General features: G+C 46.0%; 1 protein-coding gene and 1 long non-coding RNA gene across 4 annotated transcripts; one reads left to right on the top strand and one right to left on the bottom strand.

Moving 5' to 3' along the window:
- Positions 1-22,550: 22,550 nt before the first annotated feature.
- Positions 22,551-36,890, bottom strand: MAF (MAF bZIP transcription factor). Of its 3 annotated transcripts, none has more exons than XM_045818502.1 (2): positions 34,944-36,890; positions 22,551-22,611 (listed from the first exon to the last, which is right to left on the bottom strand). In XM_045818502.1, exons 1-2 carry the CDS (start codon positions 36,062-36,064, stop codon positions 22,578-22,580), a joined length of 1,155 nt encoding a protein of 384 aa, XP_045674458.1. In that variant the 5' UTR covers positions 36,065-36,890; the 3' UTR covers positions 22,551-22,577. The 3 variants fall into 3 exon arrangements, with proteins under 3 accessions (XP_045674458.1, XP_045674457.1, XP_045674459.1); XM_045818501.1 differs by lacking the exon at positions 22,551-22,611 and adding an exon at positions 30,092-30,825; XM_045818503.1 differs by lacking the exon at positions 22,551-22,611 and adding an exon at positions 32,686-34,543.
- A 4,299-nt stretch (positions 36,891-41,189) lies between these two features.
- On the top strand, positions 41,190-53,053 carry LOC123805769. The gene is made up of 6 exons (XR_006783372.1): positions 41,190-41,413; positions 41,521-41,631; positions 46,166-46,274; positions 49,406-49,593; positions 50,211-50,274; positions 52,849-53,053. It is a non-coding gene; the product is annotated as an uncharacterized LOC123805769 (long non-coding RNA).
- Positions 53,054-71,618: the final 18,565 nt, after the last annotated feature.

Here is a 71,618-nt window from a genome sequence, read left to right as displayed (position 1 = left end):
AATAGTCCTCTACACTACCTACACCATGGATGCCAGTTAATGCTCCAGAATGTTTCTCAGCCTTGTTCACAAGCATAGCCCTAAGAAGGCGGGTTTTCCAACATTTGCAGACCTGGAGAGTTTCAAGCTTTCTCTAACCCTCGTTCTTTTAAGCCTCCCTGCTTTGGAGAAGGCCCCACACTCACCAGAAAGCTGCTGTTTGTGGCCCTAACCCAGGACCTACTTCTTAGAAGAGCAAATGGGAGAGGAAGAGAAAATACCATCCCTCCCAGGGAGTGGCTCTGTAGAGACCTCCAAACAAGCCCTCGGGATGCAGCCCCTCCCTGGCCCAGGAAATAGAGTAGGCCCCTCCCTCTTCTTTAGACAACACCTTCCTCTCCTGCCCCCCTTCTCCTCAAAATCCCTTCAAGCTCCCTTTTGAAATTCACATGTATCTACCTGGCAGAAGTTCTTCATTTGTCCCTTGTCCTGTCCATGCATCCATGCAGCAAATATTTGTTAAGTACAGATTATGTGCAGGTGCTGTGCAAGGTGTTTATACTACACAGACACCTGGAGCTCACCGTCTGGTGGACCTAACACACAGGGTTCAGGCCCTGGACTTACTAGATACCAGTCAAAGCTAAATCTCAAACTAGTAGTTATTGACTTTCCAGCAGGTAACACCCAAACTCTGGAGCTCAGTAGTAGCCAATCTCTAGAGCTCTATCCAATGGTAGAGCAGCTGGCTGCACGTGGCTTCTGATCACTTGGAATGTGGCTGTTGTGTTTTAGGAATTGAATTTTATCTTATATTTGATTCTCATTGATTGACTTTTAAATTTAAAAAGTAAAGCAGTGCAAAAAAAAAAACACCTTTTTTTTTGTATTAAGCACACCTCTGACCTTGTTTGGCCAGACTCTCATTCACATTAATTGTTGAACATTTAGCATCCAAATTAAGATACATATCAAATTTGAAACTGGGTTAGGGCACGCACACACACACACAACTTGTAAAATATGTCATGAACACATTTTTATACTGATCACGTGTTGTCATAATCACATTTTGATGCATTGGGTTTAAAATAATAATACAATTCCTTTCACCTGTTTATTTCTACCTTTTTAAATGTAGCTGCTAGAAAATGAAAAATTTTTAAGTGGCTCACATTACATTTCAATTAGACAGCAATGCTCTGGATGTCTTAGTAAATACATAGCTGGCAAAAACAAATGCACACACATAAATGGGCTTGGCTGCTTGAATGGTCTGGGGACATTATACCTGACGCCATCTCTGACTGTGATTTGAGGGGGTGCCCCGTCTGGCAATGTTGGAAAGAAGGAAGGAGAAAGCCTTTTTCCTCCCTATGAAGTTTTTCACTTTCAAGAAGCATCATCCAGACTCCTCAGAGCAGAGTCATCTGGGGGATGTCAGGAAAAGCAGCCCCAAACTATTAGCTGGAGGTTGGCGCTTCTGAATCTAGTTCGCAATTCCAGGTATTTCCAAGGCAGAAAGGGAGAACCTTCCAGGTGGATGCATGTCAAACGCAGCAAACCTGCTCTCACCAGACTCCTCTCCCCATCTCAGCTGCCACCCCCTCAGGCCTCCTGGGACCTCCCACTAAGAGGCTTTCACTGCATAATTAAATGAAAGTCCTGCGGGGCAGCCTCTCTCCTCTCCACCTCTGCAATATTTTGCTTTTTTGGAGACAAGGGAGGAGTATTTCCTGGTCCTCGGAAGCATGCCTGCCTTGCTGGAATACTTCTTTCTTGTATGTTTCTAGAAAGTTCATCTTCTGGTTGCAGGGGAAGTGGAAGGAGGAATCTGGGGGAGGAAGAGTGAGGAATCAGTCCTGAGCTGAGTAAGGTCAGTGGTGACAGAGCAGAACCTCGAGACAGGTGAGGGGAAGAAGCTCTGAACTGGTCACACTGGCTCATTTAAAAACAATATATCTGTGAGTCTAGCAATATCCCACTGGAGTGAGACTTCACCTTGTCGGTGCTCTGGAGGGGAGAGACTGGGAGAGGGGTCAGAGGGGCTGGGGCTGGTGGGGAGAGGTGGTGGAGGTCAGGGGTGTGGGTCCACCCTGCAAGTCCTCTCACCCTGCCTGCTGTCCAGCCCCGCAAGCTGATGGCCAGCTGGGGAAAGAGCTGCGGCTCTCCACTGGGGAAGAAACTTTGGAAGCCTCTTGCCAACCAAGCATGTTGTGGGGGTGGTGGGTGGGGTTAGTTGATCCTGGTCTGGCACCCTGCCCCCCACTGCGTACTGGCCACCTCATCCTCTGACCATGCCACAGTGTGTCCCGTTTCCCCAATTTTCCAGAGGAGGGAACTGAGTTCAGAGAGTGACGTCTGGTGCCCCACTAGTTAGTGGTGCCCTGAGCTGGGGCCCAGATTGCCTGCGTCCTTAGTCCTGGTGACGTCTGAAGGGCACTGGCTCGTCCCCACAGTCCCAGCCCTGGGAACCTCACAAAGCCCTGAAACCTGAGGTTTCATTTCCAAACTCTGGCTATTGGTTTTTTTTGAGGCTCTGATGAAGGTAGGGACTCTCTTCCAAGAACAAGGGACTTGAACAGAACCTTGAATACCTTTTTAAAAAATTTTATAGAGCCCTGAAGGTAATCCTTGGGCTGACTGGGGCCTGATAAACTGCATATAGAGACCACCTACCATTAAAATGTAACCATTAACTAGAAGGGGGCCTCATTCAATCTGACTTTTGATTACTTAGTATGAATTATATATGTAAAATATAAATGAATATATGTAATGTCCAATCAGTGACAGCTGAGAAATGGGACTATATAAGCCACCAGCCAAATGAGTGGTTTTTGCTTTGTGTTTTGCTTTCTCTTTCAAAAAAAAAAAGAAAGAAGGAAAAGGAAATTGTCATTGATACTATAAACTTAACTTTGTCCATTTCTTTTCTGGGGCTTCTTGTCCTGCTACGTGTCCCGGGAGCCACTCCACCTCCCTACAGCCCTGGGACGCAGAGAGGAGAGCCCCCTTTGGGCTGGCGAAGAAATCAAGTTCGCCCAGTGTCACACAGCTAGGAAGTGACAAGGCAGGCTGGACAAGGGTCTAGCTGACTCCGTCAGTGGTGCTCCTGGCCACTGTGCACTCCAGCGAGCCACAGCGCCTGCCTCCCATGAACTCTCCCCGGGACCAGCCACCCACTCTAACCTGCTCAGTCAAATGACATTAAGGAGATGGCCATTCAGCCAAATCAGTGCAACTCATTGAGAGCACCATTTAAACTGATGATAAGATCCCACAGGGCGGGGACATGGTTGTCATGATGTCACCTTCCTCCCCAACATTACCTCCATGAATAGTTTGGTCTGCTGTATGCCTAATAAAGAAATCTCATCTATAGGTGAACAGGCCTCCCCATGTCCGAGGAGGTATGTGTGCAAAATGCCGTCTCACTCATAGAAAAGGAATCTTCCAGCTGCCAACCAGTGTCTGTTTGAGCTTCCCCCTTATTTTGAAAAGGCTCTAGAGGTGATTTTTTTTCTCTGCTTCAGAGAGCTGGAAGTTAAGCTTAATGTACAAACCTTTATTTTCCAAAGAGGCAGGTTGGCTTTCCTGTATCGACAGACTCCAGTGCTTAGATTTATTACAGAATGGTAATCAGGCAAAAGAATAAATACACTGCATCTTTAATTCATTAATCACCACCGAAAGCAAAATGAACTACAGTGAAGAAGACAATATGTTTTCAAATGCTGGGGGTGGGGAAGAGGGAGTAGGTTTCTCAATAAAATCCAGTTGCTAAAATCCATTTTGCATGCAGATTAGAGGAAGGACATTCCACATGTGAGGCTGTCGTTCGGATGGGAGCAGGAGGCTCTCGGCCTAGGAGGACTCGCGGGACCCTTGTCTTTGGATGGCCCTTGGTGGTCCCTAGGGTCCCCTGCTGGGCTCTTTTTGTAACTCCCATCAGGAGCCACTGGCTGGTTGAAAACCAAGCAATGGAGTCCAACAGACCTGGGTTCAAATTACTGCTCCATCTGGAAAGTGGGGAGGGCTGAGGTGGTGGGGGAGCCACCCTATGTCGCTCATTGTCTTGAACCTGTCTACCTACAAAATGTGGGTACCAGAAGTGTTCTGTCTTCCAAACATCTCAGGTCACCAAATTCTCATGACAGCAGACCTACGCGAAGGCTGGAAATGTGTAAGCAGAAATTAAACAGCAGGTTTTCTGAGCAGCCGCATGCAGCGGGGCACTCTGGAGCACCATCTGGCCTGGGAGTCTTGGGATGCTAAGAGGTCGCCCTATTCCTGCTGCTGTTCCTGAGTCTTCACAACCTGGAAACCAGAAACTGGCCAACTTCCCACCTACACCACAGACCTGCAAAGTGAGAAGCGGTGAAGTCAGCATCTCGGATGCTCCACGGGAGAGAATCGGGTCTGTGGAAGGATGTGATGGAAAACCAGATAACAGCTAACGATTACGGGGCACTTCTAGGGGCTTTACATGGATTATCTCACTTAATCTTTACGCCCCCCTTCAGGAGTTCGGTCCTACTACTGTGCCCATTTCACAGACAAGAAACCAGGTCTGTGGAGGTCAAGTTCCTCAGCCAAGTTTACAACACTCACAGAGACTCTGCTGGGAGGTTAAGAACTACTACCGTTTACTGAGTTCTTCCTGCTCATAGCACTTTATCTATATACAGGACCTCATTTATGCTTAGCTACAGTCTAGAAAAACAAGTATGACTATTCCCACTTCATTTATGAAACCAAAAGAAACGTGGAGACTTTAATCCAGTCTCTTAATCTCATCACGATTCCCATTTTGACCTGGACCACCACACTGTAGGATCTGTCCCATGCACTGCAGGATGCTTAGCAGCATCCCTACCCTCCACCCATCAGGCGCCAGGAACACCCAGTCCCCAAGTCATGATGAGCAAAATTGCCTCCAGTTGTTGCCAGATGTTCCCTGAGGAGCAAATCACCCTGGTTAAGATCCACTGCTTTAAACAACGGGGAGGTGAAGCAGGTGAGAACGTCAGAGCTGCAAATGGGACCCAGTGTACCTGACTCCTCCACCAGGCTGTCTCCCAGATGCTGCTTTGGTTACCTTCGGGCAGTGGTTCTTCCATGTGGCCCATTCCAGTCCTACCCGGGAACTCATTAGAAATACAAATGAGCAGTGCCCACCCCCAGACAGCCTGAACTGGAAATTCTAGGGGTGGGGGCTAGAAATCAGAGGTTTAAGGAATCCTTCAGTGGAGCTGGAGCTCACTGAAGCCTGAGGGCAGTGCATCTGAGCCTTGGCTGAGCGCTGCGATCTCCTGCACACCTTCGAGAACAGTGTGGATGCCGGGGTACCACCTCAGGATTCTGATTTCATTGATCCGGGCTGAGGACCAGGCACTCGGATTTGTAAAGCCTTCCAGGTGATTCTCATGGGTAGCTGAGGTTGAGAACCACTGACCATGAGGGAGCTGACCCGAGTTCTCAGGGAGGCACCAGTCAAAGACCAAGTGCTCGAATGAAAAACCACTGAGGTTGGTCCCTGACCCGTCGGCCCAAATGTTGGACAGAAGCAGCAAGAATCGTGCAGCGTTTCCCTTTGCTCTCAGCCTCAAACCACAGCCCCAGACAGCCCAGCTGCTCTCATTGTGCCTTTTTTGGATCCCTCTTCCATCGATTTACCTAAATTTCTAAATACTCTGGAAGCTATTAAATTGGACTCTGCACAAGATCAGGAGGTTAAGGAGGCCACTAAAACTGGCAGGTTGATGCTTTGTATTAAGTTGGACATATCTGCAAAGTGAAAGAATTGTTGCTGCAGGTGGAAATGAAATTCAACTTTCAACATGACCTAAGCATCCTTCAACATGCTCCTTCATCTATTCCATCCCTCCAGCCATCACCTTCCACAGCTGTCCTGTCATTGGCCTACCCCCTCCTGAGCCCAGGGCAAGCCAAGCTCACCCCTTTTTGCAAATTCCCAAGTCATTCCCTTACTAACTCATGCTGACCTCCATAGCCTGGGAACAGCCTTTCCCTTCTTCCTACATGCCCATAACCTCTCTGTCCCCTAAGGTCCTCTCTGATGCCTTCAGCCCACACCAAGCTCCCCTTCTCTGCTTCTTTTGTACTTACAGTCAGAGCAGCAATGTGAGCAGTGCATTCGATACACTTGATGCTGCTGTGCTCGATTGCCGTATTTTCATCTGGGCGTCTAAAGCAGAAGCGTGCTGCTAAATAACTGTCTGCTCTCCCATGGATGGGGCGGGGAAGGGGCTCTGATTCTGTAGCATTTGCATTCTGTGCTGCACATATTCCTACCATGGCCTATGCTATGCTACCAAGGTGAAGTCCTGAATGTGGGCCTGGGAAGAGATACACACAGCTGGCTTTTGCCAGCCTGTAGGAGTGGGTGTGAGCACAGTACCGAGGGTCAACCCAGCAGACATCCACGGTGTGAATCCCAGGGCTAAATGCTGCCCAGGCGGCCCCTGGAACACAGTCTAGCGTGGTGTAAAGGAGAAACACAGGCGTGTGACAGGCAGCAGTCAACTTTTGCCAGCTAAACTACACGAGTCCCTTGAATCCTGAGGGAAAAAAATCCTCAAGGTTTTTGAGCAAAAAAAAACACACGGTTATGGCTGGTCACTTCTGCCGCCACCTGAGTTATGAAAACAGCCTGCGGGCATTGCACTGGGAGATGCTGCCCCAACTTGCTCATTTAACCCGTTTAGGAATCCAGTGGGGCTGGTTCTATCACCCCCTTCTACAGAGGGATGGAGGGGAGGGGACTCTCCCAAAGTCACAAAGGTCCGACATTGATGTGACATTGACATCGGCTCCACCCTGAGGAATCTCTGTTTCCAGTGAGAGAGAGCGGTCTTCCGCTACCTCGAAGACCATCTGACTTGGCGTTTCCTTAGAGAACACTTCCCCAAAGTGTTCTGAAGTTGGCTGGAGAGGTCGTGGGGCCCTAGGGGGCAAAGGGAGAAGAGAGAAGGGGCAAGAACCTGGCAGGCCAGCTCCACCTTCAGCAGCTTCCTATTTTTCTTTTATACAGCGATCCCACTTTCATTTTACAGGTGGGTCCTCGGCTGCAACAAAACAAAATAAACTGAGTTTGAAAACCTCTGATTTGTGGCAAATCCTTAGATGTATGGAGCCGGCAACTGAAGCCTGGGCAGCTTCTAGCGATCGTTCCACCGATCCATGTTTCTTTCCCACCTGTTGCAGCGTCAGCATACTACAGGAATAAAATACATAACCTCGAGGAAATTCCCAGAAAACGCACCCAAGCTCAATTACCTACCCCTAAATAGAAGAACTCCTGAGGCAAAATTTTAAGCATATCAGTAACCACAGCCCCTGGACTGGAGCAGTGGGTTTGTCACAGGTGGCCACAGGTAACCAGGTTCTTGGTGATCGGGACAAAGAATTGAACCGAACACCCAGACTTTATAGCAGAGAACATGGGAGCAGGCCAACTCCAAGCAGAGATTAACCTCATGGGCTGGAGGGAATCTATTCTTATAGGGCCGGTCCTTCCTGGCTAGTTTTGGTGGGCTTTTACTGCACATGTACAAGTAGTTGTCTTACTTTAAAGCTACTGCACATATGGTCTCCCATGATTTTCCTGATTGGCCACCAGGGAAGAGGGTCCCACAATGCTACCAAATTGACCCCCGTTTCTCCTGGGGTCCCCGTGTACTAGGTTCACCTTTCCCTTTGCCAGAGAATTATAGCTCTCCATGTTAGAGATTGGTGAAAAGGAAAGGAATTATTTATTCAAGTTATATAGACTAAGAGTAATGACTTAATGTCTTCATCAAGATCCCAAAGTCCCTTAAAACACCCACAAACACACAGAGTCCTTCCTTCCCCCCTTTGCCCAGTCTGGGGTACCGCATCTCAGGGAAAGAAATGGAAGTCCATGGCTCAGGCAGCTCCCGGTTCTTCCCAGTAATCCATGCTCAGCTGGTAGGCCTTCCCCAGTTCCTAGAACCATCAGCTGTGTCACCTGGATTTCCAGCTAAAGCCGTGTGGTAGTTCTCTGCTAAAGCTGTGTGGTGATTCTTCTCATGGCTCCGGGGTGGGGGTGGGGTCCCCCCACTCTGGCCAAAGCCAAAGGGTTGTCCTCACTGCCACAGCCGCACAGTCCTCTCTCCACTGCCACAGCCGCGTGGCTCCCTCCTCAATGGCTGCCGAGTCTGGGTTTAAATATCCTTCCAGCTTTACTGGGCTGCCATCATGAGTCTGGGCAGGGGTGGCCCCATGTCGTGGAGCCAATCATCTCCAAGCTCTCACGCAGGCGCTGCAACTAGGGGGAGTTGCCTCCCAGTTACGTCTTGGGAGGAAGTTCCTTCCATCCCCCTGGCTCAGAGCATGGCCACAGCTATTTAATATATCTATGCAACCAGTTAAAGGTTATAGATGTGTTAAATGACTGCGACAGAGGTTAGCTGCAAAGCTGTTGCTATGCAAAATAGCTCTCTGTGGCCCTGTTCCATGTGTCCCTTCCCCTAACTCTCACCTGTGGTGGAAGGTGAGGACATCCTATATATTTTTCTAATATTTTCTGAACACCTTGAATTCTGGACCCCATTATAAGTTCTTCTTTTGGGGGCCTCCTGGCTGCACCCTCCTACAGGTTGAAATCTCCCTGTACTGTCCCATCTTGGGTGTATTTCACGTGAGGCTACAAGATTTCCAACCTTGGCATCGACAACTTGCCTCAACATCCAGTCACATCCAGATCCCCCTTGGAAATGCTTTTCAACCACATTGGACAAAATCTTTCGCACAATTTCTTTGCAGGCGGCTCTGCCCCAAGTCAGGACCTGTCCCCCAAATGCAACAAGGTCAAAGACCTGGAGCTGCAGAATCTACCCATCTCCTTCCCACCGGGCATCCGACGCACTCTCGTTTTTCTTTGCCTATGTGATGCTGAAATGGCATCACTGTTTTTTAAATATAACTCACAAATTAAAAACCGAAAGAAGAAACACATTTTTCTGTCAGTGGCTTAAGGGGATTCCACCGCTAAGCTGCTGCTAAAGCTCCTTTAGTCTTTTTTACATTTGTAGCATTTTGGAGCAATTTGCTAGAGTCAAAGAAAGCAGTGAAATTTCCACAACCGACTTCAAAGGCCCCAAATCCTGTAGCAGTGGAGGGGAGCCTGGTAGCAACACCAGAGGGGACGTTTTTCAAAGAGGTGTGTGGAGGGACCTGAGAGCATCTCTGCCCTGCCTCTGCGATTGATGTGAATGGCAGACACGTGACCAAATCCCCTGTAGTTCTTTGAAAAAATGCCCCTCCTGGCTTTCCCCCAACACTTTGACTGTGACACCGCAGATGAGACAGCGAGGGGCTGACACAGAGAAACCGCTGCTATGGCTCAAAGAACAATACGGGCCTTGATGCAATTAACACCTATGAGTCTTTATCTGGTGGGGAGTGCGGAGCTCATTCAGACTGATCAAGAGGCAGATGGACAGCTGGGTGGTTTCACAGTTGCCAAAGTAAACTCCAGCCTAGGCAGAAGTGGCTTCAGGGGAGGCAAAAACGCAAAGTGTCAGGGCCCCCGCCACCTTAGTTCATTCCTCTCTCTGGTCTTTTGTCTTCTGTTTCCATGCCCCCGGTGGCCTGGCCTTTCAACTTCTTCTCCATCTGACCCCCGTTTGCCCATCTCAGTCCAATCCTTCCTTCCCCACCTCACACTCATAAACACACTGTGTATTCCAACTCTGCCCAGCCTGCTGTATTGAAATAAAATCCCCAACAAGAAATGAGTCTAAAAGGGTGTTTGGTCTGTGAATATTCTGTACTATAACATGTTATTAAACTTAGCCAACTAAGAGGATGCCCAATTTAGAGACTCACAACAGTGTATGAGACTGCCCATCACCCCACATTTCAGCCAGAAGGAAATATTATTTTTATTATTGTTATTATTTGCTTATGAGTGACGACAAACAGTATTTCATAAGATTTTTGGTTATTTGTCCATCCTTCTGTCCCTTTTCCTATCAGGTTGTTTAGCACCTTTCTTACAGATTTTTAAGAGCCCTTCCTAATAAGGGAATTAGGTCTTTGACTATCTTGAGGTTTGTAATTTTTCCCACTATGTCATTTGTCTTTGGATCTGGTTTACGGCATGTTTGCTATGTGTAGTTTGTTTCTGTAGCCAAATTCCTCAATCCATTTCTGGGCAGCATCTGGGTGGTGGTACATCAGGCTAAGGAAGATCTTCCCTACCCCACGTCAAAACAAACAAACAAACAAACAAACAAACAAAAAACAGAAAAAACCTAGGTTCCTTTGGTTACTTTTGTAGCTTTTGCTTTTGCTTATGGTGTTCACAAAATGATGAAAATGACTACCCTCTTGTTCACCTCGCAAACCCCCGTCTTCCGGAGAGCGTTTGTCCAACAGGACCAGCATTTACTTGTTTAACTGTCCGTCTGCAACCGTCATACGTCTTGGGAGCACACACCGTGTCCTGTTTGTTTCTGAATCCTCCAGACTGAATCCATATTCTAGTATTTACAGGGTATACAACGAGTGCTCGTCAAGTTCAAGCTTAACATAAAGCATAATAACTTTGACACTAGACTAGCTGGAGAAAAAGGGTCTATTTTCCAATCGCTCTCCAAAAGAGGACATTAAGAAATAGGTCTGGCGCAGACTATATTTAACAAGCTGTCCAGGAAAGGAAACTTCGCTCACGAATGTGTCAAGGAAATGTCAGGATACCGGTCCTTTGAAACGCTGGGAGAGGATTAAGAGAACAACCTCTAATTTTGACAGACTGCAAAGATGTCAGCCTCATCCTTTAAGAAACTTTCACTGGGTCCTCATTACCCATTCATTTGTTTGTTTGTTCGCACACCTGACTGCTGATTCAGGAGCACCCTGCCACTTTGCGAGAGGATCCGAGGCACAGATGCCGTGTGCTGCTCACCGACACAGGGCTGCATGCTGGACACAAAAATAAATGAGGCGTGAACTCCACGCTCACAGAGTTTAGAGCCCAGGAGGAGATGAGAAATTTAAAAGGTAATTGTCTTACAAGGTAGAGTGCAGAGCGCCTTCGGAGTGGGCCATTTCTGTGCGGTTCAATGTTATGCTTTAGTGGGCGATCAATGTGTCTGACAGTGAGCGATCAAACATCTTGGTTCACTCCAGCCAGCACCATTTTCCTCGGTCCTGTCTCCACCGTAACCCCGACCACACAGTAAATAAGTGTCCGCTGGTAACGATGACAAATCATGCAAGTATCTCATCAGTGTCTGCGAAAGTTTGTGCAAATAATTTGAAATACATCTGTTCTTGTAACTCAATAACTAAATACATTATTCTCTTTGTCATGCAGGATTAGAAGAAAAACGCCATCACATGTTTAAAATGAGCCATTTTGCTGGCTCAAAATCCTCATTATCTTCCCTGGCTCAGGGGCTGCACCTGAGGTGAACTGTCACTTAGCTGATTATGTGGACTCACAGAAGGCTTCTGATTCTGCCTCCAATGACCTGTTTCCCCAAAGAAAAAAATGAGACCTAGGAAGGTCATCAAGGGATGTGGCCTGCCCGGGTCACATGGCTGCTTAGTGGCCAAGGCAGGTCTATGATAGAGGCTTCTGGACACCAACTCCAATTCACTTTCTCTGCCTCCAGTATCTGACTGCCTTCACCTTCCTTCTAGAGAGTAGAGCTGATTTTAATAGAGGGCTGGGAAGACCAGGTAAAGCAGGAAAAACACAAAGCAATTGTTCATCCCTTTCAGTTTTAAACAGAACCTGAAAAACGCTGAGTTGTAAGACATAACAATAAAATATGGGAAATTCACCAGTGGATTTTTCACTTTCTGGGTTTCCAGAGATAACTGTGTGCCTGGATTCTCTTACTAGGAATTCTCAGTCCTAATTGTGCATTAGAATTGCTGAGAACTGTTCCAAAAAAATACTGATGTGTGCATCCAATCAGCCCCTAGATGTTGTGGTTTAAGTGGTCCGAGGTAGAGCATCATTTTAAAAGCTCTCCAGGTGTATCTAGGGTTGACGACCTAGACTCTCGGGTCAGAGACCTCTTCGTGCCATAATTCTACTCATGCCTATCTCCTAAAGGAGTGTACAAGAGTCTTGGGTACTAGGTTCCCTTCCCCATGTGATGAAATGCCCATCTCCCAAGCCCTGCCCAACCTGATTCTCAGAAAATTGGATTAATCAGGTAGCTGGCTGTGAGGACCCACCCCTAGCCACTGCTGATTAGATGAGAGATAGACACCTGACTAAGGTGAGACAATCAGCTATCTGTTCTGAAAACTGGAACGTAGAATCTCTAACCAACCTCTGCTGGGGATGTTTAGAAGAACAAGAGGTGAGAGTGGGAGTCCCATGTTCTCCAAAGCACAGAAGGCCTGCCTGTCTTCCACAGGGAGAATGAAGCAGATGTGCGCAGAGAAGGGAAGGAAGAGGGACAGAGGCGTGAACCATGATTCCCAACTCCCCCACCCCTCACCCCCGCTTGTACTTCATGCCTTAATTATCTAACAGAAACCTGAAGGCAGGGTTTTTATGTCCAAGGTTCTAGGAAATCAGCATATCCCTTACAGGACCTCTGATTTCCTTGGAAAGCTCCTCTAATCACAAATGGCCAGGTTGAATTTGACAATGACCTTGGATTTCTGTTGGAGCAGAGGATCTCAAACCGAGGTCCTGGAACCACATAGGGAGTGCATGAATGTAGTCATGGCACCCACGAGCCATTCTTATCATTGCAAAGACCCTCGAGATAACCCTCTGATAAGGCTTTTTAATGCTTTTGACTGAGTAAACATCAGAGGAATTATACCATTTCTCTTGCTGACCAGAAGCCCTATAGCTATTAGAGAGGGTTCTGATTAATAAAAAAACAACAACACAGAATTATAAGTGAATCTTTCTGAGCATGGGTTTCAAGCAGAAATTGGTAAAGGGATACTTTGGTACTAAAAGTATAACTCAGATGTCATGTTTCCACAACCATTTTTTGAAACTGCCCCACGTGATGCCCGTTCCATGAGGTGGTGGATTGGAAAGCAGGTTCCATGTTTGAGCACGTTTGGAAGATACTGTGCCTCCCTGTTGGTTTGCCCCCCGCTGAGGGTCAGCAGGCTTGCTAGCACTAAAACCTCTGAGGGGAGCAATAGAAAAATTAATATTTAATTTTGTCTAATCCATAATTTCCCTAAATTATTTGACTGCAGAACTCCCCAAGCACACCTTCAAAAAAAAACAACACACACACAACTTTTTTCAGGGGTGGTAGAGTTTCTTAAGGGAGAGCAGATAACAGTTATAAACTCCTATTCTAGGTTCTTCTCAATCTTCCAATTTTGACATTTATTTTAAAGCAGGGAGGAAGTCCAATGTCATAATCATAAAGTTAACAAACCAAGACTTGCCATGTGTCAAGGTGAGAGTTTTATTCTGTGTAATACCGATCCAGGCCGAGCATGGTGGGTGTTTACTCCGCGCCAAGAGCTTTACATACATTATCCTATTTAATCCTTTGCACGGGCCTTGGAGGAGCTAGCCCTATTTTACAGATGCAGAAACTGTGTATTCTTTTTCATGTAACCACAGATTTTGCTGACAACTTTTTATTAAATAGGGCTTTCAATGGAGTGATTTAACGCTGATTTATCTTCACTATCCAGCAATTTCCTGAGAGTCAGTTGTGCACCTGGCGCTTTACACATTACAGAGTATTAAGGAAATGCACCGTCTATTATTTTTTAAATGCTCTTGAAATGACAATCTTTATCTTCGTGTCTGGAAAGGCTGCTCTGTTACCTACCAAAATCAAGCCACGGAATCATTCATTTTTAGGGCTGAATGGGGTCCTTGGAGTCAAGACTGTGAGAACCATGAGCACTGGTCTTCGAGACGCTGCTCAGCTTATAACGTGTTTCTTTCTAGGCCTCACTCATCTCCACTGAGAAAAAGATGGCCAAGGAGAGAGGGCGACTGAGCTCATGCTGCATGTGCTAGGGTTGGACACTGGACTTTTTTAACTGGGAAGGAGGGAATAAACTGCCTGGGGTGGGGTGTCCTGGGGTATGCCTAGAAAAACTGGCATGAGTATGGTATAGGGTCAAATGAAATCTTAATGGCTCTGTGCCTCAGTTTCCTTATCCGTACAAATGGCATTAAGGTACCTACCTCTGTACTTGTTGTAAAGATCAGAGGATGGCATAGGTCCAAGCCCCCGAAGAGACCCTCGATTCCTGGTGGCCATCGTCATCATCGCCTATCTCTGGATGATCTCCCAAGGGCAGGGCTGTGTGGAACCTCATGGTCTTCAACGCCACAGAATTTTCCTCTAACTCCCAGCTACTTGCTGTGGCCCCAGAGTGACCAGAAGAAATGCTGAATATCAAGTCTTCATTAAATATTTAAAAATCTGACTTCCAATACTCTCTATAATGGCAGAGGTGTGGGGGAGGGGGGATCATCGGCTGGAAGTCTAGCTCATTTGTGACATGCCTGAGAAGTAGGATATGAAAATAAAATCTGGACACATGTTGAATAAGTAACCAATACTGTTTGTACCTGTGGTGAAAATGATTAAATGTTACGTTCAAAGCCTAAGAAACTGAATACTCTAAGCCCTGCTCTTTGGAGCTCTGTATACACTTGAGTACACACGCATGGGTCCCTTTTTTCTCCGCCTTTCTCTTCATCTTTTGTGATCTTTGCAGGAACTGAGCTCTGGACACCCGCTGACTCAGCCTCCCCAACACCCTGGCTACTGGTGGCATGCGCTGGCGGCATTCTGGTTCCAAATTTGCGTCTCTGGTACCTTTGTAAAAATATTTTCCAATTTCAAGACATAAAACTCCACTTAAAAAAAGGAAAGGAGAAAAAAACTAGCAAATATCAAGCAGAATATCTGCTTTGGAAAAAAATTGTATTTCGATGAATGTGATAATATGACATTCATTTACAATGAATACTTATGTTACCACAACGCATGTCATTCCTTCATCAAACATTTTATTGTATGCCTATTATGTGCTATATCCATGTGTTTGTGATATAGAGAATACACTAACTTATTATTTTAATGGAATATTTTGGGGTGTGTTTGTTTATGTTTGTCCCAGAGAACCACCTACTTTGCCTCAGTGGTCCACATCGAGCTCTCCCCATTAGTAAGGAATCCCAAGTCGAATGCTCAGGACACAGGTGGATGCCAATATTTATATTGATACCTATCAATTTCATCTCCACTTTCACCCAATGTATCATTTTTCAAACATAAAGGTTTTATTGTGTAGTGCCTGGTTTCTAGATAGAATTCTACAGCCCTCTTCATTTCTCAAGTTAATGACTAATATTTAAGGTTGCAAACACAGGCAAGGAACTCTATAATGAGAAAAATTCAGGACTCCCCAGTAAATAACTCATGTGGCCAGTTTGACACATGTGAGTCCAGGTTTGACACCTGCAGCCTGTCAAAGAGATCAACTCCCAGGTTCAAACCCAACACCCCTGAGAAAAACGTGGCTAATTTTTGTTTGCTATTCATCACAAATTATATCTTCTTTTAAAAATTAATTAAAAACAGGAGATGGAATAAATATTTCAGGCGACCAGCAGCAAAATGGGAAAATACCATGTGTTTGGAGTTTTAGTGCCCTCTGAGTACAGAAATTTATTTGCAGCAAGCAGAAAATAGACAGCAAGCATAAAAATACAGCAGAGTCCCCCTAGTAAAATTATTTATCAAGCTAACAAGGGAGGGACCCTTCTAGTAACAACAAGCCAGTGAGGAAAAGACACGGCTTTATATTTTACCTCTGGGTTAGCAAACCAGTAAAAATGCCAACTGACAAGCACTTCACATAAAGATTTCTTTCTAAATGAGCTTCCTTGTTAGGAGGGAAGAAAAAAAGCTTTTCCCAGCTAAGGAGCACTATAGCTTACAAACGGGGAATTCTAGCACATATATGCTGACTCTTTAGTGCAAAAATAATATAACTGAAAAGTAAGTTCATGTGAATTACGCATGGCGTTTAAAAGCCAAATTAGAAGTTCATTAAAGACAATGTTCTTACATTCTTCTCATGGTACTCTGATGCTTGGGTGCTTACAGAAAGTCACAGTTTTGTACAATGCTTTTTCAAGGCTAGTAATAAGAGTCTCTGGAAAAAAAAATACTTACCTACACATTCATATACACAGGTCTATATGTTCTGACCTTGCCTCTATTATACAAACCCCATTGCTATATTTTTTTCAAATATTTATTTTATGTGCATAACCCCAAGGCCGGTTTTTACAGTTTAGTTTAACGACACCAAACTTTGATTATAACTTACAAGTCATTTTATTGCAACTTGCAATAGCAAAATAGAAAAAGAAAAAGGGAGGAAAGAAGGAAAAAGGAAGGAAGGAAGGAAGGAAGGAAGGAAGGAAGGAAGGAAGGAAGGAAGGAAGGAAGGAAGGAAGGAACTGTCAAGTTGAAACCACGCAGTGGCCTGATCCCAATTAAACTTTAAAGAAGTAGTAAAAAGATGCATTCTCAGAAGAACTACATCCTTGAGAGCTCCAGATATAACTCCTGAGAAATTTACAGTAAAATCACACACCCGGGCCTCATCTTTCCTGAAGTGAAAATTTGACCAGTGACCGGAGGCAACCACGGACAGGTGCCTGGTCTGTCGTGGAAGGTGATGGTGCCAGAGAGGACAGGTGATCTGAAGGATGCTGTGAAACGTTGGGTAGAGGCAGACAGAAGCACTGTGCAGGAGCTGCACTCACCCGTTCCACACCACCACAACCCCTCCCACATGCCACCAACGCCCTAAACATTTCCCCAAAACAGGGATGAGAAGTTTTTTTATTACCAATGTCAGCCAGATAAAATAAAACAGAGGGGTAAAAATAAAAACAAACCCTTCCTCAGTTTTTTTTTGCTTTCTTCTCTGGGATGATGACTTTCACCTCATCACTGCAAAAGCTCTGAGCTCTGGCTGGACAAATAAACTTCCCGCTCTCAGGCAGGGAAAAAGTTGGATTTTGTACTTTACTCCCGGGGTCAAGGGCCAACTCTCAAACTCAGATCCCACCAGCTGAGCTGGGGGGCTGGGCCTGTTATCTGCCTGCAAATCTGTAGGGAGTGTTAATAGCGCCATCACCTCACTCTATTTCTGCTATTTGGTGACCACTGATCTTTTTGCCTTTAGACTAGGGTCTGGTCAGGATGCTGCTAAATAAGCACAGAGCAGAACAAACAGAGGTAACATTCTAAAAAATGAAGTTCCCGAAACTGCCAACAGAGCATATCAGAAGGGGATGTGTCCGGGAAAAGAGCACGACGCCAAGCAGCCTCCAATGCCCAGTGAATCTCCAGAGGCTGCGGGGAGGAGGCCAGCTGGGCGCCTCAGCCCTGGGCAGCACAGCGTCCCGGAGGCTAACAGAAAGTCTGTCTTCCTCACAAACTGTGTCCTTCCCTGGCAGGGGGAACCCAGGTGCCAACCTCCACACACACCTGTTAAAGCTCCAGCTAGCCCATGCACTTTGCACCTTCTTTCTACGAGGCAGTGGTGAGAGAGTGCTCTGGGGCTTTAAGAGGAGAAAAAGGGAAGAAAAAGGAAACAAAAAGCCTGAGAACCCCCAATGACAACGGAACTTGGAATATGTGATACCCGCTGGAGCAGAGAGTGAGAAGGCAGTTCTTAGCTTGGATAGAAAGGTCGACACAAGGGGGAATTTCTGATCTGCCCTGTGCACCCTCTCTGCGGAGAGGAGAGAGGAGGCAGGTTTCTGTTCCAGCAGCCCTGAGTGGCTTTCGAAATGCAGTGCGCGATTCCGAACACTGTCACACCGGCCGTGTGCACCTTAGGATGCTTTGAGAGGGTTCTAATCGCTCCATTAAAAAGAGAGAAAGAGAGCAGGAAAATAAGAAAGACAAGGCACGTAAACAGAACCTTTTATTCTCTCTCCTATTTGGAATTTTCAGCCCAGTAAGAGACCCATGTCTGCTTTTCCCCCATCTCCTGTACATCAGGAGTGAACCTCATTTTAAAATATAAACAAGCAGGAGGCACACCCCAGCAGGAGATTCAAGCTCTTTGATTAACTACCACTGTAACAAAAGATATCTATTTGGACTAACTTTGGGTGGGGCGGGGCGGAGCAGGTGGGGGTGGACTCTGGCATCAGAATCCCTTTAAATAATTACAAACCCTAACTCAAAAACTGCTGCTGGCAGACCCAGCAAAGAAGAAAAGAAACTTTGTCCATAGAACCTAATTTAAAAGAGGCTGACCTCAAGGTCAATTTCAAATCAATTCAATTCTTACCTCCACTGCCTACCTTGTAGCAAATGAACTTACTGTGCTTTTCAATAGACCAGAATGACTAAAAAGAAATCGTCACTAGCTGCACATAAGTATAGAATGTTATTAGATGATGTTATTGAGAGAAAGGTGAACAAAAATCGCAACCAGCGTTCTCCCTTCCTCTCTTTTGTCATTCTCACCTCACTTGTGATTAAACAGTAGGATGCACCCCTGGATGGTTAATTAGGTATTAATACCTTCCAGTAGCTTATATCCAAGGTCACTGCTCTGTGGCTGTGTTGTCTCAGGTGACAATACCTATAATTCCCACAGCTAGAGTGATCTTCCCACTCAACACCTAAAGCTGTGTCCCCCTTCCCCCAATGGACATTACTTCCTATATGAAATTATATGTGTTAATAGTTTTATTATATTTTCTGGAGATGCTGGAAAGAACGGGACACCGAAATTTCCCACTGGCTTAGCCTTATCGCGGTGCTTTCCAAGTATTGTAAACAAACACATAAACAAAAAAGCAAAACCAACCCTTCTGCTTAGCTCATTTATTGCTGATAATTTCATTTAAGTGCCAGGAAAAGGGGAGAAAACGTAGACACTACACAACAACTCTACAGTAATTTTTGGATGAGGGAAAAGAGAGACGCAGCAAGCGGCAGGTGAAGAGTTTCACCACTGGCATCTGTGAATGGGAGCAGTAAATCTGAGATTTTGGCAGGTGACCGAACATGTGCTTTTAAAACAAAAGCTCTTTACAGAGGCAGTGTTTAGTTTTAAGTAATGAGTGCTGTACGTTGGCAAAAACTCCTTCCTCCTGTTTGTCTCCCTACACGCTCCATGTTCCTTTCTTCAAGGCGTCCCCTTCCATAGTATCCTTGAGTTGACTAAAAATAGTATGAGTTCAAACAGCGTCATTAGGCTAGTTACTCGGTACCTGCTCTGCTACAATTAATTGATTAAATCAGCTCAATAGTGGGTCAGAGCCCACAGAAAGACAAACAGCCAGGTATGAGAAGAGGGTGCGGTGGTGATTAGGGGGAGCACAATCTAAACAAACAAACAACAACAGCAAACAATTACATAAGTCCCAGTAATAAAACACTCTAAACAGAATGATTTCCTCTCATTTTCTCTGTGCCAACAAATACCCTGATGTCATTTGCTGAAGATGTGCTCATGGAAGCTGTGATGGACCGGCTGGTCCTCTCTCCAAAGTGGCATGCACTACAGCATTCTCCTCTTTGCTGGCTCAGAGGAGGGGGCTTCCTCTAAAGGCTATTCAGAGACTCCAAGGGGCCTACGGTGAAAACAGAGTCAAGACTGGCCACTGTTTGTGCTTGAGTTTTTCAAGCAGAGGCACCAGAAATCAAAACTTACAGTCTGTGTTTTCACATGTCCTTTGCATTGAGAACACCCGATTCCCCATTTCTGCTAAAGTATTTTGATGGGCTCTGCAAGGGAAGTGAGGTTGTATCCTTAATTTTGTGTTTGAATCAAATAGCTGGGCTAAGGCGTCCGCCTCAACACCGGGCGTCAGGAAACCACGCTGGCCTTTGATATCTGGATGATGGTGGGCACCGCAGGAAGGCAAGTTCTTCAAAACAGAAACAAGATTTCTAAGTACTTTACTGTTTGGGGTGGGAGGGGCGGGATTTTTTTGGTTTTTATCCCAGTGCATAAAATAATAAAGCCTTCCTTACATGTGTTTGAATTCATATCAGGATAGATACAATCAGGATGAAACATGCCCACTCTGCTAGTTGTCAGATCAGAAAAAAAAAATCGATGGGTACTCAGAACCCAAGAAGTGCTGTTTATACAAGGTCCATCAGCCTTTCCCGTAGGCGACAGGAAAGCTACACACAGGTCCCTCCCCTCTGCCTGCATCCCACCTGCCCCTCCCGAGGCAGCTCTGTAAGGCTCGGTAGCAGCCGATGCTTCTTAGCCAATGCCAGGAACATCTGAAAGGGGCAGAGCACAGGCGTGAGCAGGTGGAGATCCTGGGGTCACCGCCTTCGAAATCAGTGCTTCAGCACACGTGACGGAAGGAGGAGTTTTAAAGGCCTACTTTCAAGTGTGGTGCAAACCACTGCGTTACCCCCTTTGGACAATTCGAGCTGAGAGACAGACTTTAAGATGAATTCCAAAACCGCCCTTGGTATTAGGGCCAAGCAGCATCATGACTTGCTCCCAAGGCAACGATGCTACCAGCACCCCTTACCCAAAGATGCTACCAGGGAATAATTTCCATTGAACATCAGCACGTGACCATCTCTGTTGATCTTCATGTTAGCAGGCCTTTCTTCAGGAGGCAAAACCTTGACAAATCACGCATTTTGATAGATTTGGATTTGTGAAGTTGTAACATGAGCTAGTGGAAAATATTAGTCAGAAACAAAGGATGCTACAAAATGGAAAACTTCATTTTTTGTGATACTACTTCAGATAAATATTTTGTAATATGCTTGAGAACCATAATATAACCTAGACTGTGTTTCTGAGATTAAATGAAAGCTAATTAAATGGCTTCTCCAATGGCTCGTGATTTAATTTTCATACCTTAGCTTAGACAATCACCAGAAATAAGCCACAAAGCTGTACAGAGTGGAAATTTCCCAGAGAGCAGAAAGCTAGTGGTTTCCCGTTTTTGGCTTCCACTACTGAAATCCCTTAACCAAAGTGACTTTCTGAAAATTAAACTAAGTAACTCTCCCAAGAGTATCAAGTATTGAACTTTTCATATATCAGCTTATAATATCTAATATCACAGAGTAACTTGGAGGAATTGTCTTCCTCCTTCCCCAAATTCCCCATCTGGCCAAATGCCTTTCTCTTGCTTGCTCTCACCTGTCAATCATGTTCACAGCTGAAATTTGATTTCTCTCCCACCAGTAACCTTATATGAAATATTACCAGGGAGGTCAGGACTAGTGTGAACCTTGCCTTAAAAGTTCATTAATTCTTTGTTCAAAATAGATGTAATAAAACTGGCTGGTGGACATAGATCATCATATTTAATAGATGGCTTTCAAATATCAACTATAAAGACAAAGCTAAAAGGAACAACGCAGAAGAACAGAATAAAGTATTGGTACAGCATGCACACATGTGGACACAAATCAACCCCAAAGGTACACACTGAGTTAAAATCTGTACATGAGAACTGTTAAAGAAAACATTAATTTTTTATAAGGCTAGGGAAAAAAATCATGTTAAATATTCACAATCCAGTAACTCAAAGACACTCATAATGGTAGCGTGGAGAAGTAAGTAACCGGATATGTTTTTTGCATAGTGGGGAAAAATGGGGTTTTATTTCGCAACACTCTAAATTCACTGGGTCCTGAAAGTGTCTCCTTTGCCAAGAGTTGCAATTTAACAGTGTGACGTTTGTCTCCTTCTCAGTTTCTCTAGAAAACAAAAACTTTGTATTTCATGCAAACGTCTCAGCAAGCAAAATCTTTAATAAAAAAAAACTTCTTTCCATTAGCCAATAAGAGGTAACCAGTATACATAACAGGATGACACTCAATAATTATTGGCATGAGAGTGTTGGTCTAGTTCTCCGAACAAAGAGGATTCCTAATTAAATTCACACTGGAACACTTGGCCTTGAAAACCCATCTAAAAAGCTTAATTTCATTTTTTTTTAGTAGATGAAAATCAGATTTCTGCCTCCTACCCGTCTCCTCCCCTCTCTGCCTATAAGCAAAGTAGAGAGTAGCTCCAAAGTCACATTTGGATGCAGAAGGGGAGACATACCATGCTTTGAAATTACACTAACTTTTCCAAATGTGAGTATGGAGTGAATTACAGGAGACTGAATTTGGAATGCTCATGAGGCCCAGGTACGGACACTGGCTGTTCAAAGTCAACCAAATTTTCTGACTTTCACGTGGAGGGACTGGCTAGCTCTTTTTGAGTGTCAGTAGAACGGAAGCTGGTTAAGACTACAGATCTGAGATTCACTCCAACTGGGTGAATTGCTCTGTACACCACACCTATGAAATGAAATAAATACGGAAATCCATGCATGCTGGTCACACATATTGCATCACTTCCCTTCACCTCGTATCACCCTTTATGTTACTTGTGAAACCCAAACACTGCAACTACTGAAACAGAGGTTTTCACACCCAAGGACCGAGCAGCATTCCTCGCGTGCTCGCTTTCCCCGTCATGGAAAACTCAGTAACACAAGCACATGCAAATCAGAAATCAAGATGTACCTCTTTGACTTCAGGCAACGGGCTTTTTCACATCACTGATGTAGAGGATTCCCTTGGGTACCTGATTTAGTAAATATATTAAAATAAACAAAGGGTCATTAATAACCACGCAGAGGGTTTCAGGGACAGTATGTTAAAGGCAGCCTAACTGTCTATGTATGAAAAGGGCAGAGTGAGACCCAAAGAAGAATGATCCAGTTCCACTTGCTTTGGCTCCCCAGCCTCAGCCCTGCCAGAGGAGGGGTTCCTATGGAAGGGAATGGCTCGGAATGCAAGGTCCCTTCCTCTGACTATGGCTCCCACCCCAGGGAGGCTGAGATAGTGACACCCACTGGCCTGGCAGTATGGATTGGCTTTGACGCTGTCCTTCCTTCAGAGAACGAAGTGATTCTGGGTTCACAGTGGGGGAGAATTTGAAAGGTCTGGGCTCTGATGGGTGTCTCTCAAGTGCTCACAGACTGCACACCCCTCGGAGCACCACACTGGTCCACCTCTCCCTGGCACTTCGCTAGGACATATCCTCTTCCATGTGCCCCCTCCTCCTTCATTGCTCTGGTCTATCCTGCTGCACCGCTGACCTTAATTGCAAATGTTCTCTTAACAAATAGAACCATTTAGATACCACCCTTTTATTTATTAACTTCCTCTGTTTAAATTAGTAGCAGGGAATGCTTAGAACAGTAATATGAAAATGAGGTTGCTTTAAAAAAAAAGCCTTTTGCTTCACAGTGAATAACAAAGCACAGTAATTCAAAGTAGTTAGCTTTCTACGGTTCAAAAAACCCTTATTGCTATTAGCTGTACTAATGTAAGTGGCAAAATAATTATCATTTACTGTGCGGAGTCCAATATTTTCCAGACAGCAGTTTAATAACAAAGCAGACCTGTCATTTCTCCCTATAGTTAGTCACACTGTACAAGTTCAGACTGTCAAAATATATTTAAAATCTAATTTTAAAAATTCAACATGGTTACAGAAAAGCTGTGTACAGTAATTGCGATAAACTAGGAAGTCGATCTAATTTTTTTCCAGCGTGATATTCAGTATTTTTCTTTAATCCTCCCTGCTTTTATTTGGATTGCTCTACCATTGGTGTGAATAGATACGGTACAGTCATGTACCTGCTAAAATCTGTATGTAGGCTGCATGGCTGAATATAGAATTGTTCTTTACTTAAATGTTCAATTACCACACCTCTGTGTCAAATGCCCTTTGTCTCAGGGCTTCGAGCCTGCATCAAAACAGATAAAGGATTTGTTCTCTTGTGTCTGCCAGAGCTGCCCCATTCACATTTCACATTAAAAATGCTCTTAAAATCTTACGGTACAAACTACTCTTCTTCATGTAACAGGATACATCAGTCTTTTGCCAAATATACTATTTCTGTGCCAAAAAGAAAGGGAAATAAGAAATATACTGAAATTATAAAACCTGGGAGGGTTATCAGTGACACCAGTTGTTCTCCATTTGAAGTTCAAATGGCTAATCTAAAACAAAAATAAAAACAAACTTCCCCGTATAAGTTTACTTTTTTTTAATCTTTAGAAACAACAGATTCTTTTAGAAATGCAAGCGAATGCTTAAAAGCTTAAGAGATTGTGGAGAGAATATTTTTGTAATTCCTTTGGGGCATTGCAAGCATATGTTAAGCTTCTGCAAGGAATATTTACATGAGATCATATACTTGTGAAGCATTTTTCAATTTTAGAAAAATGTTACAAAGCAATCACTGAACATAGACTTTGCAAAATGCCCCTTTGCCTTCCTGACCATCTCATTGATAGTCTCTGTTATTTTTGGAGAAAAAGAATCGGGCCTCATTAAATGTGATCTTTGGCATCTGGCCTGAAATCTCATAAAGGAGATGTCCTTTTTAGATTGTTGGTGTCATTTTGCTCAAGATAACCTCTCTTCTCTGGCTACCTGGAGAACCCGTCCTGTTATCAAGGCGTTTACTTTCAAAAACGAGGGGAGAGAGATCCTGTTTGCACACCTGAAGAGAATCCCAAAGACATTGTGGTTTCTCTGTTCTTGTTGCCTTCACCCAGGCTAGTCATGGGGGAAGGACGGTGGGGGCAAGGGGGTCTCCCGAGAAAGCGGGAGAGAGATTTTGGAGCCGGACCACTATGGTACCGTCCAAGCCAGATGTCTGCCAGCACTGCGTACCTAACAGTCAGATCTATTTACCTAATGATTATATAATATTTTAATAGCATAGGAATGTGCAGTGATTTTCCAAGGAAGATTTTAAAAGGTCTCGGTACTGTACAGTGCAGGGAAATAAAATGGACAGAGCACCTTAAAATGTGTGTCCCCCTGCTGCCTGGAGTCAAGCTGACTGGGGTGAAGGTTTATGGGAATATCTCGCTAAGACCAACGGTCCAGGCTAGGTTCTGCTAATGCCCACCAAACGGTACTGCCGTGCAGTTATTTTTATTTCATGGTGTGGGAACCAAGATTTATACTTTAATAGTTTCCCCTTTTATAATGTTACTTTAAAGTGTGCTAGAGAAGAAAGAAAGAAAGAAAGAAAGAAAGAAAGAAAGAAAGAAAGAAAGAAAGAAAAGAAAAGAAAGGAAGGAAGGAGAAAAACTGTGTCAGAGTCACTGCCTGAATACAGAAAGTGCCAAATATCATTTTTTTTAATTTATTGATCAGAGAGGTTTGGGAGGAAAATCAGTTTATTCCACTTATTTATGCATTCAATGGTTGGGTTGATTCCTATATGTGCCCTGATGGGGGATTGAACCTGCAACCTTGGTGTATCAGGGCAATGCTCTAACCACCTGAGTGAGCTACCTGGCCAGGCCCAAATATCATTTTAAACAGATTTAATCTTAGAATGATTACCACCGGTTCTGCCCCTGCCCCCAATTTCATCAATAAGGATGTTGGTATAATCTGACAATATAAAGTGTTTTAGATACTGAGATCATTAGCTTTTAGTTTTAGTATATTTATCTGAACATTAACGAATCCTTCCCTAACAGAAAGAAAAAGAAACAGAAAAAGGAGAGATTTATTTAAGAAGCCACAGTGATACCCGCCTAACTCTTCCACACTCCAAGATTTAAAAAGCTGAACATTCCTATAAGCAAAAGCCAGGCTCCTCTCTGAAATTAGTCCTTTTAAAGGCTATCCTCCTAAGACAGTTTCTGAGGGCCTGGGGTCCCACTGCAACCGTGTTCAACTTCGGAAGGCAGGCATGCCCACCGTGCTGGAGCTGTTGGCAAAAACTCTGATCAAGTTTGCTGGTCCTGCGTTCCCTTCCAGTGAGCATCAAACTACACCCCAGAAAATCCCAGCGCTATAAAGATTTTAAAACAGGCTTTCTGGATTTCCTTCTTTCCTTCCTTTTCTTTTTCTTCCTTTCTTTTTTTCTCCCGCTCTTTACTCCTCTAACCAGAGAGATCTGGAAAATGGGCCGGGAAATTAATAATAGAGTAAAAACCCAGTGATCCTGAGCCACGGGCTTATTTACAGAAGGTTCCTAGGGCAGCTGGCGGGTGGTGGAGAGAGGGGCGGGGTCCCAGGGTGTAGGGCAGAGCCAGCCGGGGCTGAAAATGTTCCCTCCCTCTTGCGCCCGCCTAGGAGCGCAGCAGAGCAGCTAGTTTTGATGTCCCTGGGAGCTCCGCTATAGCCGGGCAGTCCTCTTGGAAAACTAAAACCAAATTCCAATACAAATCCGGGTCCCATGCTGGGGCGCGGGCGCGGCGTGGCGCGGGGCCACGGGTGCGCTCGGTAAACTGCTGTTGACGCCCCCAGGCGCTGGGCGGTTTTGGGGTATCTGCGAAGGGCATCGCGCAGCTAGCTTAGGATCGCACCCGCCTCCTGAGCGCAGCTGCGGCTTTGGGGCTTCGGGCTGGGCAGGCAGGGACAACCCCATGACCTCAGGAGGCCGCTGGCACCCACCGCCACAGCCCTGCCTCGTGTCCTTCCCGTACTTGCGAGCCCTCCAGGGAACCCCCAGGGTGGGGAGCACACCTGGCCCTACTCTAACGCAGTCACTAGGGCCCCCTGGGGGCAGTGATGACCGGGGCTAATGGTCCCAATAGAGCAAGTACCAGTATACATTTGGGAGGCTGGTGAGTGCGTGTGTGTGTTTTGGAGGGGAGGATGCATAGAAACGGAGAGAAGGCGTCCTCCCTGCCTGCATATCCTTCATTCCAGGCTTCAAGATCCTTCCTTGGCCCCAGAAACTCCAGCCACTGTTAAACATTCCAGGTTACTCGTCCTTTCTTCTCCAGGGGCAGCTCCCAGGCCCTTCTCCCCACCCTAGCCTTTGTCCACACTGAACCTGGAGCAGGAGTGATTTAATGGGTCCAAGTCCTCAGCTTAGGTGACTGCCTTCGGAGTCTCTCTGATAGGCCTGGGTGACGGGGCATGGGAAGAAGTGCCAAAAATTATAGACAGGACACGAGGGTGGAACAGTGTTGAGGCAGTAAGAGGCCAAAGCCTGGGTACTACGGACAAGGGGGGCTTCTGTTAGTTAATACTCTCCCAGCCCCAGCACACCAGCCGGCGTCTCCCTGCTCTCTGCCCCTCGGGGCCTCCATTGGGACTGCCTATCATGTTGGGATCCTCCTGCCCACCTTCCTTCAGAAGAACCCCCGAAGGAGCCAGAAACCCACTTGTACGGGCCTCTGGAAGTGCCCAGTAGGTCCAGGGCAAGTTTGTGTTGCAAAGAGGATCTGCACCACTGACCGGACTTCCCGGCCCAGGAGGGTTCCCTTCACAAGCATCCTTGCCCCGGAGTCCCTCAGGACAGTGGTTTCCACTCCTCCCTGCCCAGCTCTACAGGGTTTCCTGGCTTCTTCTATTCCCCAACTGAACGAACTGGCCACAAGGAAAAGCAGCTCTTTGGAATTTTAGCTTGGAAACACTCGAGATTGGTGACCAGATTATTTAAAATACAGAAACTCAACTGAAATCCCCAGCGTACAGCTCACATCCAGGCCTGGGCTGGGTGGGGTGAGGGGTGTGGGGACTGAACACAGAACTATTTCCTCTCCTCCTCCTCCTCTTCCCAAACCTCCACAGAAACCCCTCCCTCATCCTCCCTTCTTGAAATAAGGGCCCTTTCTAGTCCTAACTAAAGATCCAAGAATCTGTGAAGGGAGGGATGTGATTTTGCAATCCCAAATCCTAGTTATAGAAAAAAAAACTGTTATTTAACGAAAAGAATGAAAAAGAAAATGAGTTTTCTGAACAAGGCGTGAGGTGCTCGGTAGATGATTATGATTTGGGCAAGGAGCGGTGCATTCCAATCCTAGCCTCCCAGTGGAAAACGTGTCTTGTGAGTTTCTTAGAATTGCCCAACTCGGCTGCAAACTCATATAAAGATCTGAATTCTGTAGGCTGTCGATGCATTCTTTCTGTCTCAGCCTTGTTCTATTGGGCACACTTATGGGAAACGCACAAAGGGCTTTCAAATGTAAACAATGAAAGCTGTCATGGGGCCATCAAACTTATTGTAGTGACCACATACATATTGGCATAACATGGCTGACTGGTCCAAAACATCACCACCCCGAAATCACAGGTTGCCATGTTTATAAATGCCCCCAAAGTTAAGACAGTAACAATTTCCCCAGGTTCGGGTTTGATCTCTAAAATGGTTTTCAAAAAGGAAGCACGTGTGAGTGTATTTGAGAGGCATAGATGGCTGAGTGTTGTTCGCACCTGGCATGTGAGTACTCTGGATCTGACTTTAGCCAGTAAGCAAGTGAAATTCAGGCTGGCAGCGGGGGTTATTCCTGGGACTCTTGCCTTTGAGATCCTCCTCTCCATTCTCTCTTGCTCCCCTCATTTCTCACCTCCTACAGATGGCATGGAGGACAGGGAGCCTGGGGTTTTGCTCCGCCTGCGTGCACAGCAATTTGACTTGCTTTGTTTTTTGTTTTGTCCCTCTCTAAAGGGTAAAGATGTTCCCACATTGTTGCAGGACTGTACTCCTTTATGCCCCGACAATCATGAGACAGCCTGGGAGACTGAAAGCCTCTCGCCCTGGCCCCTACCCCCGCTAGAGAAAAATTGCTAGACAGAGCTGGGTTTGTTCCGGAGCCTGGGCGGAGCGAGGCTTGGAGAGAATTCCCCTTTTCTGGGGCTGCTGGATGTCTAGATTTTGAAGATTTATATCGAAAGTGACAAAAGCAATGTTATCAGAAGGTGGGTTAAGGCCCCTGCTCTGTTTTGAAACCAATGCACAAACAAACAAACACTGAAACGGATGGCTGGGCCCTGGACCACCTCTCGGATGGCTGCTGTATGCCCTGCCTTGGACTTGGGACCTTGGACTTGGGACATCTTTTAAATTTAGGATGGGCCAAGAGTGGAAACAAACTTCAGGGCTTCTCTGATTTTTCCTCAACACAACAAGGCATTCCCCTCCAAATTACTCATTCAGAGTCCCGAGGAATAATCGGGAGTGGTAAAAAAAAATATATATATATGTGTGTGTGTGTGTATATATATATATATATATATATATATATATATATATATAACACATCACTATAGATAAAGCTTCCCTAAAAAAAATGAAGATCTTTCTTCAAAGAAAGGGGTAAGATTATTATTTAAAAATATACCTATAGAATGAAAAAAATCGCCTTGCAAATCAGCGATCTCAAGCTGGTGAGTCTGGCTCGCTCTTCCCTCTTATCGCCTGTTTATTTGGGGAGCAAGGCCCCAGAGCCTGGCTGCGTGTCTTACTGACACAGAAATCAGACGGCTGAAGGTTGTCACTCACGTATTTTAGTCTTCCGATCTATGTCGGTTAGTCTTTAACTACTGACAGGCAACAAATAGAGATACCTGTGTGGCAAGCAGACTTTTAAATTTATTGATTGGCCTAGAACACCGGAGGAGTGCATTTTATAAAGCCAAGAGTGTGTGAATACGGAAGTAAGTTGGCTTTGACAAAACCAAAGCGGCAACAGAAGCCTCCCCCGTACTGTACTTGAGAACCTCTGTGTGTGTCAAGCCACTTCGCTTATTTCGTTGAGGGCAATGCTAGGAATGGAGCTGCTGTGACAGCTGTGCCCATGTTTGTGAGGGTGGCTACCATTTGCCCTCTGCTCACCGCGCTGAGCAGTGAGGCTGGTGGTTTGGCAAGAGGAGATCCTGTTTAAGAACAGAAGGATCTAGAATTGAGGCTACTAAATAAAAACTAGTGGGCGAAAGGTATAAGGGTGAAAACATCAAGAGCATTAGGATCTAGCGTTCAGTAATAAATACAGAGTATTCCCCCCAGCAGCTGCCTGTGTTGAAAGGGGCCCAGGTGGTTATGGCTGTGAGACAGATAAATAAATATGATACTGAGACATCATTTCCTCACCAAGACCAGGAAGTGGAATCTCTGCCTATTTGATGTCAATCTATTAATGTGTCCGATACATTGTAAAAAAATTATCACATGGTTTTGAAAAAGGAGACATGCAAGGAATGGCAGGGAGGGGGATGGGAATTAAAGGGACGTGATTTTGTGAATGTTTGAGAACAGAAAAGGGAGAGGGAAAGAAAGCACACAAGGAAGGTGTGTATTTAACTTAACTTTGTATTTTGCCACACGTTGTTTTCATTTATGGCTGTGTCTGGTAAATGAACACATTTGACATCGCTCATAAATACAATACTACCTAGAGCCTACGAGAAAGCCAGGGTGCTGAGCCCCACTAAAGCTTCTGCCCACGGCATCTGCTTGGGGCAGGGGGAGTCAAATATATTTTTTTTCTTCTTAGTAGAATTATCTGCCAGAGAAACAATGAAGCGTGAAGAAGTACTATTTAGAGTGTTCATCTCTACATATACTTTACAAACGCTAGCTGCTACCTTCTGGGATACTTCCTTTCCTATCGATGTCCATGTATCTATCTTTTAAATTTCAGTGGCTTTTTAAAACTAACAGGGCAGGATGAAAACAATCACACCTATGCAGTTTCGTGCATCTTGAGCCAGAAGCACCAGTGCACTCTCTTATGGGTCTGTACAGACGACTCTCAGACAGGAGACATAGTTCATTGGTATGGAGGTTATGTATTTAACAACCTTCTTTAACGCAAACATTTTTCTTTAAAAAGGAGACTAGACAGAAGTCAGGGGCAAGCTGTATTCTACCACTGCAGATAATGCTACTACTACTGACAATGTATTTTTAATGCACAGTTCTCACATAAATTTCATTTCATGAATACACTGGTAAGTACGTGTTGCTGGGGCTTCCAAAATGTGGCGTATCCCACTGATGGCTCCAACTTGCGAGTGGGCTCAGTTCTGTAATTGGAATGAAAGGAATTTTAACACTATTTAGACAAAGACTCAAATTCAGTGTAAAGGGAAAGTAAGAGTTCCTAATATGATTTTTTTCTTTTAAATTTAGCGACTTACTTGTAATAGGGGCACTTACACAGGATTTAGGATTTCTTTGTTAAAAAAGCATGTATTTGTGTTCAGCACTCCACTCCCTTTTAAAGTTTTTAGTAACGATTATTTCTAAGAACGCCTTTCACTGGGCGCTAGCCTTTTCGTAAAGCCAGACGCCAAAACCCCATTTTTGCCAGCACCCCTCTATTTTGCCTGCTAATCTTTGGGGCCAAAGCCTTCTTATCATATTGAACTGCCTTGTAGGGTTCTGTAAAAAAAAAAGGCCTAATTGTTGCCTAACTGTATTTTTCTCCCAAGTCGCATTCTTCGTGAGATAATTGTGATAACTCTATCCTGAATGTCACTCTTATTTTAAAATTCGTATTTGCCTAAAAATCTGTCATCTGATGCTGAGCTTTTTGCATCAGTGGCATCTTCATTGCTGCTTCTTCAGGGGGTTGCTGCCTATCTCCTCCTTGGGATCGAAGAGAAGAAAAAAATATCTATGAAGCAGAGAACAGCTAACATCTAGCACACGGAAGTGAGTTTACTCTTAAGACTTTTGTTAAGCAAAATTAAGTGTGGATTTGGGAGATTATCTATACTGGCACGGAAAGGAAGGTCAAAATGTACAGGGTATGTGCTGTCTGTGAAAAAAAAAAAAAAAGGGGAAGGAAGACAAGATGATAAACCGGCCAGCACTCATCAGCGCCAAGCACAACCTGTTTTCTTCAAAATAAGGCCTTCAGTCAGAGTTGCAATATTATCTTTAAAAAAAAGGAACGGAAAATGAAATAAAACAAAAGTCATCATGTTTGGCTCCATTTTCAAAACAGCCTTGGCTTTCTCTAACATTCTATTGGTGTTCTAGGGGAAGTTGACCAAGAGTTGCACGAATTTGTGTCATTTTAAAATAGGTCAGTGCTGTTCGTGAAGGTAGCTCAAGACTTTCGGAATGATACACAGTATATTTTAGGGGGTAGATACCAATAAATCAAAGCATAGCCTTTATTCCATTATTTTTGGAGTGTATTTCATGAGCGAAGGTGATCTGAAATCATTACCAGCTTGTCTCAGTGGAGAAACCTCCACTAAGTGTTCACAGGGACATAGGATTTAATAACAGAGTTTAAACACAGAAAATGTACTTGGAGTTCCGTAAGTGAGGGGTGGATTTTTCTTTTCCCTACTGAGGAAAAATGACCTTCAAAGTTAAAACACAAACAACTTTGATTTGTCCAAAGTGTTGATGTTAAATCTTGTCAGGCCTTGCTAACAAGAAAATCATGGTGTGCACGGGGAAGAAGGGAAAATAATCAATTTCACCCCCCAAGCAAGAATCGCTGGTCTTTACCATTAAATGCATAGGCACCTAAGCCACCTCCTCCATGCCCAATTTTCCCGGCTTATTTCCGGCTAGATGGGCAGCAGGCTGGGTCAGACGCTCAGGTCAATGCTGAGAAGGTCCTGCTTTATGGCTGGGAGTTTTGTTTGTTTTCACCAGAGGGCAATGATAGCTCAAATCATTTAAAAACTGAAAACTTTGGTGGTGGTGTTAGGGGGGAGATTTGAGAGGTCATCACTTACATTTATATTAAATATTGCTAATTATTAAAAGGTACTGGCCTCCCGCCTCACAAAACGGCCTATGTTTCACTCTGAATTATTGCCTCCCTACTCCTCCATTAATCCTTCGTCTGGAGAAAAGGATGCATTTTACACTTCTAAAGCGGTGTTGGGCCCAGTTAAACTGTACACTAAGAAACTGAGTACAGAATCAAAAAAAAATGCAGTTTATTATTGTAGATTATTCTTTCTCTTGATATAACCAGAATTGAAAATGAAAGAAAAGCACATAGGAACATCACGCGTGGTTAGTTAGTAACTCAAGGTATAAAACAATTTTGCACAGCAAAATATGTAAAAGAAAAGTAACTGACAAGATTTTTTTATATTTATTGTGGTAAGATTTACTTTTCATTTTTTTAAGACAGGATGTCAGTCCCTGAAAATAACATTTACTGATTATTGCCTTGAAAACTGTGGATTTTTTTAAGTTACAGAAAATCCAGTTCTGCACCACAATACAACTGTAAAAAAATCTGCATCATTTTAAAACTGTGCAGTAATGCCATTTTTATAACTGCATAAATTTTATTAGCGTTCTAAACAGTTTTGCAATTTTTTTTGTATTATATGCTTGCAGGTTATATCTTAGTGCAATTCAGTCCCAAATACTTTAATTTTGAAAAAAACATACATTTTGAATGTAAAATACCCCTACAGATATAAACAGGGGTGTTTCCCCTTTTAATACTTTGGTTTTCAATACAGTCAGTGGTATAGCAAAGACTACACATACCCAACTTATATTTAAGTTGCAAGCACATGCTGTATAAGCTACTTTTTAAACAGTCCCCTTGCAAACTCTACCCCCCTTAACATCACAACAGTAAACAATTTAGTGCATCAATCTTTTAAAAAATCTACAGCTAAACAGACCTAACTCTTTCAAATTTATCTATAACATTCCTTTATCTGTAGCATACATTTTAACTGGGCTAACAGATTATAAAAACTAGAATTAAATTATATACTAGAAACCCATAGCATTCCACATTTGACAATGACCAAAAGCCAAAAAAAAAGATAAAATAAAAAAAATAAAATTAAAGAAACAAACAAAAAAAAAAACAACGGGGCAGATTTCTTTTTCTTAAAAAATAAATTTTAGACTGCTTTCGGCAACAGCACAATTTGAGTCCCCAAAGTGAGGTGTCATCTTATTAAAAAGAAAACATTAAGAATCCTTTAATGTGTGCCATGTCAAATTTTTACCCCATTCTGGCATCTTTGATAAGGGATGCCTTCAGTGCATTTACAATGGGAAGCTGAAGTTCTGAGTAACTCAAAGCAGTTTTGGAGCAGATGCAAACTTTCATGGGAAGAAGGCTCTAGGGTTGCACTTTTTCGTTCTGAACTCAAAGAAGTCATGAGGCAATAAAACAAAAGTATGAATGCCATGCCATACGTCTTCGAACGTCCATTTCCAAGCCAAAAGGAAAAAAAAAAGAAAAATAATTATACCGTACATGTCCAGCATGCAGGCTTTTTTTATTAATATAATGTCTCTTTTCCATAAAGTCTTTGAAACAGTTATCGTTCATTGTTGCTAAGAGAAAGTAGCAAGCATAATAATGCATGAGATGAGAATGAGTTTTTTAATGGCAGACTAAACTCTCAGATTTGGCATCATAAGGCCAAAACTCGCAAGTCACACCCAGAAGGTTGATGCAGGCTTGATTGTGGCAGGTTCATGAGGATTTTTCTCTATTTTAGCATAACAGTGCTAAAAAAAAAAACCCGATGGAACTCAGCACGCTGCAAGTCTCTAACATTTCACATTTTTTTTTTCCTTTGCAAGCTCAATCTCACATGAAGAACTCAGGAGAAGAAAAAAACTTAGCTCTTTTTTTCTTTTATCTCAGAGGAGATGGGTGGAGAGGGAGTGAAGGTGGAGGTTTGGAAAAAAGGGCAACACAGCAAGCTCAAAAAAGTAAAATTAAAAAAAAAATAAAGTCCAAACAAAATGAAAACACACACAGAAAATGGAACACCAGCTCATGAACTGAAGAAGAAAAAGAAAAAAAATATGTAAATGATGCAGGCTTCAAAGGTGAGCATGAAGAACTCTGCAGAGATCTTTGAACATTGTGCAAGGGGGGGGGAGTTAAAAAAACAAGCTACCAAGTTATGGAGAATTTCAGATTGGCAATCCATGAGCCAGACATCCATTCCCTCCCCAATTTAAAAAACAGCCACCACCACCAACCAGCTAGGAGCAGGGTTGTGTGTGTGTGTGTGTGTGTACGTGTGGGGGGGGGGCAAGTGGGGGGGGTGTGGAACTCGGTAGGGGAATGGGCAAGGTGGTGGCGAGCATGGCTCTGGAACTAGCAAGCCCGCACCCGAGTCGGACCCCCACGGAGCACTTATCAAGGTGGCTAGCTGGGATCGCGTGTCAGACTCACATGAAAAACTCGGGAGAGGACGGGTTGTCGCTGCTGGAGCCGTTTTCTCGGAAGCCGCTGCTCACCAACTTCTCGTATTTCTCCTTGTACGCGTCCCTCTCGCGCACGAGCCTGGAGATCTCCTGCTTGAGGTGGTCGACCTGCTGCAGCAGCTGGTTCTTCTCGGACTCCAGGACGTGTCTCTGCTGCACCCTCTTGAAGCGGCAGGACTGGGCATAGCCGCGGTTTTTCAGGGTCCGCCTCTTCTGCTTCAGCCGGATCACCTCCTCCTTGCTGACCCCGCGCAGCTGCCGGTTCAGCTCGCGCACCGACATGGTCACCAGCTGCTCGTCGGAGAAGCGGTCGTCGAAGTGCAGGCCGCCGGCGGTGTGGTGCGGGTGCAGGGTGCCCCCCGCCCCCGCCGCGCCCCCGCCGCCGCCGCCGCCGCCACCTCCGCCGCCGCCCCCGGCGCTGGCCGGGCCCCCGCCGCCCGTGCCGCCCGCGCCACCGGCCGAGGCAGACGCACTGCCCGCGGCGCCCGGCGCGCCGGCCGTCGGGTGGTGGTGGTGGCCGGCGGCGTGGTGGTGGTGGTGGTGGTGGTAGTGCGGGCCCGCGCCGCTCTGCGCAGCGGCCGCGGCGATCACGGCGGACACCACGGCGGCGGCGGGGCCCATCTCTTCACCGCTGCTGCCCAGGGAAGCGCCAGCGCCGGCCCCGGCCGCCGAGGCCAGCTGCTGCGCCCCGCGCGCGTAGCCATCGAAGCCGCTCTGGAGCTGGTGGCTGTTGCTGATGAGCGCCTCGACTGCGTCCTCGGGGCTGAAGCCCAGCGCCTCGGGGTTCAGCTGCTGCGGGTAGCCGGTCATCCAGTAGTAGTCTTCCAGGTGCGCCTTCTGCTCGCTGCCCGAGCCCGGGCTGGGCGCCGAGAAGCTGGGGGAAGGCGGCACCGAGCTGCACGGCGTGCTCATGGGGGTGGAGGACAGCGAGCCCCCGGCGATGAGACGGCCGCACTGGCTGATGATGCGGTCGGTCTCCACCGGTTCCTTTTTCACTTCAAACTTCATCAGATCGAAGTCATTAACATATTCCATGGCCAGGGGACTGGTGGGCAGGTCGGAGTTGCTCATTGCCAGTTCTGATGCCATTCTCCTGCCGCCGCCGCCGCCGCCGCCGCCGCTCCGCCAGATGGGCTGCAGGAGAGGGGCCAGCGGGCTGTGCTGGGTGGCCAGCGGGTGAGCCAGCTTGCCGGGCTGGGGCGCTTCTAGCTAGCGCGGCGGTGGCTGGCCCGAAACCTCCGAGCGCGCACACACCCCCCCGCCCTGCCCGCGCCCCCCGCGTCCGCCCTCCCTCCCCCCTGCTCACGCCAATGTGCTCGCTCGCCCCGGCCCCTCCTCGCCTGCTCGCCTTCGTGCGCGCCGAGCCAGCGGCTTCAGGCTCGGGAAGGTCCTCCGCGGGCTGCGGTGGCGGCGGCGGCGAAGCCGGAGGAGCCCGGCCCGGAGCGCGGCGTCCCCAGCTCGCCGCTCCGCTGCGCGCTTTGCATAAGGAGGGCTCGCCTAGCCGGCCGGGCTGCAGGCGGGGCGCGCGCGGCGGCAGCTCTGGGCTGTCGGCTCGGCTGGCTGCTGTCCGGGCGGCGCGGGCCTTGGCACGGGGGAGTTAACACTTCATGCTTCTCGCCTCCTCTTCTGCCTGGCTCTTTTTATTTTTTTCTTTCCTCTCTTTCTCCCGCGCGCTCTCTCCGTGCAAAGTGCAAGACAGAGGTGCAGCCGGCTGGAGGAAAGGGAGGGGGAGTTTAGTTCTTTCTTGCCTTTTTTTTTTTAAAAAAAAAAAAAAAGCAAAATTGCGAAGTCCTGGGGAAAGGCGAGGCAGAGAGCAAAAGGGGGGTGGCTGAGCCGACGAGCAGCCCGAGCTACAGCTCGAAGATGAAAAAAGATTTTAAAGCCTCTGATCCAGCAAGAAGAGTTTAAAGCAATTGCTGAGTTTTATAGCACTTGTGACGTCAGGCCCAGATGGGAAATTGACTGCTACTCCGGGCCAATGGGAAGCAGCAAGAGCGGCCGCGATTAGCATAATAGTATAGAAACAAGGAAACTTTTCCGAGCTGTCAATCAGGGCCCAATCAGCTGACTGTCAGCTGGGACGCACAGGCTTAACCCTTCCAATGCCGCCGTCTCCCAGGGAGAGAGCAAAACCAGGCGCAAAGTTTGGTGCAAGAGGGGAAAGAGTTTTCCAGAGGGGCTGCAGGAACCCGCGAGGATCGAGAGAACGGTTTGCTTTACTTCGGAGTTCGACAGAGGCCTGCCTTCCGGAGCCCCAGCTGGCCCGCTATTCACTCTGCCTGACTGCCCTCCCCTGCCTGCCTCGGTGCCCAGGATTGTGAATTAGCCTGACAGCCTTCCCTCCTCGCTCCACCTTCGGCACCCAGGTGTCTGCCTCGGGGACCTTCCTTTCCCCAGCCTGGCTGTGCCCGGAGCTCAAACTTGCTCCCAACTCTTTGTCCCTCTCTCGGTCCCCGCGCGCGGAGTTGCAGGCGTCCCGACTGCGCGCAGGACACTGTTCAGCTGCCCTGCGGCCGGGGTGGTGCGGGGTCCGCGGACCAAGTCCGTTTTAATCACCCTGTTTTATAGGAAGTGAAATAAGTTGTTCAGGGGCCATTACGCTCAGGGACAGGCTGCTCGCAGACGTCGTGTACCGTACCTAGGGGGTAGCGAGCGCCTACGAGAGTCAACTCCGGGAAAGCTCAGAGTCAGGTCAGTCCCGCTCAGCCCTCCGGCTTCCGACTCTGGCTCGTTTGACCTTTGAGATTCATATTCATTTCTCTCTCTCTCTTTCTCTCTCTCTCTCTCTCTCCCCCCTCGTCCCCTGTCACTCACACACATTCTTACACACACATTCATACACAGGCTCAACCACCCCTAGGAAATCTGACCCCTGTTTATCAGGGTCCACGCGCCCTTTGCACTTTTACGTTTCACTAATTGTCTTATACTTGATCGTGGAGAGGAACTAGGGGGGGAAACAACACCCCAGACTTCGCAGCTCCCCGCGAAGGGTTAAATTTTAAACCGCGGTTTCTCGGACAAGCCCGGAAACCCAGAGTGGGGGTGGGGTGGGGAACTGCTTCTCCCCCTCCCCGTTGCAGATGCTAATAACTGTTCAATGTTCTAGATCGATTCTTTTAAAGCTTATGCAAAAAGAAAAAGGAAAGAGAAGAAAAAGAACTAACAACTCTGTTTCTAAGATTTTAAAGCGATAGGCAAGTCGGAGAGACCGAGATTTTATTTGGGGGAAAGCAAGAGCGCGCGAGTGGACCCGGCGTTTGGAGACCAGCCTGTCTGCTTGCTTGGATGCTGGGACTGTTGATTCCTCCAATTAATGAAATGTATTTGGTGTTAATAATATACATACTTTTACTGTCTGGGTGGGGGAGACGTTAGGAGGGTGCATTAAAAAAAATTCTGAAAAGCCTGCAAAAGGATCGAAGAGTGAAAACTATTGTTGGATCGAGTTGGTTTTTACCTCAACAGCGCCACCTTTCGGCAAAGGTCAGTTGAAATTGATCCGTGTCCAGTTTTGTTGATGTAGTGAAAAGAAACTGGTTTCCCAAAATGGGAGGAGGAAAGAGGCACAGAAAGTTAGTGTGACTGCAGTGGGAGAACCTGACCTTGTAGAAAAGTGGCTGAAGACAGTGCGGGCAGATGCGAGAGTCATTTCCCCCCCAGTGTCCCCCTTGATTGTCGATCAAGGGGCCAGGGGATATAGAAGCCTTCGGAGTGTAATTCTGGCTGAGAGACTTTTAGCAAGTGGATCCCCTGTAACAGGGCCTCAAACCCTTTAAAAGTGTCAGGATGCATTTCCAGCGGGCTTTATGGAAATATCAATAGAATTAAAGTTTCTTGTAATTCAGTGATAAATGAGATGCCTCTAGTAAGTAAGATTAAGTGCAGTGCTATAAAGTTGTTTATCTGAAAAGTAATTCTCAGAAAACCTGACTTCTGACACTTAGTCATATATTAAGCCCGCCTCTTGAACATTGCACTTCAGAACGCTCTCACCCACCCCACAGCATACTTTACTATTTATAACGAGAACTTAGGTGTCGCTCACTGGCTTCAGACACCAGATTATAGACTTGTGTTCATTTCTGTGATGCTAGCAGCCTTCAGTTTCAGCAGACCCCCTCCAAAAGAGGTTTGTAGGCACATCGTAATCCTAAAAAGCCAGTGCTGTTGGTGTTTTTCAGAAAACGACCTTTTCTTTTCATCATTACTGCCGTGAATCTGTTTGTAAGGGTAGTTTGGTTTTATGGAAATACTTTGTAGCGATGGAGTGAAGTATGTCTAGTACCAGTTTGGAGAAGAAAGACTGATGGCTATGTCAATATTTAGGCAACCTAACAGAATTCCTTTGCTTTCCACCCCTTAAACAGTATTTCACTTACTAATGAAGTTAAGGGATTATAGCTTATTTATTCAGAGGAAAATCTTGAACTACATAAACATATTATGTCATTTAGCATTGTTCATAGCAGTAGCTTTCTAGGCTCCTTAAAAATCATTAGCCACAAATGTCTGAAATTTACAATTTTTCATATAAAACATGAATTTAAATGTAGTTAGGAAGAATTGATCCTTTTTTTTGTTTATGATAACTGTTTTTTATCCTTTTGTGTCACATTTTTGTTAAAAGCTGTAAGAGATGTTATTTGCCTCTCATGAAAGTATTTTTGGCCAGGAACACTGAAACTTCTCAATTCATAAACAACATTTATAAACAAAGTTTGCTCTTGATGAAGACCATGCAATAGCAATTCACGGCCATGCACCTAATTATTGCAATTATATATCATTTCTAGAAATTAAATGCCCATGTTTGGGCAGTAAATGTATTATTATCTGCACATTTTTCATGGTTTATTTTTGTACATTGCTGTTAAGCCATGGTATTTTTCTTCCTCTTATTGCAGATTCTTACAGTTTCCCAGTTTTTCTTGGAAAAAAAAGAGGATCAGAATTATTTTTTAGATGTGTAGTAGGAGCACTCTCAGGCTTATCACTTAATTCTCATTTCTGTCCTTTTTATTTTATTATTTAGTGATTCACAGGGGTGTCTAAACATTTACAGTTCTCTGTGAGTGGCGTTTCTTTCCCAACAATTGAGCTCTCTCATTTCAATTAGCACTATTCAGGTTTTTGATTCTGTACAATTACAGCCGGCCACATTTCCGGCGACTTCGTTGCTCACACTGTCTGTTTCACTTCTCCCCAAGCCCAGCTAATCCAAATATGACAGGAACCGTGTTTTCGTGCTGCTGAATATCCCCTTGCTATATATATGCTAGTAATCTCCGTAGAACAATACGGAGTAATTTCGAAACCATGCATTTGTCATTATTGACCAATTCCAACCAGTGGCATTAAAGTTTCTGAAAGCTGTGAATATTTATAGAAGAATTTTGGGAGGGAGAGAGGGCATGAGTCGAATCATGTAGATGATTGCGAAACAGTCACATCCAAAACACAGTTGTAGATTCATGTTAGTACATACACAACTATATGCAAAAAAAAAAAAAAGAGAGAGAGAAATCCTGTTCATATCCAAATCACAGTGACTGAAAGCTTAGAAACAATGTATGTTTTTTCTAATGGTGAGGTACCCCTATTCAGGTATGTCAGGCTGGAATCAGACATAGATAACCTAAAAAGAACAAAATGCATTAAGTGTAGTGGCTGCGCTCTTTGTTTCTCCAGAAGCTGCTTCCATGGTACGGAGCTAGCCAGAGTCCACTGAATCTCACTGTGAAACCGACTAAAGGGATTGGAGAAAAGTAACTGAACGATAAGGCATAGACTGGTTTTAGGTTGGATGTTAGATACATCCTTTTAACAGTCTTTAGTTAGCTGGGTAAGTAAATCACAAATCATTGTTAGCAGATTCATGGAAGAAAATTAATAGAATCAGACGAGATAATCTGATAAGGGCAAACTTGCTGAGGAAACAGTCTTGCCTCATGTTGCAGAATGTGAAACAACAGTCTGATTACTAGGAGTCGTTATGAATAGGTGAATTATGTGCTAAATAATCAGCAGAGTAATTCAGCATTTATTAATTCTTTTCTCTTTAAGCGATTCACAGTTGTAAGTTAAAGCCGCTCGCTCTTTGAAGACACATCTTTTATAATTTTTATTGGAGGTAATTTATTATTTGCATTACCTGTATTTACTTCATCATTGAACATTTTGCATTCAAATTTATGTAATGCATTATGCTTGAGAATATATTTCTGCCTGATTAGCATAAATAGTCACTTACCTCATGAATTACTAACAAAGTTTATCTTAAAATATAGGTCTTTTTATTAAGTGGAACACAAACATATGTACAATAAATTCTGATTTTCCGGTGCCGTTAAAGAACAACTCGCATTTGGTTTCGGCAAAACGAGGCTGAAAGGGCGGGTGCAAGCTGCAGAAGGAGGCAACGTTCAGACAAGTGAGGTCGGTAGGTTTCTTTCAAGGGGCTGTTATTTAGAGGGGGTGCCTGCCTGGGGTGGGCTGGGGGCAAAGTGCTGGGAAAGGGACTACGCTCTCCCTATGCTGTTTAGATTGCTTCCTGGATGATCTCGACGTGGACTGCGTGTCCTGAAAACACCTGCAACTCATCACCTACACCTTCGTGAGGGGCCGTGATAGAAAGTACATCTCATGCACAGAGTGTGGGTTTGCTTATTTTATGTCTATTTTATTTGTTTGTTTGTTTGTTTGTTTGTTTGTGTCTCCCTAGAGTTCCACTGGAGAACACAATACCCATTGTTGGTTTTGCACAAGAGGTGTGAAAAACCCCGATGTTTTCTCAAGTGAGAATTCCCGGGCAGGTCTCCCAAAATGTGCTCAGTTCCCTTTCTGTTCTTCACCTGAAAAAGACACCCAGTCTTTCCAGCAGGCAGAAGGCAATTAATAATAGTTTTGTGCAAATATGAACATTTGGACTTCTATTGGTTTAAGGGCAACAGACAGAAAAACAAAAGGACAAGCCTCTTTGCCCACTCGGGCCATTCCAAATTAGCAGGTCCCCATGCTGCCTTTTTTCTCCCGTTCCGGTTTCAATGCGTAGCCCTCCCTTTAGGGACTGCTTCAATTAGGGACTGCCTATGATTCACTCCTCCATTGTCATCCCTTTTGATCCTATTCACAGCTTACACCCATGAGGGAATTTGTCTAGAAAGCATTCAACCCTTCACACATTCTTACTGGGATGAAATTAGAACTGATTTTTAAAAAGGGCACAAATAAAAAAAGGGACCTGATATTGGGACAGTGTTTATTAGGCTACGTCTTTTATGCCTGGTAACTCAGAGGACCAGGTGTCGGTGGTGCCAGCTCGGTGGTGCTAGCTCTGAAAGGTTGGGTCGCTCTCCTGCCCCTGGGGATGGGGTGACTCACAGGACCAGCTCCGGAGGCATTTAGCAGCCATTCAACCTGGGAAATGGAAGCTGGATTTTTAGAAAACACAGACTAAACTTAACTGCTTGTGTGATTACCAGGAGGAGTGTGTCGATGCAGACGATTGCTGAATTGGTGTGCTTCTGAGTAAGCTTGGCCGGGGCCCGAGGGAAGGGACCCCTTGTGGCTCTGTTTTATATCTCAGTTCTTGGTTGCATAATGGGTTTTGCTGGGCTTTCTCACACGCTGTTCTCCTCCTTGAACACACCCGACGTACCTGGGGCCACTCTCCCAGCGTCACGCCTCACTATAGTGCTCCTGACCCGACAGAGAACAGAGAACTGGGCTAAACGACCCTCCTCACATTGAAACTTAAAGTCACATCTATACACACTTTGCTGGTGTTTTTATTTAGTTATTTTAAAGCAGTGATGCATGCAATCTGTTAAATACACACGTTTGAACGAGACAGAGATAGGAAGATATCAAACAAAAGAACTACTATGTCTCATCTGCACCCCGATCTAATCCTGGTCTCAGGTGTTACCATCTGCAATAATTGAGGCCCATGCGTATACTTTTTACAGAATGGAACCATGATATGCATACAGTTCTTTAACTCAGGTTTCCTACAAAATGTGTATCTACTTTAACCACAAAAAGTGGATCGGAGCACCCCTCTTTTTGGTGGCAGAATTCATATAATAGACTCTCAGACTGGGGTGGGTGAGGAGTTTAGAGATCTGACCTTAACCCACTCCTCCCAATCAATGATCAGAATCTTTTTACGGCATTCTGGCACATGAGCGGACAGCATGCAAGATCAATTTTACTAGGCCCAGCAGACATGGTGCCTAGGACCCATGAGGCTGTTCAGAGCCCAGGAAAACATTTAAGTTTCTTCTAAAATCAGAGGGAAAGAAATAAATATAATGTAGCATGGATTATATCTGTTATTTTAACAACATAGTTATATAATTAAATTTTTATGGAAGAAGGGAACCACAGAAACCAAAGTGACTAGCACCCACAAAAGTCCAAGTGTGGTCCCCACAGCATGCACTTGAATGCCTACAGTGACAGGGTGCTCACTACCTATCAATTTTACTTTACATCCTGTCCATCTATCTTCCCACAGTTCTTGAGGTTGTCAGGAAATTTTTTTGTTTGTTTGTTTGTCTAGTATGAAGTTGTATCCCCTTCTGTACATGAGTCCTAATTTCATACACTCATGAGGCCAGGTCTAATGAGTCTGGATATCCCTCATGCTCTCTGGGGATTAGAAGACAGCCAAGGTGATGACACCTTTTCCCTGCCTTTGGTATTCCATTCTAAACATAGTCAGTGCCTTTAACATTCCACTTTTGCCTGAATGTTAAGTACCCCTGCCTCCAGGCGGCTGACTCCTTGATGGGCCCGCCTGGCTATTGTCCCCCTTGGAGGGTTCAGGTCCTAAAACTGAACCCAGATCACCAGGTGTGAGCCCCTCATCACAGAGCAACCGCCAGCCTCCGCCTCCCAGAGCCACAGTCTGTCTGCTGCCCCTGCAGACCATAATTGCACCAGCCTCTCGGCAGACACATAACACCAGTGACTCATCGTGTGCGGCCGCAGGTCTTTTCTTCTCGCATTTCCCCATCTTCTCTTTGTGTGCCTGTGCGTTGGAACCCAAGCACAGAAATGCACGCCATGCCCAGTAGGCTTCTCATTAGGTTCGGCCTGTTCCCTGCTTGTTTGAATCTCTATGGATCTAGAATGTGCCGTCGACTGGTTTTAATTTGCTTCCAAGCTTTGTGCCAGCTGCAAATGAAATTGGGGTGTGTGTGTGTGTGTGTGTGTGTGTGTGTGTGTGTTTAAGTGTCTGAACTTCCCTGAAGCAGGTCCCTCACCTGCAGAATCGGACACGGTCGGGATCAGAGATGGTGCCTGTGATGGGAAGCCACAGAGGAGCTCTGAAAATGGCTGGTTGCTCTTTGAATTTCCCACCACCTCCCCGAATTGCTGGTGACAGCATTAGAAGGGACGAAGCCCCTGGCACCTCAGGAGACACTGTCCTTCCCAACCCTAATCATCACACAAAATGGCCTGCCCGATTATTCAAGTCTTCCAGTGGACATTTTAAATTAAAATGGGCTTATAACATCTCTAATCATCAGGGGAATGCATAGCAAAGCCGTGATAAGATATCACTTCACACTTGTTATTTTCTCAAAAACTAAAAACAGAACTACCATATGGTCTAGAAATCCCACTTCTGGTGTCCATTCAAAAGAAATGAAGGCAGGACCTCGAAGAGCTCTCTGCACTGCCGTATCCACTGCAGCATTACACACAATGGCCGGAGCCTACGCGGCCACCCACAGGGAGTGGATGAAGAAAATATGGTGTGATATACATGATGGGATATGATACAGCCTTAAAAACTAAGGGAATCCTGGCATTCGTGACCACCTGGATGAACCCAAAGGGTATTATGCCAAGTGAGATAAGCCAGACACAGAAAGACAAATACTGTATGACCTCGCTTCTGTGAAGAGTCTAAAACAAGTCACACTCACAGAAGCAGCAAGTGGAATGGTGGCTGTCAGGGGCTGGAGGCGGGGGGGAATGGGAGATGCTGATCAAAGGCACAGACTTTCAGTTATGCAGGGTGAGTGAGTTCTGGAGTCTTACTCTATAGCGCAGAGACTACAGAATACAGCTACCACAGCGTTGGATACTTGAACTTTGCTAAGAGGGTAGCTCTTGTGTTCTTGTTCTACACACACACACACACACACACACACAGACAGGAAATAGTAACTATATGAGGTAATGGATATTTTAAATAGTTTGAGGTAATCAGTTCACAATGTATACATACAGCAAAACATTACACTGTGCACCTTAAATATATATAATTTCTATTTGTCAATTATACCCCAATAAAGCTGAAAAAAACTGAATTGGCCTATTGGGTAATTGGGGTAATTTAGTTTCAAATTACCCCATCTAAATGTCGTCCACATATCCGTCTAATTAATTCTAAAATAACTTTACTTTCTTACGGTGTAGACAAAGCTCTCTGTCGAAGAGGGCAGATTAGTTATTTGTCTGATATGTCCCCCATCCTGAGCTTTACAAAGCTTTGACCTGTCAAAAATGTGTGGGAGTTGTCCAAAGCTGGGACCTCGGAGACTAATAAAAAATAGATGTAACCTAGAAAAACTATGCCGAAGAGCTCTGTTTATGTTAAAAGCATCTCTGAGATCTGCTTTTTCATCCCTGGTTTTTGTTGTTGCTGTTGTGTACGTGGCTGGCTTCCCTGTCATTTCCTGATGCCAGTTTTGAAGCTGGGAGGCTCCGAGCCGTTTTCTTGAACAGAAAGAGTTCAGAGTGTCCAGTGTCCACTTTTGAGCTGCAGCCGGTTCCTCCTGGTCTCTGGAATGGCTTTTGCAGAACCTGCCTTCATGGCTCTCATCTCACCCCCTGTCAGAGCGCCTGGGAGTGAGAGCAGAAAGGAGCCTGTGAGGTATTTATGACCTGCCGGCTCTGGTCAGGGTCCTGCCTAAGGCCTTGGTGCTGACTGGTGCTGCACACCCAGCCCTGGCTCATCAGGGCTCTGGAGGAATGACAGAGACTCTTCAGACAAGTGTCACTGACTGTGGACTCCAGGCTTCGGGAGGAGCTGCTGGTCAGGGAGGAATGACGTGGGTGCTGGCAGATTGGGGTGGGGGAAGGAGGGCCCTCCTGGAGACAGGCTATTAATTCACCCTGTGACCTCAGCAAAGTGCTTCACTGTCTTCCTCCAACTCATTTTGTTTCCAGGCTTCAAAGGGACTAAACTGCATGAAGATGTTAAAAAAAAGGAAAAAACAAAAACAAAACCTCTGGATTGCATGGAGAGAATGTTTTCAGCCCTTGAGGTTGAACAGAGGTAGGTAAACAGGGACCTGACACCCGTACACACAGATGAAGCGGATGTGCTGGCTGTTACAGAGCATTGCTGGGCCAGCATGGTACAGTCAGAACAGCTTTGGGGTCAGAATAGCAGAGCCACACCCTCCTGCATCTCCAAGCACAGGGTGCTGTGGTTTCAGAGCCTCTGGTGGCCGAGCAGGGAGGGAGGCAAGCCTGGATTTCTGAGGGTCACCAGGCGGGCAAGGAGACATATTCAGGAGATGCTGTACTTTGGCTCCAGGCCGACAATGCTTATGTGAATGCTTCTCCATCCCAGGAGTGAAATGTGGGCTAGTCAGTTGACCAAGCTGGGCCTCAGTCTCCTCCTCGGTCAAAGGTCAAGAGGTTTTTTGTGATTACAGCAAGCATGTGCATCGGCGCTTGGCGCATGGCACCCTGGTGGGTGCTCAAATGGAAGGAACCTATTGGCATGTGCCAAAGTCTATGTTGATATTCTTCTGGCACATCACTGGTCCTAGTGCATGTGAGGGACTCAGGAACTGTTTTCTTTTCTTCTGTGTTTTATTCTTCTGACTTATAGTTACCCTGAAGCTTTAGTAAATCATTTTCTCTCCCCTGAGTTTCGCAGACTTTGCTCACCTGGAACTCCACTCCTCCTCTTCTTGCCCGCCTTCTGTCCTACCTCCTGGCTACTTTCTGCTCTTCTTCAGGTCTTGGATTTCCTCTCAGAAGGCTTACCTGAGTGCTTGGGCCCACTGGCTCCAAAGCAGGCTAGGTGTCCAGTCTCTGCACTCACTGCCACCTAGTCCTCATGGTACCACCTTAGTCCCCCACCGACCCTGCGTGAGGCCTGAGCTGACACCTCTCATCGCTCCATCTCCTTTGCTCACTGCAGTGCTTGGCACACAGCAGGTACTCAATAAATGTTCATTAAGTGGAAGTGACTAAATACACGCTTAGGTTGCCACCTTGTTTTTGAAGTAATAACCCACACAGAATGTGCTGCCAAGTGTCCCAGAAAACGCAACTTCGACAGGGACAAGGTGTCTGGTTGCTGTGTCACAAGGCAATCTCACACTCACCTCTCACTAGTGCAACGGGCCCGTCCCACAATTACCGGGATGCTTATCTTGTTCACTAATTAGCCTATATCTTCCCCAGATGGAGCTGGGTGGAACACATGGTTCAGATGTTTGGGACCAGGAACCAAAGTGGAAATCAGCACCTCTTGCTGGGATGAAATGTTGGATGAACGAAGGGATGCAGTGGAATATCTGGGTTAGGAAGGTGCACTGTTCCTTTTCTAGCACCGGCTGCTACTGCCAAAGAGGGCCCTTTTCAGCCTTGAGTCACAGCTGCTTCAAGGCACAGGGACACTATTTTGTAATCACCAAATAAGAATGCTGGCCCATCCCCATGTTCACATGCCCAAATCTTGCTCATTCTTCAAGGCGCAGCTCACGTGCAAGGCCGCACAAGAAGTGCAGCACAGGGATCGGCATCTAATAAGCATTTAATATAGGTTCGTCGTTACTGCAATGCCACCACCTCCCAAAAGCCTCACTGGCTCCTGCCTTTCATTTGAAGATCCCCACAGTTATAGCTTGACCAGTGTTCTGGAACCTTCTCTAGCTTTGGGAAGCAGCAAAATATAGCGGTTCAGGCAGAAAAGGGCTTAGGGTGAGGTTCTGTTACTTGCTCACTGCGCTGTCTCCGAGAAGTTCTTTATAGGCCCTTGGACGCTTGGCTGTCAGCAAGAGTGGGATACCAATGAGCCCTCTTTGAGTTGCAGGTGAAAACACTCTGGCCTACATTGGCTTAGCAGAATGGAAAGGTATGTGCCCACATGACCAGAAGGTGCAGGGACAAACCTGGTTTCAGGGGTGACTGGGGGATTGGAGTCATATATCATTGATGTGCCTTCTTTTACCATAGTCCCTGTCCTTTACTGATTGGACTCCAACAGGGCGTCCTATGGGAGATGATGGTTATAGCGGCTTCACTTCTACATCCCCCAGGGAAGGTCCAGTGAGAGTCAATCTGAGTCCCCAAGGGGCATATCAAAGTGGCGGTTTGAGTCAACAAATTTGTCTGGGTCATTTTGTTATCCACCCACCCCTGAACCAATCTCTGTGGCAAAGGATGAAATATGCTGATTGGCTCAGACTTAGAGTCCACAGTGGAGTGGGCAGGGACCAGGGGACTTCTCTGAGCTTTCTGAGTGTGATGGAGGAGCCACCCCCCACTTCAACACCAGGGAGCCCCACCCTTAAGCGATAACATTTCTAACAGCCAACTCGTACGTGTTACTCACCCAGGTCTTGTCCTCAGTGGTAGCTCATTGATCTTGACCATGGTCCTCTGAGATGCGTGTTGCTGTTATTTGCATTTGACTGAGGAGGAAGCTAAGGTACAGAGATGTTACGGGGTTTTTCCAAGGTCACTCAGTAGCTGAGTGGTACAAGGTGTAAATCCAGGCATGGTTGTAAAGTCCCTGCTCCTAGTCATTTCCCTTTAGTATCTATCATAAGAGGGAGATGGATAATAAAGTAATGGGCAAATAGAGATACAGTGTTTTGGCCCTGGCTGGTGTGGCTCACTTGGTTGGAGCATCGTACAGTTAACTGAAAGGTCGTGGGTTCAATCCTGGTCAGGGCACATGCCTAGGTTGCAGGTTCAGTCCCCAGTCAGGGCATGTGTGAGAGACAACCAATTGATACTTCTATGACTCTCTCCCTCCCCTTGTCTCTGAAGTCAATAAGCATGTCCTTGGGTGAGGATTAAAAAAATAATGAAAAAATAAAAAGAGCCATATTTAAAAAAAAATTGTACTATTCTAACTATAAAGTAATGTAATGTAGTTTAGTGTAGTATAATGTAATATAATAGAAGATAAGATAATGTAACAGCATTGTAGATCACATCATACTGTGGCACATCACATCGCAGGCCTTGGTCAGGGGCAGCCCCTCTCTGTATCCGTCTCAAGAACGTCCATCACCAGCGCGGAGCATCAGAGATGTTGAGTGAGTGCGGGCCAGCTGACCAAATGAATCATTTTACTGGTGCGGCATGAAGCCTTTGATCTAAAAACCCTGTTTCTGCCACGGCAATGTCATCGTTATTACAGTCCTGTACTTGTCTCAGTCCTACAGGAAGAACGCATGATTAAAAGGATGAGACTGAAGACAGATCAGGCGAGCTGAACTCTGAGACCGCAGCTCCCTGGCTTCCCGTGCCGGCGGGCGCCTACAGGTGTCAGGCAGAACCCGCTCACCTTGGACTGTCTACCTGACACTCTCGGTGGGAGCCACCCCGGGAAGTCGGTGTCACAGGTGGGTGGAAAAGGCGTGAGGTGGCAAATGCAACTGACTCAGAGCTTTCGTAACTTGGTCTTTTCCTTTTCTTTAAAAAAAAAGTCTATTTTTTGAAATTTCTGTGACTGTCCCTAAATCGGCGTTTGCCGCACGCAAACATGCGTGGGTCCGTCTGCGTGTCAAAGTGCTCAAGATGCACCGAGAAGGGAAGACTGTGTGTCTTGTTCCACCATGAGCGTGCCCCCCGCCCCCCCGGCCTTCTCACGAAGTAGACGGACGTGAGGGCCAATAAAAACCCCTGGGTTTCCTCGCTCCATTCCTCCTCCCCCCTTGCAGCCTCATGCTATTTATGTGAGGCATTTAATCAAAGCACAAAACAATTCCAATAATGCCCCTGAAATTACGTTCACATCTGCAATCAGAATTGCTAATATCTTGCCTCCCTCTACCATCCTGGTGTCATCTGATTTCGGTTCCCTTGTGGTGACTCAGAGTCTAGTCATTAACATAACACCCACCAACTTTATTAAAATTTACTGTCAGAAAGGTCTGTTTCCAGAAACTCCCTGAGCCGAATGTAGCTGCTGTGCTGGCCTCTCTTGGCCACTGCACAAGTCCATGCGTTTTCTTTGCAGTGGAATCACTTCCCGAACGTGGGCACCGCCATGAGATTGCTGTCCATACTTACGTGACCGGGAGGTAAGGCTTGGCTTAAAGTTACCTGCTGGCAGAATCCAGCTTCTAGAAGCTAGCACTCGATTGCCCACACGCTTACCCTTTCAACGACACTGACGTGATTTCGTAGTGATGTAATAATAATGGTGATGATAACAACAGCAACAAGAAGAAGAATAAAGCTACCAGTGCACAGGGAATACTGGGGAGAGACAAATAATGCAAACTCCGTGAAGAAGCAGTAATTAAAATCCGGAATACAAAAAATTCTGTGAGACACATGTTCCAGTTTCTCGCACAATTAAATAACCTGGAAAAGACAAAGGTGGTGGTGGGGGAGGACTACTGCAGTGAAAACAGACCGTCCTTTAGGAGGTGGCTCAGAGCAGAGAGGCGGCAGCAGACCAGTGAGAGAGCTGGCTGGAGGGGGAGGCAGGGGCGCGAGCTGCCCACACTGCATTCCCTTCCCACGCCTCTCCTTTCCCCCCGGCCGACCCTTACCTGTGAGAGCCCCTTCGCGGGGAGGCCTTCTTCGACGGACTCTCCTAATCCAAGAGGGTGGTGTATTTCCACTCTCTGCTCAAAGGGCCCCCTGGCATGACTTTTGAGACTGAGCATTGCAATTATACGTCTTTTCAATTAAAAAAAGGAGGTAAGTGTAAATCCACATCCAGTTAAAAGGCCATACGCAGTATTATTTACTGCACATGTAGATTCGTTTGACCACTGGCGTCACTGTCGCCAAGACACGGGACATTTCTGTCACAACAATCCCCCCTGCGGGCCTTTTGAGTGGCCTTTTTCTTACCTGTTTCCCTCATCATTCCGTGAGCACCACGAGCCAGAGGTCTTATGTTTAATCTCTGTGTCCTGGTTCGTGCTAACTCCAACCGGCACATGGCTTTTAGGGGGCCCCACATGACTGCTGTGGAATAGATTCAAATTCTGCCATGGTAAGAGAGGAGGGAGTTAGGAATACTATCTAGAAAGGCTTTGGGGAAGAGGGAGGGAAAACATCCCAAGCAGCAAAGTACTAAAGAGATACAATGTATCAGACCTTTTCCTCCTAGAGGATTGTGAAGGTCTCAGCCGTAACCCACCTTTATATTGCCCTAACCGATCCTCTGTTCAGGTGATAACGAAGAGAGACTTGTACCAGGGAAGGGATGCATTTCTCTGTGAAATGAAGCCTGAACACCAGACTTTTATTTTCTGGTTCTGATGTGCTTCCTTTGGCATCACCTCTCCGTGAATATGGGGGCTTTGAATTCGATGCACTCGAAAACCGTGGGCTGGGGACGCGTTAGGCCTGGTGGGTGAGCAGTCTGTGCAAGGCATCAGAGGCACTGGCGAGAGCCTCGGGGTTTGTCTCCTCTAGACGATCTCATGGCAGACTTGGCAGAGGGCAGGTTTTCTTTCACTGGGCTTCGCCCAACTCTTGTGTTCCGTCCTGCTAGTGGCAGAATCTTCAGAAAATGTCTTGGAGTAGCAGGGATCCTTAAATGATCCCCAACTACCTAGTCACGTGCTTCACTGATGCCAGAAGACGCCTGTGAGACTTCTGACTTCCAAGGTTTTATTGAATGAACAAATGTCAGAGCATGCCAAGCCCAGGACTTGACCAGCTGACCGTTTATTGAGATCATTAAGTGTCAGGTCTTCACGTAAGGAGAGAGCTTGTTGTATGTCAGCCTTTGCGCTAGTTGTGTAGGTAAAGGGATAAAAAAATCCTTTCACTCATCCATACATCATTCCATCTGCCTGCCTGCCCACCCTTCCACCCATCTATCCAATCATCCATCTATCCATCCACTCATCCACCCATCCATCCACCCATCCATCCATCCACCCATCCACCCATCCATCCATCCACCCATCCATCCACCCATCCATCCACCCATCCATCCACCCATCCATCCACCCATCCACCCATCCACCCATCCATCCATCCATCCATCCACCCATCCATCCACCCATCCATCCACCCATCCATCCACCCATCCATCCATTCATCCATCCATCCACCCATCCATCCACCCATCCATCCATCCACCCATCCATCCACCCATCCATCCATCCATCCACCCATCCATCCATCCATCCATCCACCCATCCATCCACCCATCCATCCATCCACCCATCCATCCATCCACCCATCCATCCATTCATCCATCCATCCATCCATCCATCCATCCATCCATCCATTTTTAGGTCCAGAGTGCAAAACCTGTTTAGCAGCCCCAGGGGACCTATGAAAGGCCACTGAGCCAGCAGTAGTCTTTTGGGTAGGTCTGCAATATCTTCTAGACACAAACCTATCTTTGCCTCTTAGACACAACAAGAACACTGACCCCTCAGAATATGTGTGGGAGAGCTTATCGGTGACAAAAAGAATGAATGTCACCCCCCCCCAACTCCCCGCTGTAAGGAGGGGATAAACTTGAGCATCTGGACCGAAAAGGAAACCAGTGCTGTGGACATGATCCCCACCTGCCCCCGACCCCCAGCACTTAATGGATTTTATGTTTTGGTTTCCCAGAAGTGAAGACCTCATGGAATACTCTTCTTTTCCTCACTGGTATCGATTCATATCTCCAGGGGGATCGGCTGCACATGGAATGCGCTGTGATTGTCTCGTTTCACCAGGGGAAGAATGAAAATCTCCTAACAGCCTCAGCAGGGCTTCACCGGGTTTCCCCAGGATGGAGCACAGCTCACGGCTGATGGAAGTCCACGCCCCTTCTCGCTGGCCTCCCTCTCGTGAAGGCCAACTGAGTTGGATGGAACTGAATATTCTCTTGAGGGTTTGAAGGTATGTGTTCTTGAAGCCAGTTTATGGGCCCAGGTGCTCCCCTGAAACAACAGAGGGTAGGTACCGTATGATGAATGCTCCCATCATTCTGTGCTGCGCTGATCTTCTCCAGCTATTAGAAGTAAAATATAACTGGCTGGTCACCCAGTTTCTCCAAATACAGTGATACAGTCTCATGGCAAGTGCCCTCATTGCAAACTCTTGTCTATACAGATTCTGCACAAATCTTTACATTATGCCTCTGGAAGCTGGACAGAGAAAAGGCACAGTGAGCCAATGAAAGGGAAGGAGAAAAGATACAGGGAAAATAAAGCCAGGACTTAAAATTGTGCCCTTGCTGGTGTCTTACAGAAGCAGAGACACTGTGACAGGTGTGAGAAAGAAGGACGTCCCTGGATCAGGGCGCAGTGCTGTTTTCAAGTTCACTGGTATGAAGTTGTTACCGCCACATATCTTTACATGACTTATGAGGTTAAGAGAATTATTACCGACAGCATATTCAGAGATAGGGCTTTTCTCATTGCTCTAAGGGAGTCGACACTTACATCCTGTCTTAACAAACCCTGATGGATGGGATGTTCGGGATCGTTTCGGAGAGTCATTTTGGCTCCCGAGGCTCTGTTTCTTCTCTCTGAAATGTGGGAGCCATGTCAAAGGGCCACAGAACTGTCATCCTCCAAGTCTACACATCTATACATGTATCCCTGTTTTCCAAAGCTACTTCTGTTTCAAAGCACGTGGCTGTGTCCCCACACAGTGCCTGGCACATGGTAGCCAGAAGTGACACCTGCTTTCCATCTTATTTCGTCTTGGGAGCCCCCGGGAGGTGTCAGTATACCTGCTGGAGTATCATCTCTGCTGCAGAAACAGTTTGTTTCACTCAAATTATCTACCAAGACATATGTTATCATCATAGCTAACACTCTTCTGAGCAGTGCTTTCGAATTTCCATGGGAAAGAAAAGTCTTGCCCAAGTCACAATGGGGATGGGCAGGGACAGGACCGGATCTCTCTTGACTTCTGGTCACGAGACGGCATCGCCTCTCTTCTTCATCCTCACTGAGATGTAGCGTACTTAGGTACAAATTGGGCTCCCCTGGCTCTGGGAGGCTCCCCTACAGCCGAGCTCTGTGAAGTCTGGCACCTGCACTCAATCAATAGGGCTGCTGCTAAACCATCAGTTTATGGAGAGGATTCATAGAAATGTGTGACTTGGCTTGTTTTTGTTTCTGAGAATCAGAGGTTAGTGCTTGTTCCTTGGAGGAAGTTCTGTGGCTCAGAAAAAAAGAGAAAGAAAATCATATATACCAAAATGACCTTTTCCCCCAACTGTTGTGCAGAGCACAATGCTAATTAGCCAGGTTCTAATTGGGCTGGAGACCGAGAGCAATGGGAGCATCACTCTGTGAAGATGACACAGTCCGCAGGGTCCCCTGCTCGTTCTCTCGGCGACTCCTGCATTAAGTGTGTTCCGTTTGCTGGCCACAGGCTGGCTGTGCAGACAGAATGGCTTGGCAGCTCCTTCCGGGCCTGTGAGCCAGGAGCCAGGAAGTTAGGAGGGGCCCTGGGATGGTGAGGGAGACCACAGCTTGGGTTCCCCCTTGACGCACCCACCCTGGCTTTGCCCAAGCAGGAAGAAAAAAAATCACAGACCCACTGCCGGTCAACCGTGTTGGGCCACCTGCCAAGGAGGTGGGGGCAGCAGGGCCTGGGAAAGGAGGACATGTGTGAGGCAGCAGCCCGGGCACCGGAGCCTCCCCAGGCGCCGAGTCACCGAGAGGGCTGTGGGGGAGTGTTGCGGGGAGAGGAGCCTGGGCTCAGACCAGCCTGCGGTGAACATCCTCCCACACCGAGGAGCCGAGATGACTGCACAGAGCGAGGGCGGGGGCGCAGAGTGTGGGGAGGAGGTGCAGGCTTGGGAAACAAAACCCGCCTCCTCTCTGTCTCCCCTGATGGGAAGCCGGGGCCAGCAGAGGGGGCTGGTGGAGGGCACAGAGCCACCAAAACCACTTGGCTTTTGGTTGATTGGACTTGAGGTCTAACCTAAGCCTTGAGACATCGCAAGAGAATAACCCCAGGTCCTTTAATTCTAGTGCAGACTTTCAGAGATGGTGTTTGAATATAAGAAAAGGAAACAATGATCCAAGTCTCTTGTGTTACTTTCCAAAACCCCTGATGCATGGGTTCTGGGGTACCCGACAAAAGACCACGTGCATCTCATTAACCTGCCTCCCTTAATAATCTTCATAACGTGCCCACCTCCATGTCACCTGGCAAATACTTCTTTTACAGAGCTTATCATGGACTATTATCTGTCATCTTCTCCATATACCTGTGAGCGCTTCAGGAGCAGGGATGGAATCTTATCCTCACATCTCCACATGAGTATAGTAGAAAATGGTTTATTACATGAATAAAGGGTGAATGAAAAGTCAATAACTTTGGAAATTAGATACTGCTAAAAATATAAGAGAGGGTGTTTCGTGGGTGGCTTCTGGGACCAGAGGGAATTTCCTTGTCTCAGGATCCCACGAGGAAATTTGACTCCTGGCCCAGACTTTCACACTCCTGAGAAGGCAAAGGCGTGCTTGGTATTTGTCACTACCATTAAAACCAGATAAAAATGCACCCACCAAAATAAATAAATAAATAAATAAATAAATAAATAAATAAATAAATAAGAGGAGGACTTGCTATCTAATGTTAATGAATTATGTGTTTGTGGGTCTTTTTTTGGTTTTCCTTTTTTTAATCTGCGTTTCTCATCAGTACAAAAGAATGTTCTTCTTTTTTTTTTTTTACTTTACCAGAAGTCACACTTGCGTGTATACAAAAAGCTAAGATAAGTTTCTAAGTAAAGGAAGCAATACAGTTGTCCCCTTGTGCATTGACCGCAACATTGGGGAAGCCATTTGCATTAATATGCACCACATCCTTTCGATGAAAAACCTGATGCATTTTCAGTGCTTTGTTGGCCTGAGCCTGTGACCCCCTCCCTGACCCAGCATCCATGGGGTCAAAGGTCTTCTGGCAATGAAGAGTAAAAATGTCACCAAGAAGTTGGTGTTTTGATTTCTCTCAAGAACCAAAATCTCCTCCAAAGCATTCCCCCATTGCTTTAGACTCCAGTGAGAAGAAAGAGGTAGCATTTGAGAAAACCATCAGGCAGTTGTTAAAGGGGACAGCAGAAAGGAATTGTCACGAGCCTCTGTAGCAACATCAGGGGAAGTGCCACGCAGCCAGGCTTTGCTGTCCTCCTTCCCTCCCTCATATGACATCTGTCTCCAGAGTCTGTGGGTCCCATCTTGAGTCCACCCTCAGCCTTCCTCACCCATCTTTTGTGCATGCATCACCTTTTTAAAACAGCTTTATTGGGATATAATTCAGATAGTAAACAATTCAACCCAGTGTGCAATTTCATGTCTTTAAAATACTGTCACGGATTTGTGCAATGGTCACCGTTCTCTAATTCTGGCACATTTTCATCCCTTCCCCCACAAACTGTATCCCTTAGCAGTCACTCTTCATTTCCTTTCCCCCAGCCCCCAGTAACTGCCACTCTAGTCTGTGTCTGTGGATTTGCCAGTTCTGGGCACTGAGTATAAATGGAACCATGGAAAATGGGGTCCTTTGTGGCTGGCTTCTTTCATTTAGCATAATGTTTCTCAAGTTCATCCATGTCATAGTACAAATCAGTACTTTATTCCTTTTTATGGCTGAGTAATATTCTGATGTATAGATGTACCACATTTGGTTTATTTGCTTATCTGTCAATGAACATCTGTGTTAACTTCCCCTTTCGGCCCACTATGCATGATGCTGCTATGAACACTGTATACAATTTGTTGTGCAGACACGTATTTTCATTTGCCTTGGGTGTATACACCTAGGAGCAGAATTGTAGGGGCATGTGATAAGGCAATGTTTAATTGTTTGAGGAACTGCCTGCACTCCACCTCTTCCATTTTTTCCCCAGGACTGCACAATGGCCTCTTGAGTGTTTTCTTTGCCCCCAGAGTTTCCCCCTCCTTCCTGCCTGGCCTCCTTATCACAGTGGCAGGGAGCAAAGTCTCTCTTCCACCAGGCACCTTTAGAACTTGCATAGCGAACAACACAGACAAAGTACTTTGAGCACAAGCTGGGTCACGTTACTTGTTACACACTGATCAAAGTAGTTCGTTACCCTGGAATGAAAGCACAGCTCCCAAGTAAGGCCTAGAAGGTCCGGAAGGGCCTCCTCTGCCTCTACTTTGCCCTCCCTCTTAGTGTTCTCCAGTCTGGCCTTCCTTGGACCCTGGCTCTTTCCAGCACTGAGCCTTTGCATGCAGCCTCTATTTTGTTTCCTCTGCCTGAATTAAAACGTGTCATTCTTCACAAAGCTGGACAAATGAATGAGCACATCCATAGAATCCAATGCATTCAATGTATTAACATGCTCAAGGCCACACAGCTGGTTGATGGCAGAGTGCTCCTCCCCCAGATTCTCATATCAGTGAGTGTTTTGTTTGTTTTGAATCTCTCCTAGATGATCCCCCAATGCATGAACCTATTCTGAAGACCTTCTCCTACCTCTCTGCCAGGGTTTGTGGACCTCAGCATTTTCGGCATTTGGGATCATGTACTTCTTTGGGGTGGGAGCTCTCTTGTGAACTGGAGGACACATTTATGCACCCCTGGTCTCCACTCACTGCCTGCCAATAGCAACCACCCCACGTCCTCAGCCGAGATGACCTCAGATATATCCAGACACTGTCAGAGTCCTTGGGGGTGGGGGGAGGAAATTGTCCAGCTGAGAACCACTGCTCTACAACCATTGTCTTTTCAGTGAATGTTGGTGCTGAACGTAGCCAAGGGCATATCCAATCACAACTCGGCAGAGAAAGACTTTTTCCCTGTTTCTGTAATAAGGCGGGAAATAAGACCTATATGAATTTAGAGGACATTTTGTCAATAAAGTTGCAATTCAAAAGAATTTGTGATAGATATGCACTTATGGAGAATATTTGATTTACTAGATTCCTCACTCTTTCAGAATTTTGGTCAGTATCAGCGTAATGGGATTCCCAACCATCCTGGGTCAGGCAGGTAGTATAACCTTGCCCTTTAGGGAGCCATTTCCACAAAGTATTGTTCTGGGTTCCTTGGCTTATTCTTTCTAGAAGATCAAAACTTTAGAGTAGTCATGGGAACAGGAAGGGGGAACACGTGGTCAGAGAAAGAGACCCTGGAGAAGGGGTTCATTTGCAAGTGCTTCATGATAATCTGAACAGCTTGCATCTTCTTTAGACTTAGTCATAGGCCTGAGTCTGAGAAGCAGAAATTAACACAATTGCTCTGAGACTTCCCAATTCAGGATGCTTCCAGCTCCTGCAGGGCTGCTCAGACTTGTCAGGGTACAACCTGAAGCCCCATTAGGAACCCCCCATGAAAATACAAGCCATCTTAACTGGAGATGTCCAAACCCAAGATTCATCTTTTTCCCCTGGGCAGAATTAATAAATTTGCATGATGTATATCAAGGGTTTAATTAAAACCCAATGCTAGATCATTTCCAGGAAGTTATAAAAACTCTTTGGAGGAGGTCGTGTAAGTTTATCAGGCATGCCTTCATCCATCAGACACCAGGTTCCACCTTTGTTCTGTTTTTCTTCGGTGCCTGGGTTGTTTTGCAGGTATTAGAACTACTAATAATGATACGATAATGCGAAGACAGCTATTAAGATGACAAACACTTGAGCCATTCAGGGCATGACCACCAAATTGCCTCCAGCCAGAACCCGCACTGGCATCTGCCTCCTCGCCCCTCCCTGTGGCAGGAAGGCTGCCGGGGGCCTAGAGCAGAGTCTGGGCTGGAGGAACAGAAGGGTCCCGAGAGCAATTTGAAGCTTACGGGGAAAATGCTTAGAGACAGAGTTTTGCTCCTTTGGCTCTAATTGCTAGTGAGACTTCCTGGGGCCTCGGAGCTGGATGTGTTCCGAGCAGGGCAGCCAGGCTCAGAAGACGCACCCCAGGTACTCTCACGCTGCGGGATGAAACCTTATTTAGTAGCTGTATTAATTGAATCCTCACTTCATGTGGATGGATGGAATTCATATCAGCATACCCCCTGGCTGTTGGACATGTCCCTTGCTGATTGCCTCTGCCTCCCAAAACAGGGACACTTACCTTCATTGCTGATTTTTCCCCCTTCGCTCATTCATTTGTGTATTTATTCTCACTAAGTTGTTCCACACAAGTCTAAGTATTGTGGTCTGTATTCGTCCCCAAGGTTGACCTTGATGGATCATCTCCTACTATATGCCAGGCACTATTCTGAGTGATTTACAGGCACCATCTTTAATTTCCCAAAGTCCTTTGAAAGCAGATGGTTTTCTCTAGCTGGAGGCAGAAGCCGAAGTCAGGAAGATTCAAAGCATGAGAAGGGCATGTTGCTGGCCTCAAGATGTAGGGGGCAGGTGACAAGAAATGCAGGTGTTCTCCAGGAGCTGAGAGTGCCACCCCCGCTGCCGACAGCCAGCGAGGAAATAGGGACTGCCATCCCACAGCTGCAGAGAAACTAATTCCGCCAGCAATCTGAATGAGCTGGAAGGCAGAGTCTCCCCCAGGCTCTCCAGTTAGGAGCTCAGCCCAGGTGGCACCTAGATTTTGGCCCTGCATAGGCCCTTTCTCAGAGAACTCGACTGACCCCCCTCAGACTTCAAACCTGCCGACTGCAATATAATAGGTAGCTATTGTTTCAAGCCACCAAGTTTGTGGTATCTGCTGGGCAGCGGTAGAAAATTATTGCAGCTCTCGTCGTGACTGTTGCTTATAGACTCATTTCATTCTCATGATAAGTCTGTAAGCTGTACGTGACTCTCTTTTTGTTATAAGGCAAGAAACTGAAATTCAGAGAAAATACCTATTCAAGCCCACGCGGCTTGTGAGGGGGCAGAGACAGAAGCAAACCCAGCCCTTCTGACTCCAGTTCTGCTGCTCTTCTACCTGTCCACACAGCCTCAGTCTAGGGGACTCAGAAAACTCCAGGGGGTGCAGCTGTGTTCACTGTCTCCCTGTCACTCTCTGGCATTGTGGATGAGGGACACGCAGTATTGGAAAAAAAGGGGGACAGTGGCTGTGCCAGATAGCACCCCAGTGTGAGCAGAAGCAGCCCTGGGCCCAAGAACCAGGTGAGCCTACAGGCAACACAGCCTGGGGCCCCAGGGAGGAGAGAGGATGTGGAAATGGAGGAGCTGTCCAAGGAGAGAAAGTAGAAATGGGGACGATATTAAGGTCAAGATGTTGGAAGCCCCCAAAGGTCCAAAGTGACACCCCCAAATATCCAAAGCGACAGCAGTCACTGTAATGAGCCATATCCCCGGAGTCCTCCAGAGGCTCACCCACAGTCCCTGCTGTCCCCTGAGAGCCGTCATCCAGTGTGGTCACAGACCCCTGCCTGACTCGCCTACCTGGCCCTCTTCTTCGCTGCTCCGTCTGCGGGGTCAGAGGCCACGCGTGAGAGCGCCTTTCCCCGACTCTCCCTGGCCCTGCTGCCAGCTAGCGCCCCCTTTCTGGAGCAGATCCAGCTGCAGTGCAAAGAAAGACTATGCTAAAGAAAAATGACCAGAATTCTGAAGTTTGACTTGTTTAGCATTTTGGTAAATCATATCTATCACTTCTTTTTCTAATTATGATAGTATTTTTTGCTCATTACAGAAACTTCAGAGACTACAAATAGGAGAAAGAATAAAGTGAAGATGACATAGAAACAGTGGTTGTTAATGGTGTTTTCCTGTTAGTTATTTTTTGCAACAAATATATAAAACACACATACAAATATGCAAATGTATAATTAAAAAATTTTTAATGGAGTTGGGAGCAGATTGAATCTACTCTTTATGTCCAGCTTTTTACTTTGTAATAGGCCATCAATACTCTTCCAGGTCATCAAGTACTCTTTGAGACTGTGTCTTTATTGGCCACATACATTTTAATCATGTAATTATAAAATAATTTATTTGCTTATTTTGCTTATTTGGGGACATTAAAATCTTTTCCAATTTTTCCAGTAATATACATACTACTTTGATCTATATCCTTGTACAATTGCTGAGTATCTGCCCATTTTTCTAAGATAAATATAAAAAATTGGGCTACTAGGTTGCAATGGTTAATTTTGCTTGTCAACTTGAGCAGGACTTGGGGTGCCCAGATTAAACATTATTGAGGGTGATTCTGGATGAGGTTTGCACTTGACTCATGGGATCTGTGTAGCAGACGCTCCTCCAAATGCAGTGGGCATCATCCGATCCTTGGAGGGGCTGCATAGAACAAAAGGTAGGGAGGGCGGGCTTTGCTCCCCGCTTTTTGCTGTCTCATTGTATCAGCTAGACTATCTCATCTCATCTTCTACCCTCCTCAGACTGGGATTCATGGCGTCGGCTCCCCCGGTCATTGGGTGTGTGGACGCCGGCTAACTTCCACCATTGGCTTTCCTGGGCCTCCAGGTTACAGACAGCACATTGAGAAACCTCTCAGCCTCCATTATCAGGTGAGTCGGGCCCCTGCCTCATCCGTGGGCTAAAAGGTATACATATTTTAGGGCTTGCTATGTCAAAATATTTTCTAGAAAAGTCGTCTCTGTCCTTTCACACTCTTGCTAATGTAATGTGTGACACAGTTGCAAAATATCTGTCAATTTGAACTACAGTTTCTCCCCTTGCCCTGAATTTTTTCCTTTGACAATTCTTCCCCATTCTTGTTCCAAACAACCCCACCCTCGTATCCACTGGCCTTGCTCAAATGTCTCCAAGTAGCAGCAAAAAAAAAAAAAAGACTAATTAGATGACTCTTTCTCCGCAGCTCTACATTTGTTTATCTGTAAAGCTATCTGTATGCATGTTCATGTAGTCACACAGTACATACATCAAATGGAGATCAAATGCCAACTAATGTCTACCTCAAAAGAAAAAATAAAGGGCAAGTTTTGAGAGCTCTAAATCCTTGTGTGTGCATGTATGTGTATTTATAACATTTTCCAATTAACTGTTTGTGTACAATATCCTGGTCCAGGGCCAAGAACGGCAGCATGATTTAGCTGAATCTCTTTGGCGAAGAGAGGAAAGAAAGAAAGCAAAACTGGCTGAGAATACACCACATGCCTCTGTATCGCTCCGTGGTGCATATTCTTTCTTTTAAGCTGCACAAGGTATTCTTTTATACATTTCTGTGCCTAGAGAAATCAATGTCAACATTCAGAAACTGGCCGAGGCCTGCAGCCAGCACTGCAATGACAGAGAAGAAATCTGGACCCAAGTCTGTCTGCTCCGAGTTCCACGTTCCCTTGTCACTGAGTCTTAAAGCAACCGCTGCCCACAGCAGCCTCGCGGCCAGCACGCTCTCGTGTTGGCTTTTCCTCCTTGCTGTCCGAGGTTCCCCACTCCCTCTCTTCTGCTTCCTTCAGCTCTCCAAACGGAGACATTAGAGGTCCCCAGATGGAGACATTTACCGAAAAGCCCCCGCAGCTTTGGAGTGACGGAATGACCCGGAGGAGCAGAGCACTGCCCAGCTGTGGGCTCCCCCGTGTCCTTCCTCAGTGTTCGGGTTGTCCAGGGGCGACTGCAATGTGTCCCGCATTGAAAGCCCTCTCCAGGGAGGGACACCTGCCCGCAGAGCTTTCGTCTTCCTCACAGATGGGCCCACGCACGACCACGAGTGAGTCACAACTGAAAACAGGAGCCGTCTCCCCCGGCTGCCGGGCTCTGGGTCCTCAAACCACATTTATGTTTTTATGTATGTGTTGGGATGATTCAGCGGAAACTTCTGGTCAAACGGATCACCATAGCAACTTTCAATAGACATCCAGCATGCAAATTAGAGAGTGGAAAGCCACTTTCTCAATAGCCCCAAACCATCATCCTCTCAACCTCCATGGATTGAACGGTCGGTCGACACTTTGAAGGTGTAGTGCAGAGTCTGCTTAAACGCACATTGGCACCTGGCCCGGTCTGCTGGTAGCTTCAGAGGCTCAAATGAGAAAAACAAGCTCCTCTGGGTGGTTTCCACGTTCTGAATTCTTTGTCTCGCAGGGAGACATCTACCCTGGAGCTGGGAGACTGAGGCTTACATTTTCTCTGGAGCATTCAGAAGCCCCAGGATGTTAGCCCAGTTGTGAAAACTCTGAGCTTCAGAATTTTTGTCTGTCAAATGGAAGTCAAATGCTAGTTTTACGGAGATAGTCTATGTCTGAGATAGTGATGGGACAATGCTTTGCCTATATTAATCTCTTAATAATGATAGTTTCTGCTAATATCTTCTTTGGACCTTCTGAAGCTTGTTTTCTTCCTTCCAGCCTCAGTCTTTGATGGAATGCCAGTTATATGGAGAGCATTATGTTGGTATCTAGGATGATAAATGACAACTCGGTATCTGCTCTCAAGTAGTTGCAGAAGTTGCTGAGAAGATGGTGAAATGAGGTTATGGGATTAGGCAGGGTTGGGGTCAGCTGGTTTTAAATTAATCCTGATGGAGTCTTCTCACTTAAAAATAAAAGCCTACAGTATACAGATTTCAACTTATAAAGCATACAGGATGTTGGAGAAAAGGAAGTTATTTTATTGACACATTATTCACTGTATCACACAGGGATGCCTTTGGCTGTAAGCAACAGAGTAACCAATTAAACAAAGAAATATATAATTAAACAAAGAAGAATGATTGTTCTCTCTGTCTCTCTCTCTCACACACACACACACACACACACATGCACACACATCCCATTCTGGAGGTAGTTGGTTGCTCACATTAGCTCAATGGCTTAATAATATCAGGGTCACCATCCCTATAATCCTCATGTCTTTCCCTTCTTGCTATCCCCTCATCTTCCTAAGGTAGCTGCTCAAGTTCCAGCCATCACATCCGCATTCAGGAAAAGAAAAAGGGAAATTGATGGCACCATTGGAATACTCACATCTTATTCATGAGAACCGAGTCACATGGGCATTCTTAGCTACAAGAATACTTAAAGAGTGATTTAAAAAATAATAATCCTTTTTTTAGATTTATCAACTTCTGTAGTAGACACAGATAAGAGCAAAAACATTTAAACAGTAAACTCATAGTACCTGCCACATTGTCCTCAGGTTTCTTTATTTTAGAATTATCTATTTAAATACTATTTGACTTTGCAGAGTTGTGATATAATTTTGGATTTAGGTGAAGTAATTCTTCCTCGACGTTTAAGAGTTTAAATGTGGTGCGTGCCCTTTGCCTGCCTCTCTGAAGCCCCAGAAGACTGCCTTTTGCCTTTAAAAAGCACAGGGCAAATAGTAACTGCTGATCAGCTATCATTTCACAAGCTCCCAGGTGTAGGGCACGGGGGGAGAGATCTCGCAGAGGGATAGAAAATTATGCACAAACCATTGTTCCTGACCCAAAGAACTCCTGGCTAGCTGGGGAGTCTACAATGACACTAACCAAAAATAGAGCAAATGCACTGGTTAACTGCGTGATGAGTTTCAGCTGTTGAATTGTCTTCTGATACTCTTCCTGTCCTTTGAGGGCCTCGGTGAGGACTGGACTCAGGCTGTCGCATCAACTTGGTGGATGCCCTTGAGAAAGCACTATTATGACCCAAAGTCACAGCGTAGCTCTGCCTTCTTGCACACCTTGGCTCTGATTCAGGGGTCCAGAGTTTTGACCCCTGAATTCACAGTGTTCTGTGTGGATCCCTGATTGTGCCTAAGGGGAGAAGTGGAGAACGATAAGGGAGACCCCATGTGGTCCACTTCCAAGCACCGCGGGAGAAGCATACCCATAGTGACTTTTCTGGTCTACCCAGGGAGAAGGTGACAGGGGAGAGAGGGTTGAGTAGATAGTACAGTCTGACGTGACCTGTAATCATCACTCAAGGGACACGGCAGCCCACAGTGATCCCACTGGGAGGGAGACGCCTCCCTCATGTCCACTGTTCCTCACAGACCTGACCCAAATGCGTGTCGGAGAGCTTGGGGCATCCATTCCGGTGTCTGTGTAGATCGGGCCTCCAAGCATGAAGCTCAGTGAAAAAGGTGGAGAGAGGATGTGGGGGCGGTGCCCAACCAAAGGACATCCAGCACAAAACTGCATGAGAGAAAAGAGACTGATAACACATGGCCCGTCCTTTAATTAATTAATTAACGCTGGTACAATGAATTATCCCCACCAGTGAATGTTCTAGAAGCTTTCATGGGGTGCTTGAAGACGGGACTCGTACACAGGACAAAGCCCCTTTGATGTGGCGAGCTCTGCCTTTGCCCACAGTGCCTGCCTGCCTGCCTATTTTCACACCCAGCCCATGCTCCAAATTTTATGCCAGGGGCTTAGAAATACCCTCGGTTGTGTTTTCTCCTGGATATGCTCCGGAAGTGACACTTTGGCGAGGCATACTCAGTGCCAGTTTTGTCACTATGTCCTTTTCTTCTACAAACTATACGATTCAAGTTCTAAGAACATGAGTTTCCTTAAGGGATTGGGTGGAATGAATGGGGTGGGGGGCGTCCTTCACACATTTTCCTTTCAATGGCAGTGCAATTAAGAACCGCATGATTTGCAAGCAGGCAGGAGATATTTAAAACAAATGGCTGGTGACGAAAGGGAGGGGGAAGTCATATATATATCAATTACGTATAAATATATGTGTATAAGTGTATTTATTGATATGTTTGCCCAGTTGACCAATCAACTCAGTCAAAATAAGGGCTACATACAGTGGCCACATCCATAGTTCACGTGCTCCTTTTGAGAGAAAAATGAAAAGTGATTCTAGAAGATCTGGTGCCGTTCTCCTGAGCAGCTCCTACCCTGAGGACGAGGTGTAGCCGTCTGGTGCTTAGGAAATGTGTATTGTGTTGGGAGTGGTCGGGCGTGCTCTGCACGTCACAGAACCACCACGGATTCCAACGCCGAGTTTCAGGAGTGGCAAGAGGCACATAAAAGTGTTCTCAAGGCGTAGTGATTAAAAGGAAAAATCCCGGCTTCGAGGACGATCAGCTTTGCCTCTCCCAACCTGCCCTCACAGATACAAAAAGGGTGGGTCGTGGCCTGGGAGTCTTCGGGAGCAGGCGTTGTCCCTGGCAGGGGATGTGGGCCACCAGATAGCATCACGGGAGACATTAACACCGTGGCAGAGAGCTCAACGGGGTGTGCACTCGGGGCCCAACCGAAAAGTGGAAACGGGTCAAATAATTTTGCCAAACCCAGTTTCAATCCTCCTTTCCTCCTTGCCAGTACCAGAGAGAGACAGAGAAAGACAGACAGACAGACAGACAGAAAGCCATAGAGAGAGATCCCAGTTCATAGAATAGTCATTTTCAGGTTGGGACACACCAGCAAATTGAGAAAACATGCATCATTCTGAAGACGTTCCCTGAGCACTCTCTCTGGGTCAACCCTGGCGCTCAGCACCAGAGCCTGCCCTGCCGGAGAGACAGACAAGCAGACCCGCGGTTGCAAGGGTGGTAACATCCTCAGATGCAGATGGAAGCAGGGGGTGCCCAGGACCTGTGCCAACTTGCACCACCCAGGGCACAGGCTGGAGATGCCAGCAAAGCAGCTGTTCCCCCATTCTACAAAGACATATTTCTGTTGACAGCAACTTAAAACACAGATCGAAGTCAAGATTGTGGGAAGGGCTGACTTTTTTAGACTTCTTTGACTTCTGTACCAGCCTCCTATTATTTCTGTTTTTTTAAATGCATGTAAAATTACCATCATCTCCCAGTTCTTGGAGCCTCTAAAAGGTTGAATCCAGCCAGTTTGGGGGCATAGATCCCCAGACCTGGAGGTTGAGGGGAGATTTCTGGGAGGAATGAGCTACTTGTGCTCCAAAACAGAACAGAGCAGGGGCACGGTGAGTGGGAGGAAGGGCAGGTGGAGGTGCCTAGATGCTGGCCTCCTTGACCAACGGTCTTAGGACTTCCCAGCCATCTCTTTCCATTCCCCATCCGTTCTCCAGCTGAGATGGGAGGTGACAGCTGAGGGCTGGGGGCCTGTTGTGCAGCGCCTAATACAAAGTCTGGGCTGGAGTGAAAGCTCCAGAAATGCTATGATCATTGCTGCTGCTGATGTTCATCTTCTATCTTATTATTAAAGATACTTATCTCTTGGAATGTAGACCATCAGTATTCCTGCTCCACATTCTAGGAGGAGGCAGCATGGTGTTGGCGGGATTCCTTAACTCACGTCAATGCATTTACAGGGCACTTAGGAAACGCCTACTGCGTGCACAGCACCGGGTCCCAGAGCTGAGCCCAGGCTGCAGATCAAACCTGACTGTGGGCCTTCTGCCTCCAGAGTCAGCCACTCAGACAGGACAGACTCGGGGTCGCTTTTGACACTACTGGGGAGACCTCAGAGGGTAAAGACACTGAGGCATTTTACTAGAGACCCAGGGCTCACACGGTGAATGAATCCCATAGCTGTCCAGCTACCCCCAAATACAAGGACCATCCATGAAAATCTCCCAAATAAACTTCACACTGAAGACAGCACTGGGAAATGGTGGGGAGCCAGGGCAGGAAAGCAACATTTATTGAATGTCTACTAGGGGCCAAGTCCTGGGATTTTACATACAAGATCAACACTTGCCTTCTCAATGCTGGGCAATTGGTGGAATTACCTCCCCAAATTACAGATAAAAAAAATTATACCTAACAAGGTTAGTTCTGGACACCAGAGTTTTCTTTCTGGGCATCACAGCGTAGATAAGAGCCTTGTTAGAAGGCTTAGCTCTGCTTGACTTTATCCAGGCCTGTTCTTCTCCTTGTGCTTAATGCGAAATTGGACCAGGAAAATTACCCTGGAATTCAGCCAATGGGCCTCTAAGAAACTGCCTAAGGGAATGAGACCCAGGCTGCCTCTGTACTTGCCGCTTTCTATGGGTTTCCAGTGCAGGCAGTGTTACTATGGGGAGAATTCCAAGCATCCTTGTGACCAGATAGGTCTCAGACTTCAATCTAATGGGTCTGGAGTTCATAGTAACTCCTGGGTCACGGGAGGTGCCTGCAATAACTAGGTGCATAAGGGCAGGGCAGAGCAGAGCAAAGCCAAGTTAAATATTTGCTAGTCCAAATGGTATCTCAGGACTACTTAGAAGGTTCCAGTGGTACTGGGGCAGTGAAATATATGGCTAGAACCTCATTACCTATTTCTGGACACCACAGACCCAGCCAGCTAGCCTGAGAAAGAAGCCAGCCTGTGTTCAGAGTAAATAGTTAAGTCTTCTGGGCTGGAAGAAATGATTATTCAAAAGTTGGTCCCCACATACAAATGCAAATGGCATCTCTGAGACACATGAATGCTAATTTCTCCAACGAAGTCTGTAGACAAATGCTAGTCATTAGAAACATTTCTGTGCATTTATATTAGGCCGTCCTCTAAAAGACTTTTCAGACAAATATGTCATCAAGATATTCAAAACCATGTAATCTTATCCAAAGTTTCATCTATCAACAGTACAGTTTTCATCTCTTGCAGCTGTGTGTCAGAACGCTTGGGGAGATTACTCAGCTGATATGAGGAGCCAGGGAGGGGCTGAAGCAGTGTGGGGGTCCATAGAGCACCCCAACAGGAGGGTCAGGGTTTTCAGAGTGTGCTAGGTCTTTTAGCCACAGGTGAGAAATCCGAAGCAGGTGAGGGGTGGCCTCAAATAGGTTAGAGAAGAAGGCTTCAGGGGCAACTGGCCCTCATACTCAAGTGCAAGGCAAAACCTCAGACCTGAGGACTAGGGGTGAGGGAAGAGGCTCAGGTGGAGGGACAGTGTGTTTAAAAGAAAGGTGCAGTCATTTATCTGAGAGTATAGCCCTGTGTGCTCTTTTCTCTTCCCTGGTGTCCCCTCCTCTCCCCTCCCTTCCCCTCTCCTTCCTTCTTCTTTCTTCTTTCCTCCCTTCCCTTTCCGTTTCTTTCTGGGAAGGGTGTTTGGTAAAGAGTGCCCAGAGGAAGCCTTCACGCTATCCCTAGGGCTGCAAAAGTTACTGTTATTTGATTGTTTTCTGATGGGCTATTTGTGTTTGAGTCGCTTAATTTAGCATGTGAATGGCTGGTAGCTTCTGGCAGTGATGGAAGAATATTCTTCTTAATTACATAATAAAGTGAATGTATCAAAAAACTTCTACATCTTTTAATCCAATCATTAATCAATAGGGATATTCATCTGCCCACTCAACCATCCATCCATCTATCCATCCATCCATCCTCTACCTATTGATAGCAAGGTCTGAAGAACCTAATATCATACCATAATACTATTCTGGTTCTTTGGTTGGAGGAACTGAGGCATATAAAGGTTAAAAAATTGGACCAAGATTACCCAGCTAATAAGAAATTGTTCTGAGACTGACTCATCTAATTCTCTGGCTCATTCCACTCAATCTATAGACAGCCATTTCTTGAACGCCTGTGTTGTACCAGGTACCAAGCTCAGGTACAACAGGAAGATAAAGATGTCTCTGGCCCCTGCCTTCAAGGAGCTTACATTCTTGAGTAGTAGCCAAATGTCTCAAGGTTGACTGTGAGCTGTGTGGCCTGAAAAAGTGAGGTCCAAATGCCAATTACAGCTGTGAGCTGGTGCAAAAATCTACCACCTGAGGTGCCTAGAGTACAGCTGACATTGTGAGGGGGTGACTGAAGTTCATAGGTCTCACCAGCGGCCTCCTTGGGGACACTATCTAAAGGGTGACTCTTGTTTATGGATATATAGGCTATAAATCTCATTCTAATAGCTGCTACTTTGAAGGGGACTCAAGGAAAAAAAAGAGTGGGCTGGGGTAAGGCCCACCCCTGTGTAGATAGCTACAATGGATCCTTCAATCAAGCTTCTTAGAGCTCAGGATGAAGTCAGTGCCTGCTGGCTCCTGCCAATCAAGGGCATGGATTTCTCTATGAGGGACCACTCAGTTGTAGAGGCCATTCTTAGTGGGAGAAACAGCTTGTGCAAAGGGACATAGGTGTGAATGGTGATGGAACAACAGAGCAAGGTGATTGCGCAGTTCAAGCACAAGTAACGTGTGATGGGATGGCTAACGGAGCGGCACGGGAGTGTCTGAACAGTTAGGATGAGGCCTCATAGTGAAGGGTCTCCTATGCCAGCTGGAGAGTTTGGACGCTCAGGGAGCTACAGAGACATTTGGGCAAGGGAAATATACAAGGTCCGGCAGAAATAACGCCATGGAGTAGGGTTGGTAGGACACGTGAATGTCTTGCATGAGATGGACAGCAATTTGAACATTTCACTTCCAATGTCGTAAATAAATATACACATTTGTTTTTCTTTCTTTATCAAATAATTATTAAATATTTTACATATTTATTAGAGGTGTTATTGTGCCAGACCATGTATATACAGGTTTGTGCTTTGGAAGAAATACTTGGCTGTGGGTGGACAAGTCTGGACACAGGAGCACTAGCTAGTTGATTATTTCAATAGTTTAAATAAGGGCATATCTTAGACTCACGGAGTGGGAAAATGACAGATCACAGCAGGTTCTGAAACTTTTTCAAAAGTAAAACTGAAAGGATGCATGATTGACTCTAGTATTGAATGAAGGGGAGAGAAGAGTCAAGCCTCCTTCTCAGGTTTCCAGCCAGAAATCTGTGTGGATAGTTATTTTTCAAACCTGATTAGGGACCATGAGAGAAGAGGCCACCTTTGATGAGCCTGAGATGCCATTGGGATATACCAGTGATGTCTAAAATCTTGCTGTGGAGTTTGGAAGATTAAATATTGGCTAGCAATGGAAATTGGACAGTCATCAGCATATAGAGAGGATGGCAAATAGGTGGCAAACGTGCCACTAATCCTCACTTTTACACCCAGAACAGGCATCACTAATCAATTATGGAGTCTTTTTCATTGAGTCTGGCTGCTTAAGCACCATGATCCAGGCAGCCATTGCCAACAGATTGGAGCTGGCATGGCAATTGAAATATTCTCGACGGCTCTGGTAGAGGTGATGACTGGAGCTACGGAGGGGCTGGGGCGCCCAGTGTGGGGGTGGGGGGAGGAGTGAAATATGTTGAACACTGGCACCCGCTAAAACACACAGCTGCGGTGGAAAGAGTGTTGGCTTTGACAGAAGATGAGTTAGATTCATATCCCATTGCCCCCTCTCAATGACTGTGTTAATTTTAGAGATTTATCTCAACTCCCTAGCTCTTAATTATTTATTTGTAAAACATATATGACGATAGTACCTCATAGCATTTTAGATAACATTATGGTCATTAAAGTGTTTAGAACCAACTCACATATAGAAAATGCTTCATAAATATTATTGGGGGAAATTGAAAAGAGCAAAGGGACCTGTAAAGATTAAGAAGGTTCCTCAGAGACTTCATAAGTCATAAGACATCATAATATCCCTAATCATAGGAGACCAGCTGGCATTTGGGAAGAATTCTAAACTCTGCTTATGTCTTAGACTCCATCCCCTATGTGGGATGGCACATGGTTTCCATGGATACCTTGGTCCCTCCTTCAACTCAAATACAGTGTCGGGGTTGACTCTATGCACTGATTAGACTTTGCCTCCTAATTTGTAAC

This window comes from Phyllostomus hastatus, unplaced genomic scaffold, assembly GCF_019186645.2.
Source record: "Phyllostomus hastatus isolate PE091 unplaced genomic scaffold, TTU_PhHast_1.1 phas_scaffold_345, whole genome shotgun sequence".
NCBI lineage: Eukaryota > Metazoa > Chordata > Mammalia > Chiroptera > Phyllostomidae > Phyllostomus > Phyllostomus hastatus.
This window is presented reverse-complemented; position numbering and strand designations above follow the sequence as displayed.

What these genes read in the sequence shown, in the direction of transcription:
- MAF (XM_045818501.1), bottom strand. Translation starts at nt 36,064, where the DNA reads ATGGCATCAGAACTGGCAATGAGCAACTCCGACCTGCCCACCAGTCCC. An exon ending in TCCTCTCCCGAGTTTTTCAT is followed by an intron (nt 30,826 to 34,943) that starts GTGAGTCTGACA and finishes TTCCAATTACAG; the next exon opens with AACTGAGCCCACTCGCAAGT.